This window comes from Quercus lobata, chromosome 12, assembly GCF_001633185.2.
Source record: "Quercus lobata isolate SW786 chromosome 12, ValleyOak3.0 Primary Assembly, whole genome shotgun sequence".
Lineage (NCBI taxonomy): Eukaryota > Viridiplantae > Streptophyta > Magnoliopsida > Fagales > Fagaceae > Quercus > Quercus lobata.
In genome coordinates, this window is record NC_044915.1 from 14,311,892 (window position 1) to 14,383,980 (window position 72,089).

Here is a 72,089-nt window from a genome sequence, read left to right on the forward strand (position 1 = left end):
AAATTTTTTTTTGGTGCATATGGATACATTTACTACACTCAATACAAAAACTGAAGGTACCACAATAATCTTTACCAAAAAAAAAAAAAAAGGTACCACAATAATAATATACACTCACCTAAGTATGAGTGTTCATCTGCCAGTATAGCCAATTTTGAATCACATTTAAACTGATCAAAATTTAAAGCATGGTGATTATGTGTGTGCTACGTGATAAAGTTAAAAACATGTTCGATATCCAAATAAAAAACTTTTTACCGAGAATTGAAAAAGCTGTCAAATTTTTGTGACAGCTTTTTCAATTTTTTATAAAAATTTTCCTAAAATAGATTATTAATGTATACCTTAATCAGAACCTTAATATAATCCTAGGATCTAGCATGTGATCATGTGAGGAACATAGCATAAACACTCAAAGTATGTTATACCAACATTCAAACAAAAGCATGCTTAGATCCTAGTTTCTAACATATAATTAAAGCAAAAATGTTATAAACCTATACTAACTTGCATACAAATTAAATATAGAAGGGAGAAGATTCCTCTTAGAGGTTGTTGAGGAGTGAGAAAACAAAAGTTACGAAGCTGCCCGAGACCAAAAGGACTGGTGTTGGCCCCAACGTGGCTAGACCAAAAGGACAAATCACAAGGTGTCTTTCTTAGTTGCTTCCTCTAAAACCCTAAAATAGAACTAAGGAATCTCCTCTAGAATCTTTAAGGAGTGAGGTAATAAGTCCTGAGCTATAAACTTGAGATCAAGAGGATTGATGTTTTCATATAAACACCCCAACTTGGATATGGGTTTAAGTTAGTGTACTTTAAGCAATGTTACACCTGGTGTATTTTTAGTAATGTTACACCACCCAATAATTTATTGTTGAATTCATATTTTCAAAATCTAGCCATTGAATTAAATGTTCTATATGTACTTAACATGCATGTCATTTAGATGTAATTTACTGTTCAATCCATAAACTCATCTTTTAAGCATTATTTTAAACTACAAAAACTTGAATTTAAACAATTGATTGATGATATGACTATTTATCTTTGATCATCTTTAAATTTGTAAGCATGGCTATTTTAAACGCTCAAAATGATATGGCTATTGATCTTTGATCATCTTTAAACTTGAATACCCTAACTTAACAATCCCAAAAATTTGAGTTAAACAAAAATAATCTTAGCCCCTTAAACATAATCCTTAACTCCTAAAAAAACAATAAAAAAGTAGCCCAAACAACAACAAATAAACAAAATATTCAACAAAAAGCCCATTAAAAATAAATAATAAAAACCCCAAGTAATTCTTATTTTTAACTTGTTGAACACTTTCCATAAAAATAATTCATAATTTTATTTTTATAATTTATATATTTTTTTTCTAAAGAATTGGTATGAAGAAAGCATTGATAATTGATACCCATTTTTGCGATACATTTTTTACAAGTTTGACTTCCTTGTGGGTTCAATTCATGTATTATATTATATTTTGTTTTTTTAAGCATGACCCAACCCTTGCGACATATCGGGGAAATTAAGGAAGCGTAGTTTGGAGGGTATGGGTAAATTTCTTTCAGACTTTTTACATGAGTCTAGCCCATGCATGCTACCAAGTGGGTAAGGGACACTAGTAGCACCTCAATCTCATGGAGAAGGTTTTGTACCCAAAATTTTCATCTCAAAATAGTTTTTATTCTCTGGTTGTCTAAGGCCCAAAGTTTAAGCAATGACCCATTTTTTTTAAAACATAGTTAGCTCTCATTGGCCAACTTCAGCTGCTAGCCCTCATTTAGGTGAGTATTCCAATAATTTGAAAGGGCTGACAAAAGGCAGCCAATTAAAGCAAACCCCTTTATTTCCAAAATTATGTAAAAAACAACCAACTCATTTCCTAATCAAGCATAAAGCAAACTACACCAAAATCATGGAAACAACACTTAGGAGGTCCAAAGCCTTGCTCCCTACCAAAACTAATGAATAAAAGCACCTAAAACTCAATATAAAAGGCCCCAATCAGATTCAAAATAGGCCAACCATGTTTTACCCACACAACTAAAATTTTAGAGTAAAAGCCCGTTTAGCTAGCTAACATTCTCACAATTCTGAAGTTAGGGGCTGGAAATATGAGTACAGGAGAACCTTCCCTCTCTTTCTTGCAATCTTTCTCAGTTCCTCTTCTCATTGACTGTAGGTCAAAATTTCAGATCTATTGTTTTTATGCATTTTTTTTTTTTTTTTGTACTTTTGTTATTAAACTTTATAGTAGAAGCCTATTCAGGCAACAAATATTTTGACAATTTAGAAGTTTGGAGGAGGAAATATGGGTATAAGAGAACCTTCCCTCTCTTCTTCATGACCTTTCTTAATTTCCTCTTCTCGTTGATTGTGAGTTGAAATTTTGGACTTGTTATGTTTTTATGCATTTGATCTACATTTTTGTTTATGGCATTTTGATTTTTCCCTTGTTAAAGCATCATTAGTCTTTATTCACTAAATATTAGAATTTTGGGCTTGATACTCTCTACAAATAATCATTTGTAAAGAACCTAATAGGAGATTAGAATCATTCTAGCATTTTTTGGCCCAAGTGGCAAAATGTCCCCAACAAAAAGTTATTGTTGTTATGAGTTCTCCTTAGCGATGTCGGCAACTCTTCTTTCCTTAACTTTGCAGTTACAGCGACTTTGCTCTTCTTGGTGGCTTGACACACAGTCGCAACAAATATCATTTGTTGTGCGTGCGCGCTCTCTCTCTCTCTTAATTTTCTATTTTCTATCATTATTTTAGACGTTCTCTCACTTTATTACTTTCATCCCAGTTCTCATTTTATCTCTCAAAATTCTTTTATTGCCTTTTCATTTAATTAGTAAAAGAAAATAGTAAAATTTCATATATTTACGATGTTTTATATATTTTTTTTCTTTTTGATTTCAATATATTCAAAAGAGTAGACTTATGGTCTGTTTGGACTGAGGAGCAGTAGAGTTGGCCCAAAATTAATTTATTTTTAGTTAATGGCGGTGCCACATGGTGTTCAAGGGGTTCATCTGACTTGTGATTTTTTTTTTTTTTTTTTGTTACATATAACATTTTAAAATATTTTTTTTTGGACACCTTATAATAAAAATTTTGAACCCCCTAAAATAAGTCTAAAGAACAAATCAATTCAATACTAAAATTTATCTTGGCCTTCTTAAACAAAAGAAAAAACCCAACATCAAACCAATTTGATCTAAAATTTTGGGAAAAAAATAACAAGTCCAACACCAAAAATTAGTAATTTGTTGATCTTAAAATTTAGAAAGAGACAATTAAATGAGCAGTAAAGTGTAAACACTAAAAGAAAATTAAGTGTGAGGTAGTGGAAGTGGGGCGTAAGATAGTGGAGAATGAAGACATATTTTTTTAATGATTGTATTGTTGCGTTGAATTCTTAATAGAGTAATGCAAAAAACACAATAAAATTATTTTTAATGAATTACAAAGACCTATAAGTTGTCAAAATTGAGTTGAATTGTTAAATAAAAGAATTGAATAGAGTAAAAACAAAAACTAATAAATAATGAATTAGAGTATTCTGAGTAATAATAATAAAAATTCACTTAACAATAATAATTAATAACTTTATTATAGTTGTTAGGTTCTAAAGACTTAGGATTTTATGTATTTACTATTTAGAACTCTAATTTGTATTGTTGGCAAACCATGATCAAAACAATGTATTTAGAAGTGTTTTAGTCTAGCTCAAAGTTGTGCTTTTATGTAAAGTTGGAATCGAGTTAAAGCAGGAAAGCATTGTGCCTTTCGGCCTGACTCGATCGATCGAAGCTTAGGCTCGATCGATCGAAGCTCGAGCAGAATGATTTTCTGCAGATTTTTCCAACTCAGCGCTAGGTGTTTTAAAATTTTTTTAGGGTTTCTTATTTGTCCTAAGTATAAAAGGTAAACCATAGCCACGTTTTAGTGTTGCTCATATTGCGGTTTGTGTAAATCTCTTGTGAGATCTAGAGGAGCTTTCCTTTACACAAACTTAGGGTTTTCAAGGAGAAGATTTATCTACACCTTGATGATCAATTCAGTTGCTGCCATTGAAGTTTAAAGAAAACACAAGCGGGTGTGCTTGTATCTGGTGGTGAATCCAAGAAAGAAGGAGTCCGTGGATTCGGAGCTTGCACGTGGTCGTGTCAGTAAGTTCTACTGGTTGGTAGCAATAAGAAGTCGAGCGTGGGGGCTTATAAGTCTTATTGTATGAACTTCGATTCTTTCAAGATAGTGGATTCAAGTTTACCTTGAGGATAGCTAGGTCAAATCCTCCCTAGGTTTTTACCGGTTTGGTTTCCTGGGTGATCATATCTTGTGTTATTTATTTTCCGTTGCTTTGCATGATTTGATCTTTGTTATTGTGATAACCTAGACTTGTTTAATTGGACTAAGTAACAACTTGGCTAATTACCTAAGTTAAATCAATTGTTTTAAGGGGTCTAAAAACCATCAATAGTAATAAAGAAGATAGATCTCATCATTATCTATATATACTATAAAACTGAAGCCTTTGACCAATATTTAATCTTTGTTTTTTTTCTTAGAGCTTGACACGTAGGATTTAGAGCTCTAACATTTTTCCACATCAGCCATAAAAAATTTTAAAAGAAAAATCTAAAAACCTGAAACTTCCTAGAGCTAAAACCCGAAAACTACACAACTCTGAAAATCAAAAACTCAAAACGCAAGATCAAAATCCAACTCTGAAAATCAATGTAAAATCACAATATATATATATATATATATATATTTCTCCCCATCCTTTTTCCTCCTGCATCCTTACAAAACGTCTATAACTTACTTTGGATTGAACTGAAGAAGGGGACTATGTGCAACAATCTTCAAAGTAACATAACTTTTCTTTTTATCCTAAAAAAATTACAATATCACGCATATGCAATCAGCTCTACCCATTTGTGACCCTATTCTCATTTTCTTCCTCTCTCTGCATTCCAACTTCAAACTCACTAATCACTATGTTAAAGTTAAGTTTGATTTGCTATTTTCCCCCCATTTTTTTACTCATTAGCCATTTATGAAGCAGACAACTGCTCTGCATTGCTCCAATCTCCAAGAGAACGTGCACCATGTGTGTGGTTAAAATTTGATGTTTTCATCAACTAAAGTGGTGGCCAGGTATGACTCCTCCTTCTTCTTTATTTCTTATTAAAATAATATATACTAGTCTCGTTACACGCACTCTATACATGTGATGAGTTTTTTTAAAAAAAAATTATTTTTTTATAAATAATTTTGAATTTAATGTAATTTTTTAATTTGAATTTATCTATTATTAGTGAGGTTACATAGGAATGATGGGTTTAGTGTGTGCTAGTTTTTAGGAAAATATGTATAGTGAGATATATTCAAATAGAGAGTGTGCTAATTTTTAGAAAAAAGTTTATCGGGTAGTTTTTTTTTTTTTTTTGAATTTTGTTGAATTACAATTTTATCCCTATTTTTATTATTATTTTTTTAAGAATAAGGATTATCTAATTAGATTAGGGGTATTTTTGACATAAGTTTGATGATAACAAAAGGAAATTAGACAACAGCAATATGAAGAAAATACGTCCTCGGCGAATTCCGAGGACACTGATTCTGATGTATAGTTCTTGAGTTACGTTACAGGTTTGGTTATGGATTGCTACAGTGTTTTCTCTCTCAATTTTCCCGATCCCCTTCTTCTTGTTTTTCCTCCTCCTTTTATACTGTATTTTCTTTTCATATATACCCTTCACGTGCTTGCTGGATTGTCGGTGTGGATACCTGTCCCATCAGTCATACTAATAAGTCTTCATATAGTAGCTGTAAGGCTGAAATGCACTGTTCAGGTATCACCTCCACATTAATGCGGCCAGGGAGTTAGCTGGAGTGTATTTAATGCGGAGATGACAACTTTCTCCTTAGATATTTAGGTCTTTCCCTTGCCTGATGCATCTACAATGCTCATCAACACCAACGAGATTTTTTAGTGAGGTCACTTTGAGCAACAGACACCTTCTTTTGACCTCGACAATGGTCAATCGAGGGTGCCTTTATCCTCGGCCCCTTCGTTTGGGTCCTTTTGATTAGAACTATCCTCTATTTACTAACTCAGTCTTTTCTAACAAAGATGTTTCTTCTTTGGGCAATCTTCCGTCCTCGGATTAGGCCCCAGCCTAGAAATTTAAACCAACTGTTGGACTCCTTAGCCCAATATCCCCACACTATTATTAAACTATTATACATCATATAATATATATAAAATAGTAGTATAACATGATTTCTTGGGCTAAGCAAAACATTAATCATTATTTTTTTATGTAATTGATTATTTGATTAGATTTTTCATATATTGAGATTTGTCCACTTTCTAGCAAATATTTAATTTATTAGTATTTTTTTATGAATCAATAAATTTTTTTTATCTCGTTCATTATGTTTAATAAGTTATATAATTTAATTTAAAAACTAGATTTGTGGGAATTTAAAAAATATTAATTCATTTTTTTAAAGACTATTAATTCATTGTTGTAAAAGAAAAAGAAGAGAATAATCTAAAGTAATATAGCAATGAGTGTCTTTTTAGATCTCCAAAGATTGAACTCGAAAAACATCATTTTGAATCATTAAATAGTGAGTGTACTTTAACTAGCATATTAAATACATTTACAATATTGTTTTAGACTATTGCAAATAATAGGGATATAATTAACATATGTATAGAGGAAAAAAAAAAAAAATTAAATGTCATTTTTTTTATCTGACCCTCCAAAGTTAAATTCCTGACTTTGCCACTATGGAGAAGGAGATTAAGGAATCAGACTTGGTATTTGTTTGAGGTCAAATAAGGGAAGAGGCTTCTCATGAAAGGGTACTTTTATTTTCATTAGATTTTGACTTTAGTTTCCACTTGAGATGTTAATTTTTTTTTTCTCCGCAGGGTTTCAAGAGACATGAAATAGAATATTTTGCAATATTTATACATTACAGCTTTCAATAATGCTACTACAAAGTTTGGATGCTATGCTATCTGCTTGGTTTGTGATAAAGTTCATAAGCTGGGATTGTCAAAACCTTAAAATCTTATAAAAATTGCCTAGTTTCTAAAGGTGAATGTATCACAAAGAAATTAAAAAAAAAAAAAAAAACACTAATATCCCGTAATCCAAAATAATTGGCAATTGGCTACTAAATGTCTCTGCATTTCTCTCCAAAACTTCACAACAGATTTTGCCATAACACATTTTTCAACCTGAAAGCCTACATAAAACTAAAGATATAATTATTTCTTTGATAACTTCTAATTTCAAGGGACAAATTCCAGACTCATCGATTTATTTTTCAAGGGACATGTTCATAGGTGAGTTAGTATACCGTGTTTTCACACTTGATGTTGCATAACTAGTGACTGATTTGACTAAATGGTAGAAATAGTTTGTTAAAGCATTCGCATCTGGGAATGCTATCCCATCTTATTTTATCATCCCAAAAAACTACTTTATTAATTATACAATATCATTTTATAATACATCTAGCGTCCCAACTTTTATTTTCCTATTCTACTCATTAAAATAATATATCTACATAATAAATATATTTTCTCTTCTTCTTTTTTTTTTCCCCAATTTTCTCCTCCACACGCTACCTTCCAAACTCCTCCATTAACTTTAATTTTCACCTTCTTCCACACAACTCCATTCCTTTATCCTCCATCATCCATATCAACCTAAATCGGCAAAACCAAAAAAAAAAAAAAAAAAAAAAGAGGCCGCCAACATTGTTGCAAAATCAACCCAGATCAGCCCATCATCCATATCAACCTAGATTGGCAAGAATCACAACGTCACAACACATAGAGAGAGAGAGAGAGAGAGAGAGAGAGAGAGAGAGAGAGAGAGAGAGAGAGAGAGAAGCTGCCAACATCGCTGCAAAACCCATCACTGTAAAACTCGTTTTCACTGCAAAACCCGCTCTCATCTCTCTCCGTTTGTGGCTTAGTGCTTCTCCACCTTCCCTCCGATTTGATCTACTGTTAACGCTCACAGCTCCACGCCAATTTCCACCATCGATCTGCCACGATCTCCACCACTAACCCACCAAATCAAAACTCACTCACCTCTGCCGTGAGTTCGTGACTCACCTCGTCAAACCCACATCAAACCCTTGATTCAAGGGAAAATAGAGAGGAAAAAAAAATGAAAAGGAAGAGAGGGACAAGAGAGGGGGAGGGATTGAATGAGTGAACTGAAAAAGAAGAAAAAGAAAAAAGCTAGAGAGAGGAGATGAGAATGTGACCGGTGAGAGAGAGAGAGGAATTGATAAAGTGAAAACCGAATAAAATATTAGGGTTTTTTTTTTTTTTTTTTTTTTTTTTTTTTTTTTTTTTTTTTTTTTTTTTTTTTTTTTTTTACAATTGTGCTACAATACAATTCTAAAGGTAGAATTGCATTGTAGCAATATTGCAAATTTTTTTACAAGTCTAGATGTGGGGGGTTTTTGGGGCCTTTATGCTAAATTTTGCCTACATATGGCATATGACATTCCTAATGTGAATGCTCTTATGGTCTAATTCCATGTTCTTGACGTTATAATCCTTAAAAGTGATGTTGTGTTTGCTGTTGCTTGGAGAAGTTGGTAGTATATAGCAATTTTTTATTTTTTAAAGATAAAGTACTCTGGTACTCCGTTTTGGGTCATGCTAACGAGTACTCTTAGGGCATTGGTTAGTAATCCATTTTAGGAAAGTTTTCACACCACTTTTATGGGAAATGAAAAAACCTGTCAAAACATTAATTATTTTTTTTCTCTTTTTTTTTTTCCCATAAAAACTTTCTTTAAATGGATTATTAACCAATGCCCTAAGGGCATTCGTTAGCATTTCTCTATCTATATATATAATAATAGGTAAAGCAGAGAGAAAATCCAATTATAATTCAAATTTGAATTCAATTAGAGTCTAATTTTGCGTCATGTGTCTCATCTAATCTAAATTTTAGAATTTTGTACTGAGTTAATTTAGTGCAAAAATCTATATATATATATATATATAATAATAATAGATAAAGTAGAGAGAAAATCCAATTAAATTTCAAATTAAAATTCAATTAGAGTCTAATTTTGCGCCATGTGTCTCATCTAATCTAAATTTTAAAATTTTGTGCCAAGTGAGTTAATTTAGTGTAAAAATTGAATTTCAATTAGAGTTTAATTTTGCGCCACGTATACCATCTAATTTTAAATTTTAAATTTTTGTGCCAAATTAGTTAATTTAGTTTAGGAAACGAGGAGTCCAATGTAATAAATCATAAAAAAAAAATCATATAACTAAAAAAAATTCAAATTTATAAGTCATCTACATATATATTAATAAGTAAATCTTAGAGAAAATTGAATTAGAATTTGAAATTACAATCCAATTTTGTGCCATGTATCTAAATTTATGTGGGAACTACACCATAATTATCCACTTAAGCTTGTGCCATGTGTTTACTTAAGTTTTTTAATCTTTGTGTTAAGTGAGTTAATGAGTGAAAAATACTTGTTGATACCCCATTTTGCAACTCGCATTTAACCTCACATGGAGGGTAAAATGGTAATTTTGTCTTGGAAATATGCATCTTGATTCTAGCCATTAGATCCTTAATCTCATTTCACTAAAATGATCTTGATGTTGTAACGATCAAATCGACTGGTAATAAGCCCTAATCGGACCACCAGATTGAAAGTTATCATTAAATCAAGTTTTAATGGCTGAAATGCACTATCACAAATTGAGTCCGACTATATGTGATTAAGAATAATTAATTTCAATTGGTTATAAGTGTAATTAATTTGAGATCAATGATGTGTCATAATTTGATTGATTAGGACTACATTTTATGGTGAGGTTGCATACACTTAATTAATTAAATAGTTAAACATTAATTATTCAATGAGTAATTTGTGAAATTATCTTTTAATTAGAGTAAATTTGGAACCAATTAAGTCTATAATGGGAGTGATTGAAACCATTTAATGTTAATTGGGAGTTAATTTGGGACTCATTAATGTTAATTGTGTTGAAACCATTTTCTAACAAATGACCTTTGCACACCATTTTATTGATATCTCTCAGAATATTTTGAATCTGTGAATGAGGTTAATTTTCCCAGATACTAGACATCTGGGGCTTCAATTTGAGCACAAGAATAAGACAATTCTGATTAGAATTGAGTCGGATATGATTTTTCGAAATTGGCTCTATAGACTGTTACAGCAACTACGGGAAAACTAAACTTTGCTTGCTTCTCACTCTCATCAGTCTCCACATTTAATGCACCAGATTTCCCCAAAGGCGAAAATGAGGTCTAGGTTCATGATTCTTTTTCAACCTTCATTAAATGGTCTTCTATTCAGATATAAACCTCCCCTTTCCTTCATTCCAAGACACAAAAAACCCCCTCTCTTCCCTTCTCTTGAGTTTTAGTGAAATCGAGTAGTCTTGTTATATCTTGGTCTTCCTGAGACTCAAGGTATTGAGTGAGACTTACTCTTCCTCTCCTAACTCTTCTTTTCCTTCATCCATAGGACCTCCCTCAAGAGTCTCCTCCTCCACCATATGGATCTTACATGAAAGTATAATCCATTTCCCTTATTATTTTTTGTGTTGCCATGATGAGAGTTTAAGATTAAAGCGTGATAATAATCATTTAAATTCCTTTGAATATGTTTGAATGCTCTTAATTTTTATTATATGTTTTTCACATGTTTTTGGTTGTTCATCACATGTTCATGCATAACACTAGTTTTGATCTTAAATCCACATAAAAAACATGAAAAATATGTTTGTTTAATAACTCTTTTAAATTCTTGAATCTAGGATATCACAATCCACACACATTCACTTGAATTTATTTTTCAATCCAAATAAAATGCTTAATAAATTGAATTAGGGTTTATCACATGCACACACTTTAAATTCAACATACAAATTAATTGATAACATATTGGATGATATGATATGAATGTTGGCCACCATAATCTAAAAGACCGGTTTCACCGGGCAAGGTGGGTGCCTAACACCTTCCCACCTTGTAACATAGCCTCCAAGCTTAAATTAAGGGTTAGTAGATCAAATGCTTATCCATGTAATTTTCGATTTTTAGATTGTAACTAGGAAATAAAGCCATGTACTTATTTTAGATTGTATCTAGGACCAAAGCCATGTAATTTTCCTATGATCAATATAAATTCAATTACAGAATAATAAAATGAGGAATTTTTCAATTTTTGGTTTTTTTATTTATTCCAATAATTAAATAAGTGGCGACTCCATTGTAAAACCCTTAATCTAAAGGAAAAAATATAACTAGTCGAATCTCCATTTTGAGAGGCAATAACACAACTCCACTCATTCACATGGGTTTGGCCCAACATCCTATAAAAACGGGCCGGGGGCGTGGTCTCTCACAGTAGCGACTCCACTGGGCATATTGAGGGCTAAGCTTCAATTAGATTATGGTGGCCAATCAAGTCATTGTTTGTTTATTGCTTTTTTGTATATAATATGTTTAATATGTCATTATTTTGCATGTCATGCATCATTTACTTGAATGAAATTTATTTTATTTGTGTGCTAGCCCGAAAGCTCGGTAGTATTAGTGGTGGATTGTGGTCTTCCTGAGACTTACATACCCAGAGATGAACCTACCACCCACCGCGACAAGGATCATCATGGTTATACCATGGTGGTTCATAGGGACAAACTGTACCGTTCGGACCAACGCGGCGCTCTTGGCGTCACAAGTTGGGAGGTACAATGTCCTAGCTTGTGGGAACCTTTAACCTACCTTCTACCTATGTTGTAATGACCCATAAAACCTACATTTAGGTCGGTCCATGTAAATTGCATTTCATTACGCATTTGTTTGGCCGTTGTTTGAATCATGATGACTTAAGTCCAATGCATGAGCCCATCATGATTGTTTGAACATTGCATGTTGTGAATGAACTCAAACCCAAAAGCCTAAGATTGAACTCTACTTGAAATGGAAGCCCAATTTGTTTCTTGAATGAGTCTAAACCCAACACTTAAGCCCATCAAAGGTGTATACACATGATCAACATCAAAGGCCAAAAGCTCACAAGATGCATGCCTTCCAAGTGTAAGCCCAAGCCATTTCAAGCAGATACCAAAAGATCATAATCAAGGTTCAATCCTTCCAAGTGCGAGCCCAAGTTCAAGCCCACCAAGCCCCAAGCATCCTAAATGGATCAAGAAGAAGCAAGTGGCCCAACTTTGCCTCGATCCACATTTGGGTTGCAATATCATGGTTAAGCCTAAAGTTTGTTTGTTTATTCCATGTTTCTATGTTTTTTTGAATTCAAATTTTTCATGTAGCATTTAATGAGCTTTGTTTGTGTGTGTGTGTGTATATATATATATAAAACAAAAAAAAAATTCAAAAAAAAAATTTCAAGATTTCCAAATCTTTCCAAAAAAAAAAAAAAAAAAAAAAAAAAAAAAAAAAAAAAAATTTTCAAATGAAAAAAAGTCTTGGACTAGGGGCATTGAGCCCTTAAGTCATTTTTTGAAAAAAAAAAAAAAAAAATTCTTTAAACTAGGGGCATTGGTCTTCCTAGTGACTTTTTCAAAAAGGTCCATTTTTTTTTTCAAAGATTTCAAGATTCTTTAAAGTCCTCTTTTCAAAATGGTACATGAGGATCCCTTGGACAATTTTTTTTCTAAATTGTGATGTTTAAAGGCTTGAACAATCAACTTGTATTGAGAAAGTATTAATTTCATTTGATCTGTGTAAACACTTTTGCTAAATTACTTTGAATAAAAGAAGAAATGATCTTAAAAGGCAATAAAAAAGAATCCATTCATCTGAAAATCCCAAGAATCCATGCGCTTGATCCAATTTTCAAAAGTCTTTTGTTTCACATCATTAGAGCATTCATACTTTTTCTTTTAAGATGAATTTATTAAAAGAGCTTAAGTCATTGTGCCTACAAGCAAGCATTACTAGGGATAGGAGGCCATCTTTGGTTAAACAAGATTATTCCCTAATACCTAGAACGATCATTATCCATTGCTAGCCCATTTGAGCCTTTAAAAATTTAGCCTTTTTTTTTGCATGAACCCACTAAAATCTAAACTTGGGGTGGGAAAAATTCAAAGTATGCATGCTTAAATCTCATGTTAAGGAGGAGTTGACCTTGTAGCTTTGAAGCTAATTGATAAAGCTCTCCTAGAAGACATGAGAGACAAGTAGAGAATTCATTAAGCTAAAGATAAGAGATCATCAAAGAAAAATGAGCTTTCACTCAATCAAGGAAAGAGAAATGAAATTCTATCAATGTGAGAGAAAACAAAATGTGCATCAAGTTTGAAGAACCTAAAATTCATCATGCCAAGAAGAGTAGAAGGTTCATCCGAAAGAAAGTTCATCAAAAAAGATTCATCAAGCACAGAAAGGTTGCGTACATCGGGGCAAAAAAGAAATCTAGAAAGTGTATCAAAATGACCAAAAATCATTAATCTGAGAAATACAAGAAGGGCAAAAGGTCCCCAAAAGTTCATTCAATCAAGAGATTAAAGACCCAAAAAAGAAAAGAAGTCCGCTAGGTTGAAAACCCAAAAAGGAGGTCTAGGCAAAAGCTAGGGCCAAAAAAAAAAAAAAAAAAAAAAAAATGAAGCCCGCTAGGCTGAAAACCCAAAAGGGCAGTCTAGGCAAAAGTTAGGGCCAAAGAAAAGAAGAAGAAGAAAAGGAAAAAATTGGAAAACTCTACCAAGTTGGAAACTTGAGGATGCAACCTTAAAAGAGAAGAATTTTACAAGATGAAAGTCTAGAGGTATGATTCAAGATGAAAGAGCATAAAAACAAATTTTGATACAAGTGACCAATGAAGACTAGTGAGAAGATGACAACAAAGAAATGAGAAAACTCCTCCAATACTTGATTTTTGAGTAATGCATACTTGGGGGAACATAATAGGGAATTTTGAGCCTTTTATATCTTTCATTTCATAACCCAAACTTGGCCTACATTACAACTCATGAGTAAAGACCTCCTTGAAGTGTTGCTAGTTGTAGGCACATCTTAAGCTCTAATATTATTTTTCTCTTGAATTAAAAAGGAAAAATGTTTAAAATTGTCAAACCCCATAGGATGATATGTTCGAGGACAAAATTTCTTAGAGCCTCAAAATGATTCAAAAGAACTTCCAAACCTGAAGCACTCTCCTCGTTTGCACTCAACAATGTAATTCATAAATATTATCACATTTCATTTCTTGATTGCCTTTGGAGACTTAATCTGACGATGTTCAAAAGGATGATGTAAATTTGATTACATGAGTTTAATGATCTTGATCCTTCCTAATCAAAGAGATTTGTTTGACTCTTAAACACTTTGATTTGCCAAAATGGTTGTTCACAGGATCACCTCTTGTTCATAATTATAAAAAATAAAAAAATAAAAACAAGAAGAAGAAGAAAGAAAGAGAAATCTCATTTCAAAAAAAAATAAAATCATTCTTTTCCAAAATCTAGTTCTCTTGAACTATGTCTTGACTTGATCCTCTATGAGAGAGGTACGTAGGCAGCCTTGCAGAGGCCCAGTCCCAATCATCCAAACAACCTTGGGGAGCAAAGTCAAAACAATGTGACAAAATTGTTTGGATGCAAGTTAGGCTAAGCCCATTTGTTTTGCATCAAGCATGCTTAAACTTGGGGCATTATTGTATGCGAATATGTTCTTGCATGAAAGCATGTTTTCATTTGAGGCATCAATCCATTTTTTTTGTAAGCATGTCCACATTAGGGGCATTGGCCAAATTTTTTTCACAATAATTGGTTTCTAACAAGCTAGAGAAAGAAAGCCTTTTTGTAGGAACCAAGGATGGCGGATCATGATCTTCTTTCATGTTCGCCAATGGTCACAACATCAAATGAATTTAGCTTCAGTCTAAGCATGGAATATGCCCCAAACTAGGGGCATTGGGTAAGTACTTCCAATTCATTTCAATGAATAAACCCATTGCTAATTGAAATTATCTTTTTGTACCAATTAAGCAAGGACTTATCCAGAAATCCGCATCAACTTTTAACCAAAGTTATTCTCATTCAAAGGATAGGTTTTTCAAAAAAAAAAAAAAATCATCATGTATAAATCTTCATCGCTTTTAGTCCATCTTCATCTTCTTCACTTTTTGATAATGAACAAATCTTCAAATTTCAAAAAAAAAAGAAAAAAGAGAGAATTTTCAAAAAGCCTTGGGGCTAGGGGCATTGGGTTTGTACTTCTTAGGTTACCAACAAAAATTCAGGTTTTCCTTTCAAAAAAAAAAAAAAAAAAATCTTCATTAAATTCTTCTTTAGGAACAGAAAGCTACGATCCTCTTCCATATTCTCTAGTGATGCAACATCAAGTCTATTATCCACCTTCAGCATTCATCGAAGCATGGAATATGTCCCAAACTAGGGGCATTTGCCAGGTATGCCAAAGTCTTTTCAATGAATAACTCTGTTACTAATTGAAAGTATTTATTTTGCAAGTACTAGGGTAAAAGGCCCACACACATCGGTATGAATAATACCTTTCAAATCCATCGGACCTCTGGGAAGCACGTCCAAATTCAAATCCACAAACCTCTGGGAAGCATATCCAAAATTCAAATCCATAGACCTCTGGGAAGCACGTCCAAAATTCAAATCCACGGACCTCTAGGAAGCACGTCCAAAATTCAAATCCTTGGACCTCTAGGAAGCACATCCAAATTCAAATCTATCGGACCTTTGGGAAGCACGTCCAAAATTCAAATCCTTGGACCTCTGGGAAGCACGTCCAAACTTCAATCCATTGGACCTCTAGGAAGCATGTCCAAATTCAATTCCATCGAACATCTGGGAAGCATGTCCAAACCTCAATTTCAATGGACCTCTGGGAAGCATGTCCAAAATTCAATTTCAATGGACCTCTAGGAAGCACGTCCAAATTCAATTCCATCGAACCTCTGGGAAGCATGTCCAAAATCCAATTCCATTAGACCTCTGGGAAGCACGTCCGAAATTCCAATCCATCGAACCTCTGGGAAGCACGTTCAAAATTAAAATCCTTGGACCTCTAGAAAGCACGTCCAAACTTCAATCCATCGGACCTCTGGGAAGCATTTCCAAAATTCAAATCCTTTGACCTCTGGGAAACACGTCCAAACTTCAATCCATCGGACCTCTAAGAAGCACGTCCAAATTCAACTCCATCGGACTTCTGGGAAGCACGTCCAAACTTCAATTTCAATGGACCTCTGGGAAGCATGTCCAAAATTCAATTTCAATGGACTTTTGGGAAGCACGTCCAAATTCAATTCCATCGGACCTCTGGAAAGCACGTCCAAAATCCAATTCCATCAGACCTCTGGGAAGCACATCCGAAATTCCAATCCATCGAACCTCTGGAAAGCACGTCCAAAATTCAAATCCTTGGATCTCTGGGAAGCACGTCCAAACTTCAATCCATCGGACCTCTGGGAAGCATGTCCAAAATTCAAATCCTTGGACCTTTGGGAAGCACGTCCAAACTTCAATCCATCAGACCTCTGGGAAGCACGTCCAAAATTCAAATCCTTGGATCTCTGGGAAGCACATCCAAAATTCCAATCCATCGGACCTCTAGGAAGCACGTCCAAACTTCAATCCATCGGACCTCTAGGAAGCACGTCCAAAATTTAAATCCATCGGACCTCTGGGAAGCACATCCAAACTTCAAATCCATCGGACCTTTGGGAAGCACATCCAAATTCAATTTCAATGGACCTCTGGGAAGCACGTCCAAAATCAAACCATTGGACCTCTAGAAAGCGCGTCCAAACTTCAAAACCATCGGACCTCTGGGAAGCACGTCCAAAATCAATTCCATCGGACCTCTGGGAAGCACGTCCAAACTTCAATTTCAATGGACCTCTGGGAAGCACATCCAAAATTCAATTTCAATGGACCTCTAGAAAGCACGTCCAAATTCAATTCCCTCGGAACTCTGGGAAGCACGTCTAAAACCCAATTCCATCAGACCTCTGGGAAGCATGTCCAAACTTCAAACCATCGGACCTCTGGGACATGTCTAAAATCCAATTCCATCAGACCTCTGGGAAGTATGTCCAAACTTCAAATCCATTGGACCTCTAGGAAGCACGTCCAAAATCAAACCATCGGACCTCTGGGAAGCATGTCCAGATTTCAAAACCATCGGACCTCTGGGAAGCACATCCAAATTTTAAATCCATCGGACCTCTGGGAAGCACGTCCAAACTTTAAACCATCAGACCTCTGGGAAACATGTCCAAACTTCAAACCATCGGATCTTTGGGAAGCACGTCTGAAATCCAATTCCATCGGACCTCTGGGAAGCATGTCCAAATTCAAATCCATCAGACCTCTGGGAAGCACGTCCAAATTTTGAATCCACGGACCTCTGGGAAGCACGTCCAAAACTTCAAATCCATCGGACCTCTGTGAAGCATGTCCAAAATTCAAAATCACGATTGAAATCCTCATTTTGTCGTCACCATTGGTAAGCATGTCTTGTACTCATTTTTTTTTTTCCAAAAAAAAAAAAGCCTGCATGTATGAACTACATTTGGACCTGATCCTCTCACCAAGAGGTACGTAGGCAATCTCCTTTGAGATTCGGTCAACATTTTGATCCATAACATAACCGTCTGCATTTTTGTCTACATGCATCATACATTCACCAAGGTTAAATACTGATTACAAAGTTAGGCGTCTCTTTCATACATTGACATTCACTTTCAAGTTCTGCTAATGAAGAGCATTCTGTTGGCACCCCATATTGCAATTCGCATTTAACCTCACATGGAGGGTAAAAGGGTAATTTTGTCTTGAAAATATACATCTTGATTCTGGCCATTAGATCCTTAATCTCATTTTACCAAAATTATCTTGATGTTGTAACAATCAAATCGACTGGTAATAAGCTCTAATCGGACCACCAGATTGAAAGTTATCATCAAATCAAGTTTTAATGACTGAAATGCACTATCACAAATTGAGCTCGACTATATGTGGTTATGAATAATTGATTTTAATTGGTTATAAGTATAATCAATTTGAGATCAATTATGTGTCATAATTTGATTGATTAGGACTACATTTTATGGTAAGGTTACATACACCTAATTAATTAAATAGTTAAACATTAATTATTCAATGAGTAATTTGTGAAATTATCTTTTAATTAGAGTAAATTTGGAACCAATTAAGTTTGAAATGAGAGTGATTGAAGCCATTTAATGTTAATTGGGAGCTAATTAGGGACCTATTAATATTAATTGCGCTGAAATCATTTTCTAACAAATGACCTCTGCTCACCATTTTATCGATATCTCTCAGAATATTTTGAATCTGTAAATGAGGTTAATTTTCCCAAAAACTAGATATCTGGGGCTTCAATTTGAGTAGAAGAATGAGACAATTTTGATCAGAATTGAGTCAGATATGATTTTTCGAAATTGGCTTTACAGGCTGTTACAACAGCTACGGGAAAACCGAACTTTGTTTGCTCCTCACTCTCATCAATCTCCACATTTAATGCACCAGATTTCTCCAAAGGCTAAAATGAGGTCTAGGTTTATGATTCTTTGTCAACCCTCATTAAATAGTCTTCCATTCATATTTCCTCCACCATTACTATATAAACCTCCCATTTCCTTCATTCCAAGACACAAAAAATCCCCCTCTCTTCCCCTCTCTTGAGTTTTAGTGAAGTTGAGTAGTCTTGTCATATCTTGGTCTTCCTGAGACTCAAGGTATTGAGTGAGACTTACTCTTTCTCTCCTAACTCTTCTTTTTCTTCACCTTTAGGACCTCCCTCAAGAGTCTCCTTCTCCACCATATGGATCATGCATGAAGGTATAATCCCTTTCCCTCATTATTTTTTGTGTTTCCATGATGAGAGTTTAAGATTAAAGCATGATAATAATCATTTAAATTCTTTTGAATATGTTTGAATGTTCTTAATTGTTCTTATATGTTCTTTACATGTTCTTGGTTGTTCATCACATGTTCATACATAACACTAGTTTCGATATTAAATCCACATCAAAAACATGAAAAATATGTTTGTTTAATAGCTCTTTTAAATTCTTGAATCTAAGATATCACCATCCACACACATTCACTAGAATTTATTTTTCAATCCAAATGAAATGCTTAATAAATTGAATTAGGATTTATCACATGCACACAGTTTAAATTCAACATGCAAATTGATTGATAACATATTGGATGATATGATATGAATGTTGGCCACCATAGTCTAGAAGACCAGTTTCACCGGGCAAGGTGGGTGCCTAACACCTTCACACCTTGTAACATAGCCTCCGAGTTTAGATTAAGGATTAGTAGATCAAATGCTTATCTATGTAATTTTTAATTTTTAGATTGTAACTAGGAAACAAAATCATGTACTTTATCTTAGATTGTATCTAGGACCAAAGTTATGTAATTTTCCTATGATCAATGTAAATTCAATTATAGATTAATAAAATGAGGAATTTTTCAATTTTTAGTTTTCTTATTTATTCCAGTAATTAAATAAGTGGCGACTCCATTGTGAAACTCTTAATCTAAAGGGAAAAATATAACTAGTCGAATCTCCATTTTGAGAGGCAATAACACAACTCCACTCATTCACGTGGGTTTGACCCAACGTCCTATAAAAACGGGTCGGGAGCGCAGTCTCTCACAATACTAAGAATCTAATATTAATGAACTATAAAATTAAAAAAAAAAAAAAAACACATATACTGAATAAAAATCACGACATGTTTCTCAAAAAATAAATAAAATAAAAATCACAACATAACAAAAAGTCACCACACATTCCATCTTATTAAAAATTAGAAAAAAAAAATGATCATAAGTAGTATTAAATTTAGGTAAGAATTTTAATATGTGACTAATAACGTTTATTTTTAAAAAATAATTTGACTAATTATCTATATTTTATGATAAATACATACTCCCTTCTCTCAAATGGTGGGTCCCACTAATTAAATTCATAGTGAGACTCACTATTCATGTGAGAGGGGAGACTACGTATTTATGGTACTCCATAAGTACCTAATAATTTTCTTAATTTTAAATATATCTATATGTATGCATGAATACATGTGTTACATGCTTAAAAAAAAATTAATTTGACTAATTATTTATATTTATATAATAAAATTTTGTTTAATTTTAAATGTATCCATGCGTTTGCATGGAGTTGATCAAAGATTATGATTGCTCAATCAATTACCATCCAAGCAAGGCTAATGTGGTGGCTGATGCACTTAGTCGGAAGTCTTCCGGTTGCTTAGCTGCCTTGTTAACTACTCAAAAGGAGATTATTGATGATTTGGAGAGGATGGGAATTGAAATTGTTAAGGGTGATTCCCAAGCTTTTATGGCTAGTTTGACAATATAACCCACTTTGATTGAGAGAATTAAGACTTCACAAGTTGATGATGCACAAATTGTAAACATCATAGCAGAAGTACAAGAAGAGAAGAGACCAGAATTTAATGTGTCAAATGATGGTGTTTTATGGTTTGGAAATAGACTTTGTGCGCCAAATGATTTTGCATTAAAGAAGGAGATTATGGGAGAAGCCTATTGTACCCTATATTCAGTGCACCCTAGTAGCACTAAAATGTATCGTGACATTTGAGAAACTTATTGGTGGAATAACATGAAGAGAGAGATAACTCAATTTGTGGAGCAATGCTTGACTTGCCAACAAATTAAGGCACTACACCAGGGACCTTTAAGATTGTTGCAACCACTTCCTATTCTCAAATGGAAGTGGGAGCGTATATGTATGGATTTTGTGACTGGTTTGCCACGATTTCCTAAGGGACATGAAGCCATTTGGGTAATTGTGGATAGGATGACGAAAACATCACATTTTATTCCGGTTAAGATAAATTACTCACTTGATTAATTAGCACAGATATATATTGAGGAGATTATGAGTCTTCATGGAGTTCTAGTATCAATTGTGTCTAATCGAGACCCAAAATTCACCTCTAAGTATTGGGAAAGCTTACATAAGACCTTGTGTACTAATCTCAACTTTAGTACAACCTTCCACCCGCAAACAAATGGACTATCAGAAAGGACTATTCGGACTTAGGAGGATATGTTAAGGGCTTGTGTATTGGATTTCAAAGGAAGTTGGGAAAAATATTTGTCTTTAGTGTGATTTGCCTATAATAATAGTTACCACTCTAGTATTGAGATGGCTCCTATAAGGCTTTGTATGGTAGAAAATGCAGGTCCCCATTGTGTTGGGAAAAGGTTGGTGAGAGACAATTGCTGGGGCCAGAAATCATTTAGATGACATCTGAGAAAATTGATTTGATTCGTAAAAGATTGTAAACAACACAAAGTAGACAGGAGAGTTATTATGATAACTTGAGAAGAAAAGTAGAATTTGAAGTTGGGGATATGGTGTTCTTGAAAGTCGCTCCGATGAAGGGTGTGATGAGATTTGGAAAGAAGCAGAAGTTGAGTCCAAGATTTGTTGGTCCTTTGAGATCCTAAAACACATGGCTAAAGTTGCCTACGAGTTGGGCTTACCGCCTACACTTGCAGGAATGCATAATGTGTTTCATGTTTCCATGCTAAGGAAGTATATCCCGGACCCTTCACATGATTTGAACTATGAGCTACTCAAGATCAAAGACAACTTAACTTATGAGGAAGTTCCAATCCAAATTCTTGACCACAAGGATCAAGTGCTACGCACCAAGACCATATCATTGGTTAAAGTCCTTTGGAAGAATCACACAGTGGAGGAGGCGTCTTGGGAGCGAGAAGATGAGATGAAATCAAGTTATCCGGAATTGTTCTTTAATGAAGATATGTATAATTTCGAGGACGAAATTTTTTTAAGGGGGGAAGGATGTAACACCCCATAATTTTATATAAATTTATTTCATATGCATAAATTAAAGAGGAGTCCCATAATTAAATAGATTTAATTGATTTGGGCCTAAGATATTTAAATCAGATAATTATTATGGTATATGAGGCCCAAGTGAGATGACATAAATATATATATTGGCCTTGATGTTTAAAAAAAAAAAAAAAAACCCTAGCCTTTTTCCTCTTAAGTTACATGTGTATATACATAAGAAGGTTCCTTTTTGTTTCAGCCACAATACACAACTAAGGTTTTCCTTTCATCTATGCGGTTGTGCGTGGAAACCTATAGGTATGATTTTCTCATGCTCTAAATTTAGGAAGTTGGAATATTATGGCTAGCAATTGTTCCCATGCTTATAGGAAGCATCTATGATTTGTGTACTTGATAGAAAATAGGTGTTGCTGTTATGGATCTAAATCTATGATTATATTAATGGGAAAAAGGGTGCTATATGGTTCTTATATAATCGTATATAGCCTCACTAAGTTCACCGTCAAACTGACATGCATCCACACCTTTGTTATTGTCTAAATACTAGTCCAGAGGCATCAAGGGAATAATAGGCAACTAGATTGATAAATTAAGGCTATCACACGTGGCTTCCAATATTAGATTGAATAGATATAATATTAGAGTGAATAGATATGAATAAAACATATGACTAATACAGTCAGATTGATCTTCATTATTCGGCCATATTGAAGTTTCATAAATATCTATGATTATGTTAATGGAAAATCTAATTAGGTAGAGCCAAAAATTTGATCAAAGCTGAAAGTGAATTGGATAGTTAAGTGAATAAATGGAGAATTTTGGATATATCAGTATTGTCTACGATAAAATTGTTTAAGTGCGAAAACTGATTTTATGTGGGAAATTGTGTATTGATGGACCTATCTTTGGTGTTGATAGGTTATAATTCTACTGATTTGTTGTGATTTAAGGGAGGTTGGTTTCATATTTTTGCAAATAAGAGGTAAGTGGTGTTTACTAATTTTGGGAGTTTTCCCAAAATAGTGTTGATTATTAAACTATTTTATATCAAAGAAATATATTGATATTCTATATATAAATTGATATTTTATAAATGCTTGATGTGCACATTGACTATTCGTTTTATGAAAAACTTGTGGGACAACCTAAATTTATTTAAATTTGTATGTGTGAATATATCCTTATATTTTTTAGAATTATGAATGGATTGTTTTTGTGAGTATATTGAATATGTTTTGAAAACCTATGGCAAGTCATGATTAAAAGCTCAGTATTGTATTTAGTCCTTAGTAAGGGACAATTATACTGCAATTAGTCCTTAGCAAGGAATGATCCCAGAAAATGGGACAATGCACATTTGATAGCTCCTTGGCAAGGGAGTATACTATTGAGGATCTAAAAAGGAAGCTCCAAAGTAAACTGCACCTTTAGGTTTCAAAGGAGTCACCCTTAAGAAAGGGGATGAAAAGGAGGTTTCAGTCCCAAAAAAGAGACAACACAACCCTGTTAACGGGGCGCAAATGTTGATCACGAGAAAAGCTTAGGAAATTGTTTATATGATGGTATTGATATATATATATATATATATATAATGATGGGTCACAATATAAAGATATTTTTTTATATGAAATATTTAATGATAAAATATTGATGAGTTATAAGTTATGAATTTGTTGTAAGAATTATTTATTTGGAAGGTTTGTTCCCACACCCCAATGTTAGTAAATTCCACTTATTGAGTTATCTCACCCCCCCCCCCCTCTCTTATTCCCCCTTACAGATACATTAGAGGGATCATTGGAGTAGAGCTTCTTGGAAGACAACAGTTACGAATTATTTTGTGAAACTGAGATTTTATTATTATTTTTATGGTATTAAACATTGTACTAGAGAATTATTTTGAGGATGTTTTATCTTTGATGGATTAAAGCTTTGACATTTGTGATGAGATTTTAGGTTGTTGGTTGCTTTTATTTAATATTTTTATGGATTATTTAGATTGAATAGACTTTTATTACTTATGATTTTGGGGCGTTACAATTGTGATATCAAATTATCCAGAGTTGTTCGTTAACGAAGGTATGTACAATTTTGAGGATGAAATTTTTTAAGGGGGGAAGGATGTAATACCCCATAATTTTATTACTTATTTCTTTCTCATACGTAAATTAAAAATGAGGCCCACAATTAAATGAATTTAATTGGTTTGGGTCTAAGATATTTAAATCTGATAATTATTATGGGATAAGAGGCCCAAGTGAGATGGCATAAGTGTGTGTGTATATATATATATATATATATATATATATATATATGAGCCTTGATAAGTTTATTTATTTATTTATTTTTATTTTATAAAAAAAAAAACCCTAGTCTTTTACCTCTTAAGCTACATGTGTATATACATATCAGGTTTCCTTTTGTTTTAGCCGTAACACGCTATTGAACTTTTCTTTTCTTCCATGTGTGTGGAAATTGCAGGTATGATTTTCTCCTACTCTAAATTTAGGAAGTTTCAATAGTCAAAGGCCAGCAATTGTCCCACACTTACAGGAAAGACATGGGTTTGCGCATGAAGTTATTTTAGGCATCAGTCCAAGAACCTAATCTATCATTATATTAATGGAAAATATGTCCTATAATTGTTATTATATTAGATTAGGAATGGCTGTATGTCAGGAGAGAGGTACTCCATAGGCTTTGAGAATTGTACCTGATAAAGTAATTGGCTTGGACTTTATTGATTTAAGTTTGTCACCATGTGAAAGGGAAAAAGGTTGCTTTATGGTTGATATTTATCTTCTTTATCATCCTTCTAGTGACGTGTATTCATCTCTAATTTATTGTAGAAGGCAGCAATGCTTTTCAAGCCTAGAATATCTTTTTAGCCCCTATAATGTAGGAATAAGAAATTATATTATCTAAGTTAACCAATTTGTCATTCACGCGTTGCCTTTGTTCAGAAATTTGTCCAGCAATATCTTTAAGTTTTGCAGTATCAAGGGAATAAAGGGCTAGTTATGGGATTGATAAATTAAGATATAATATTAACTTCAACTATATATTAGATTGGTCAGATATCTATCATTCAGCCATATTGAAGTTTCATGAATATCTATGAATATATTAATGGAAAAATCTGATTAGGCAACAATATTTTTTTAAGCCCAAAAATCTGATCAAAACTGAAAGTGAACTAGATAGTTGAGTGAATAGATGAAATTTTTTGAAAATACCAGTGTTGTCCAAGATTATATTGTTTAAGTATGAAAATAGATTTTAGTGGGAAATTTGTGTATTGATAGACCTATGTTTGGTGTTGCTAGGTTCTAATTCTACTGATTTATTGTGACTCAAGGGTGGTTGATTTCATTTTTTTTGCAACTAAGAGGTAAGTGGTGTTTACTAATTTTGGGGGGTTTTTCCAAAACAATTTTGATTATCAAACTATTCTTATAACAAAGAAATATGTTGATATTCTATAAATATATTGATATTCTATAAATGTTTGATGTGCACATTGTATGGAAACATTGACTAGTTATTATATGAAAAACTTGTGGGACAACCTAAACTTATTTAAATTTGTATGTGTGGAGAAATAATTGTATTTTTGAGTATTATGATTGGCTTATTTTTTGTGAGTATCTTGAATTTGTTTCGAATCCTATGACAAGTCATGATTAAAAGCTCAATGTTGTATTAGTCTTTAGCAAGGGACAATCATACTGTAACTAGTTCTTAGCAAGGGATGGTCCTAGAAAAGGGGATAGTGCACATTTGGTAGCTCCTTAGCAAGGGGATATACCATTGAGGATCCAAAAAGGAAGCTCCTTAATAAGGGAGTGCACCTTTAGGTTCCAAATGAACTACCCTTAAGAAAAGGGATGAAAATGGAGTTTCAGTCCTAAAATGGGACAGCACAACCCTGTCAATGGGGCATAAATATTGACCATGAGAAAAACCTAGGAAATTGTTTGTATAATGGTGTGGTAAATCATAATGGCTCACAATATAATGATATTTTTATATGAAATATTTGATGTTAAAATACAGATAGTTTTGCAAGTTATAACTTTGTTGTATGGAATATTCATTTAAAAGGGTTGTTCCCAGTGAATTTTACTTATTGAGTTATCTCACCCCCTTTTATTCCCCCTTACAGATACATTAGAGGGATCATTGGAGTAAAAATTCTTGGAAGATAACAGTTACGGATTATATTATGGAACTGAGGAATTCTCCATCCTAGGTGTGTGATATATCAATAGCCCTTAAGCTATATAGACACTTGCTAGGTATCACATAAATACAAGAACCTAAGAAAAGAGGAGAGCTGGCCTGATTCTCCTACACAGCCACAAAGAGGAGTAAAACAAGAAGATTGCTTGGTGCTGCTTAAAGAGAGGAGGTCTACTATTTTTTATTATTATATATATATACACACACATACACATATATACACGCAGGGCCAACCCTAGGCCTAGGTCATTTAGGCCATGGCCTAAGGCCCCTAACATGGAAAGGCCCCCAAATATAGGGGTAGTAAGGTTTTTATTTTTTTTTTTTTTAATTAAAGAAAAATGTGAGTTAAGTGTAAATTTTTTTTCTTAATGCCTAAAATATTAGAGTTATATTAGTATATTACAAGTTTTATTATATAAGTCTTATAAATTGACATGTCACCAATCACATGAAATAATTCAATACTCATTTATTCTTTTGTTGAAGTGTCACCTCATTGCCATATTAGTTTATAAGCTTTTTGTAATAAAATTTATAGTAAGTTTAGTATTTTCTCAAAAAAAAGAAAGAAAAATTAATAGAATTAATAGTATTATAATAAAAATCTTGCAAACTGATGTAACAGAAATATAATTGGTGTCACTTAAACAGTATAATAAATGAATGTTTGAATAGCCTTTCTTTTTTATTGGTGATATGCTAGTTTGTAAAACCTATATAGTAAGTTTCATTAGCTCACTTTGGGTGAATTATTCATATTAATAAGTATGAATTAGTAATTAATTTAAAATAAAAAATTAACTAAATATTATTTAAGTGATATTTAGATATAAAAGGCCTCTTTAAAATTTTCGCCTTAGGCCTTAAGTTATCTTGGGCCAACCCTGTATACACATGTAACTTAAGGTAAAAGGCTAGGGTTTTTTTAAAAGTTTTTCAAGGCCCATTTATTAACTTATGCCATCTCGCTTCTTACTCCATAGTATTTATCTTATTTTAATATCTCAGGGCCAAATTAAATAAATCCATTTAAATGTGGCCCTCCTATTTAATTTATGCATAAGAATTAAATTAGTATCAAAATTATGGGGTTTTACATCCTTCCCCTCTTAAAAAAATTTCATCCTTGAAATTGTACATACCTTCATTAACGAACAACTTTGGATAGTTTGATTTCATCTCATCTTCTCGCTCCCAAGATGCCTCCTCTACTGTGTGATTCTTCCAAAGGACTTTAACCAATGATATGGTCTTGGTGTGTAGCACTTGATCCTTGCAGTCAAGAATTGGAATTGGGACTTCCTCATAAGTCAAGTTGTCTTTGATCTTGAGTGGCTCATAGTTCAAAACATGAGAAGGGTCTGGGATATACTTCCTTAGCATAGAAACATGAAACACATTATGCAGTCCTACAAGTGTAGGCGGTAAGGCAAACTCATAGGCAACTTTACCAATGCGTTTTAGGATCTCAAATGGACCAAAAAATCTGGGACTTAACCTCCCCTTCTCCCCAAATCTCATCACACCCTTCATCAGAGCAACTTTCAAGAATACCATATCTCAAACTTCAAATTCAACTTTCCTTCTCGAGTTGTAATAATAACTCTTTTGTCGACTTTGTATTGTTTGCAATCTTTTACGAATCAAATCAATTTTCTCAAATGTCATTTGAATGATTTCTGGTCCCAACAATTGTCTCTCACCAACCTCTTCCCAACACAATGGGGGACCTGCACTTTCTACCATACAAATCCTCATAGGGAGCCATCTCAATACTAGAGTGGTAGTTATTATTTCCACTAAAGACAAGTATTTTTCCCATCTTCCTTTGAAATCCAATACACAAGCCCTTAACATATCCTCCAAAGTCCAAATAGTCCAAATAGTCCTTTCTGATAGTCCATTTGTTTGCGGGTGGAAGGCTATACTAAAGCTAAGATTAGTACCAGCTTTATGTAGGCTTTTCCAAAACTTTGAGGTGAATCTTGGGTCTCGATCAGACACAATTGACGCTGGGACTCCATGAAGACTCATAATCTCATCAATATATATCTGTGCTAACTGATCAAGTGAGTAATCCATCTTAATCGAAATAAAATGTGCTGTTTTCGTCATCCTATCCACAACTACCTAAATGGCCTCATGTCCCTTAGGAGATCTTGGCAAACCCGTCACAAAATCCATATATATACGCTCTCACTTCCATTCAGGAATGGGAAGTGGTTGCAGCAATCCTGAAGGTTTCTGGTGTAGTATCTTAATTTGTTGACAAGTCAAGCATTGCTCCACAAACTTTCTTTAAATGTATTATTAACCAATACCCTAAGAGCATTCGTTAGCATTTCTCTATATATATTAATAGGTAAAATTGAGAGAAAATCCAATTAGATTTCAAATTTGAATTCAATTAGAGTTTAATTTTGTGCCATGTGTCTCATCTAATCTAAGTTTTTAAATTTTTGTGCGATGTTAATTAATTTAGTCTAAAAATTGGAATTCAATTAGAGTTTAATTTTGTGTCACGTGTCTCATCTAATGTAAGTTTTTTTAATTTTTGTCCCAAGTGAGTTAATTTAATGTAGAAAACAAGGAGTTCAATATAAATAAACCATAAAAAAACCTAATCATATATATATATATATATATATATATAACCAATACTTAGAGAAAATATAATTAAATTCAAAATTGAATTTTACTTTTGTTAGCTTTCCATACAAATTAAATTATTTAGATTTTTACTGTTATTTTTTCTTTTAACTAATGAGCATATTTTTTATATTGTTTCTATTTAGATATTTTGTATGCCAAGATCTTGAATGTAACAAATTGTAATTGAACTGAATGATCCCATGCACTTTTTCCCATTTAATTTAGGAGATATTATTGGATCAATTTATTTTTTATTTTTGTGTTGTATTTAGTAGAATTTCACGAACAGTAATTGTGAATTGATATTGTATATGTAGTATCCAATAGTGATTTTCAAAATTATATATATATATATATATATATATATATATAATAGTAGTATCATGAGAAACTTGGCATAGCCAATATTATGAAAATTGCTAGAAAAATTATTTTAGTACCTCTAAATGTCCTGGTTGAACTAATATTCTATATATTCTTGAATGTAACAAATTGTAATTGAACTGAACGATTCCATGCACTTTTTCCCATTTAATTTAGGAGATATTATTGGATCAATTTATTTTTTATTTTTGTGTTGTATTTAGTAGAATTTCACGAACAGTGATTGTGAATTGATATTGTGTATGTAGTATCCAATAGTGATTTTCAAAATTATATATATATATATATATATATATATAAAATAGTAGTATCATGAGAAACTTGGCATAGCCAATATTATGAAAATTGCTAGAAAAATTATTTTAGTACCTCTAAATGTCCTGGTTGAACTAATATTCTATATATTTATAATCCAAACTAACATCAATAGCACCACTACAATTCATTATTCTTGTGCGTAAGCACAGGTACATACTAGTTATCATAATGATCAAGATGAAAAAAAAATTATTTGTAAAGAGGTCATTGTCAATCTTTTCAACATGAACTTGAATGATCTCCCTAAAAAATATTCCTGGAGCTGCCACTATTTTCAGTTAACTTTTCTCTAATCCCCTCTACTCTCTCTTCCTTTCCCCTCAATCCAAGCGGCCTTTAAAGTTTTCCCTTGAACCAATGGGTGTAAAACCCACATGGACCAACTATGGACAGATTGAAATTGGAGCACACATTAGTCATTCATTTTTGAAAATATTTTATTGGAAATTAAAAACGTTGTCAAAAAATTGGTTACTTTTTTCATTTTTCATAAAAATATTTTTTAAAGTGGTTTACTAATGTATGCCTTGAGGGCACACATGAGTAAAGAAAAATTTTCAAGCGGCGACTAGTTGTATTCATAGAATAGTAGTGTTTAGGAATTAGGAGTACGGGTTAGGGTGAGTTTGGCTCAGCTTTTTGAAACTGGGTTTTTTGAAAAAATGGAGTTTTCAAAAAGTGCTGTATGAAATTGAGCTTTTTTAAAAAACTGAGTGTTTGGTAGAAGCTGTTAAAAAGTGTTTTTTGAAAAAGCTGAATGTTTAACTAAAACTTATAAAAGTGGCGGTTTGAGTTGTAAATTACCAAAAAAAACAATGTATATATAAGGGGGTTTATTTCATACTTAAATCAACTACTTAATAATATTTACTAAAAAAAAACTACTTAATAATAATAATAATAACAAAAATTATAATTTATTATTAACTAAAATTTGTTGTAAAAATATTTTTACAGTATTTTCACAACAAATCATACATGGTAAGTTATTACTGATTTTAATTTGAACTCACCACTTAAATTATTATTTTTTTACTGGTATTAGCTAGTAACCACTTAAGATTTATTGTGAAAATATTGTGAAAATATTATTGTAGTATTTCTTAATTAAAATTTTTTTTTCTTAATTTTATTTTATTTTATCTCTTTTTCTTTCATCCACACATTTATTTATATTTTTTTTCATCTTTTTTTCTCCTCCACACACGTATTCTTTACTTTTCCCTATCTCCACTTTTGACTTTTCTTTATAATTTTCTTCTTCACCAGAACACACCAAAAGATCAAGCTTCAAGAATTCATCCACTCTCATTATAGAACATGCCATTTCTTTTTTCTCTTTCTCTACTTTCCTCCACACATTTAGCTACATAGCCCACACCCACACATTCATCTTGATCTTCACAAGCCACACAGGCTTGTTCTTGAAGATGAGATGAGAGGAAGCCGTGACTTTCTAGCTACAGGCCTTTATTTATCAAAGGGCAAAATTGGGTTTTCAATCAAAATGGTTGGGCAATTTGGTAATTGTAGAGAGCTTCTCAATGGTAACATTAATCAACGCGCGTTAACTTTTACAAAAGCTAACTAGAACTGTGTTGTATCAAAGCCACATTTATTCACATTTTAAAAAATCACGTTTTAGAAAAAAGTAGAATGTTTGAGTCTTATCAAACGGGCAGATAGAATGTTTGAGTCTTATCAATCGGACAGATAGACTCAATACTATCACTACCACAACCACAACCACCATGACCATGGCCCTCATCTCTGATTTGCTCCACACAAATGAACTCTCACTCTCACTTCTCACTCTTCTAGTTCTTCTCATCTTTACGCTCTCTTGGTACGCATGGAAGAAGCAAAGGACCTCGCTGCTGCTGTTGCCTCCAGGTCCACGTGGCGTCCCCTTATTCGGCAACCTCCTCTCTCTAGACCCAGAGCTTCACTCCTACTTCGCTGGCCTAGCCCAAATCCACGGGCCCATATACAAGCTCAGTCTTGGCTACAAGCTTGGCATCGTCGTCACCTCACCTTCCCTCACTCGCGAAGTTCTCAAAGACCATGACGTCACCTTCGCCAACCGTGACGTTCCCGAAGCGGGTCGGGTCGCCACCTATGGTGGCTCCGATATTGTATGGACCCCATATGGACCCGAGTGGAGGATGCTGAGAAAAGTTTGTGTGATCAAGATGCTGAGTAATACAACGTTGGACTCTGTTTACGAGCTTCGTCGTAAACAGGTCCGAGAAACAGTTGGGTACTTTTATAGGCGGGTCGGGTCGCCGGTGAACATAGGGGAGCAGATGTTCTTGACGGTGATGAACGTGATTACGAACATGATGTGGGGTGGAACAGTGGAGGGGGAAGAGAGGTCTAGCCTTGGGGCTGATTTCAGAGAAGTGGTGTCGGAGATGACGGAGCTTTTGGGGAAGCCCAACATCTCGGATTTTTATCCGGGTTTGGCCCGGTTTGACTTGCAAGGCATAAAGAAGCAGATGGATGGGTTGGCCAAACGGTTCGATCGGATCTTTGATGTTATGATTAATCAACGGCTGAAGATTGATAAAGAAGGTGGGAGCAAAGACAGTAAAGATTTTTTGCAGTTTTTGTTGAAGTTGAAGGATGAAGGTGATTCCAAGACACCTATGACCATGATCCACCTCAAGGCCTTGCTTATGGTACGTACTTTCCATTCACAGTAAATGCCTTGACTTAGGGCCCTTTAAGGCAATCGAGTTAATAAATAATAGTACAAAGTATAGGGACAAAACTGTCTGTAATAATTTTATTATATATTTTAAAATTTTATTTTTTAAACTTTTAACAAATATGTTAAATTTTGTGTCAATAAAATATTATTTATTATATGATTTATTAATTAATATTTTATGTATAATTTCAAATTATAAAAATTTATAATTTAACAATTTATTAATAATATAGCTGTAAGGACACGATTCTCTGACGGTCCAGTAAGGATGTTGGGCTCGCGCACGGAAGATCCCTTACAATATAATTTGTAGAGAGTGGGCTTAAAAAGCTAGCCGCTGGTCGCGGGGCGATGTCCGATCCTGGTTTTAGAGGAATTCAGGTAGAAAAAGGTGTTGGGCCTGAACATTTAAGCCCTAAGACGTCGCACCATATGGGATGGGACTCCTCGGAGTTGATCCAATGACCATTGAGGCCTAACCCTGGTTATCCAAAGACGGACTTTCTTCAGTGAAGTCCGGTGTTGTTGAGATGTTCTCTCCCATGTGATCCTCCTTTTTCGGAGGTGGGATGGGATCCCCTTTAGATTTACTTGCTTTCTTCTTTTATACTCGTCTGTGTTAATTGTCCTTCGTCCACGTGTAGGGTCAATCTTTACAAGACTGATATTTGTCCCATCAGTCTAATCCCAGAATTGTTGGGTATGGTTGATAAGGCTGCAGAGTACGGCTCTGTCATGTGTTGGGTCTTATCTGGAAGGGTAGTAAGGATAACTTCCCCAAGATATTTTGGATCTCCTTACAAATTCGTCCTATACCAGTTTTACCCCTTTATTTCGGTGGGATTCAGGATCTGCCGAGGACCAAACTGTCCTCGGCTGCTTTCCAAAATTGTTTTGTGCTCTGTACTGTAGAGCTTGGGCCACAGCTCTCCTCGGACTGGGCCTTCGGATTTTCCAGGAGCAATCGGGCTTGGTCCTTAAATTATTGGGCCCCACAATAGCCCCTCAAAACCCTTCTATCCGACTTCCGGGTTGGAAGGGAGGGTTTTGGCAAACCCGGGCCCTTAGTACGGTTTGTTTAGTTCAACCCCGCATTTATGTGAGCGGTTTTCCACCTGTCCAGGAGGTTAGCCGGTTTTCTAGGGATTCCGTTTAATTTGCTCGTGATCTACTCCTGCCGCTTGGCTGTCCCAGACGCGCCCTTAATGAATCCCCTTTACGAGGCTCATTTATGTCCGGCGGCTCATTTGATAAGGTGGGGAAGTGGAACGGACGCCTCTTTTTTCTTCAGATTCCTTTGGGAAACTTGAATGCATTTAATACCCTCCGTTCTGCCCTTCCTATAAGAAGGCAAGCAGGAGGCCATCACTTTCGTGCAGACTCCTCTCCTTCCCTCTGAGATCTGAAACCCGTAGCCTCCTTTAGCGCCTGCTTAGCCCGTTTGTTATACGCCATATCAGTACACGCCTACCATAACGAACGATGAAGGAACCATGCCCTTCCTCAAAACACCATGTTCCGATAAAGCTTGAAATGGCTCGATCGGGGCAAGGGTGGCGTAGACTTAAGATCTGTCCCGCCTCTCTTTCAGCCAAAATCCGAAGCAAGGGCTCGTCATGTCAAACTCTTGGCGTGACTGAGTCGAGAACACCCAATATCAGCACCACTCGGCTCCTCACGAGCGTACCTAACATGGCACCAGTGTGTTAGGAGTCAGGGTTGAGGCAGGGGCGAAGTGCTTCTGCTTCTCCCTTTCCTTGCTCACTGGTGCCCTCCTCCGTCTTCCTCTTATAGTCTTCCCAGCACCAGTTCCGCCTTGGTGCTGTCCTTCTCCCTCTTTTGCTCCTCTCTTTGTCTTTTCATTTCTCCCACTCTTCTTCTCCTCCTTCTCTTACTCATGTCCTCCATCTTCTTCATTGATTTCTTCCTTACTATTTCCTTCTTCTTCGTTCTCTTTTTTTTTTTTTGAAGTGAGTTCTTCTTTTAGTATGAGTAACACTGAGGCAGAGATTGGAGAGACTTTGAAGACAAGTTCAAAAAGGCGCTTGATCGTTTGCTTATCTGTACTGTGGATGTTAGTATTGCTTCGGCAGCCCCTCTTTTGTATAGGCTTGTTGAAGTCTCTTTTTGTACATTGTAATAATTTTTCATATTAATAAAAGTTGTTTCTATTTCACTTTACATGTTCTGTCTCTTTGTTTTTATAAATTTGCAAGTGCTGCTCGGCTCAATAATACCACATCTAAATCAATGACGACTAAGACCAAAATACTTAATAATAAAAAGATGTTGCCATAATCTTAATAGGAGTGCTTGGCACAATAGGGCAGATCAATAAAAAGTAGTACTTACCACCTTGGCTTGGGTTCGAGGACCGTACAAGGCCTCGGTTATGTCCAGAACTTGTAATAATAATAATTTTTTGTATTTGGTTTCCCCATAGGCTTGAGTCCGAGGACCATACAAGGCCTTGGTTCTGTCCAAAACTTGTAATAATAACAACTTTTTGTACTTGGTTTCCCCATAGGCTTGAGTCCGAGGACCATACAAGGCCTTGGTTCTGTCCAAAACTTGTAATAATAATAACTTTTCGTACTTGGTTTCCCCATAGGCTTGAGTCCGAGGACCATACAAGGCCTTGGTTCTGTCCAAAACTTGTAATAATAATAACTTTTCGTACTTGGTTTCCCCATAGGCTTGAGTCCGAGGACCATACAAGGCCTTGGTTCTGTCCAAAACTTTATGCCCTTCCCTTTTTCTCTTTGCACCTGTCTTTCCTCAGGTGTCTCATAAGTTGCCGAGCAGGAAGTTGTCCTCGGTAACGGTTATTCCTTGGTGTGGGCCATAGTCCGCGGGCTTCCATGCAGAACGGGCCTGGGCCGCGAATTTATTAGGCCCACAGATTTAGAGGCATTTCCGTAGTCTTTGGTCACGCGGTACTTTTTGGCGTCCCAGTATTCGAGGTGCGTCTTCACGAGGCTCCTTTAATCTCAGGGTTGCAGACGGCATTGGAAATCGAGCCGGAGACATTTTGTCTGTAGCGTTCCTTGGGACGCTGCGTGAATTAAATGCCATCACCTTATCTTTTAAATAAATAGGAGAGAAGGTTGCTTTACTTTCACACGAATTCTTCAGTCTCCCCTCTTAGTACATCATGTTTGAGGCGAGGATTGGGGCAAAGGAGCTCTCTCCGCCACGAAAGCGTCGTGTCTTCCTGCGACTCCAGATAGTGAGGTGCGGGCCAGGGAGGCGTAGACTCAAGAGAATATTTCAGTTCGAGAGAGGGGAAAGGATGTTTCTCCCTCTTTTAGTCAAAATCCGAAGCAGGTTCTGGTCATGCCAGATTTTTGGTATGCCCGAAGAAGGAATTTCGCCATCAGCGCCGTCTGCCTTGTAGCAGGCAAATTTCTGCGGGGGCTTCCCAACTTCCGGCTCCCTGCATCTTTTCCGTAGATGGTGTTAGCCTGAGGTCAGGTTCTTTGGCTGCCTGAGTTATGGGCATGTAGAAGCGTCGAGGAATAGTTTCCTTAGACGACATCTTGGAACAGTAGCCAACCTCTCCTCTGAGATATCTCCTCGGCACCATCTTCACTCTTTTGTACTTTTCTTTTGCTTACGCAGTTAACTCTAATGTAAGCTGGTTTCAGCTTTTATTGTACACTGTACTGTTCTTTTGTCTTAATAAAAGATGTGTTTATTTCTTTATACATACTTTTTTTTTTTTGCAACTACCACTTTGGGTCTGAATATTAAGTCTAAGCCTGCCTTTAACAATATTCTGGACGGAAGAACACTTTAATACAAACCCTTATTAGTTTAAACTCGCAAATATTATCAAGTATAACAATGGCAATCCTCAATAGATTGAATTCATGGAACTAACCGAGATAGCTGCTGAGCGCTGCGTGATGCACGCTAGACGAATATCCGAGAGGGCAGCCGAGCAGCGATGGATTTGGATCGTGCCCTTGGGGTAACATTCTGTGCCGTATCGTATTAGCCCCTTTGGCACTGGGGATCTGAGGGTAGACCGGGGAACCCGTGCAATTAAAGATTGACCCAACTGTTAACGAGAAGTTCTCTTCGGATGGATTTTGAGGTTTATATGCCATAGTAGTTTCTTTCTCTTTTTTTTTTAGTTGGTTTCCCCATAGGCTTGAGTCCGTGGACCATGCGAGGCCTTGGTTCTGTCCAAAACTTGTGGTCTTTTTTATGTACTTGGTTTCCCCATAGGCTTGAGTCCGAGGACCATGCAAGGCCTTGGTTCTGTCCAAAACTTATGATCTTTTATGTACTTGGTTTCCCCATAGGCTTGAGTCCGAGGACCATGCAAGGCCTTGGTTCTGTCCAAAACTTATGATCTTTTTATGTACTTGGTTTCCCCATAGGCTTGAGTCCGAGGACCATGCAAGGCCTTGGTTCTGTCCAAAACTTATGTACTTGGTTTCCCCATAGGCTTGAGTATGTCCAAAACTTATCTACTTGGTTTCCCCATAGGCTTGAGTCCGAGGACCATGCAAGGCCTTGGTTCTGTCCAAAACTTACGATCTTTTTATTTGTTTTATTTTTCAACCACCAGCCCCTACACCAAGGCGGGGACAGTTGGCCTGGGGCTGGAAGCCCCTAGAGACGCCCGCGCCCTTAGCACTGCGAGGCGTAGCCCCTAGCAGAAGTTTACGTCGGAGCAACAACTATATGTCGCCGGAGACGGAGGAGATCCCAGAAATTTCTGCTTGCCAATGAGTTGATTCCACCGCCACCTGCGCCAACGCGCAAGCTTTCCCACAGACGGCGCCAATTGTAAGGACACGATTCTCTGGCAGCCCAGTAAGGATGTTGGGCTCGCGCACGGAAGATCCCTCACAATATAATTTGTAGAGAGTGGGCTTAAAAAGCTAGCCGCTGGTCGCGGGGCGATGTCCGATCCTGGTTTTAGAGGAATTCAGGTAGAAAAAGGTGTTGGGCCTGAACATTTAAGCCCTAAGACGTCGCACCATATGGGATGGGACTCCTCGGAGTTGATCCGATGACCATTGAGGCCTAACCCCGGTTATCCAAAGACGGACTTTCTTCAATGAAGTCCGGTGTTGTTGAGATGTTCTCTCCCATGTGATCCTCCTTTTTCGGAGGTGGGATGGGATCCCCTTTAGATTTACTTGCTTTCTTCTTTTATACTCGTCTGTGTTAATTGTCCTTCGTCCACGTGTAGGGTCAATCTTTACAAGACTGATATTTGTCCCATCAGTCTAATCCCAGAATTGTTGGGTATGGTTGATAAGGCTGCAGAGTACGGCTCTGTCATGTGTTGGGTCTTATCTGGAAGGGTAGTAAGGATAACTTCCCCAAGATATTTTGGATCTCCTTACAAATTCGTCCCTATACTAGTTTTACCCCTTTATTTCGGTGGGATTCAGGATCTGCCGAGGACCAAACTGTCCTCGGCTGCTTTCCAAAATTGTTTTGTGCTCTGTACTGTAGAGCTTGGGCCACAGATCTCCTCGGACTGGGCCTTCGGATTTTCCAGGAGCAATCGGGCTTGGTCCTTAAATTATTGGGCCCTACAATAGCTATTAATCTTTAATTCTCTAAAAATTTTGAAAATTTGAAAGATATAAGATGGAATGAAGGATATAAGAAGGAGATATAATCTAATTGTGGATTTGTCAAAATTAACCTCTATTAAAAAGATATTGAATAAAATTGTAAGCTTAGGTTACAACCAATTTTGTAACTAAAATTTGTCCTAAATAATATTAGAAAAAATTTTAACACTACTTTTATGGAAAATATAAAAAATTATAAAAAAAAATTAATTTATCATTTTCTCATAAAATATTTTTAAAAACAATTTCTAAACCAATACCTTTGCGACGTTTGTTAACATTTCTCTTTAGTTTTTTTATTTGCTAAATAAAGGCGGTCAAGGTTTTATTTATTATTAATATGATGGGTTGGTGTTTTTTTTTTATTTTTTTTTTTATTTTTTTTATTTTTTTTTTTTAGGTATTGTAATTTTTTAGAATTAAAAGATGTGGCCAAGCTTATATTAATTGAAGTATTTTTTTTAGAAGTATAATTGAAGTATTTAGTAAGTTGTTATTTAATGATATTAATACGTGTCGGTATAGCTTACCAAAAAAAAAAAAAAAAAACGTGTCGGTATCGTGTAGATTTCGATGTACTAGATCACTGAAGCAAAGCCCTACCCTAATGAAGCAAGAAGTCTAAGAGCATTAGCATCAGAAAATGCTACTCTATTCTATTTTACCATCTCAAAAAGTTACTTTATCAATTATACCATCCCATTTTACAATACTTTCAGCATCCCAAACTTTTATTTTCCTATTTTACTCATTAAAATAATATATCTACATAATAAAATAATATTTCCCTCAATCACCATCATTTATTCTTTCTTTCTCCCAATCACCATCACAATAAAATATTAGTTTTTTTTTAGAATTGTGCTTCACTGCAATTCTAAAGATAGAATTGCACTATAGTACTATTGCAAAAAAATTTGCAATACTTAACAATAACATTTCCTGATGCAATACATTTTGGGGCTTGAAATGTCAAATATCTCTTACATTTGACATTAGCATTCCCTAATGCTAATGCTCTAACTGGCATTGCCGCAGCCATTTGTCATTAAATGATGCTAATAACTTTATGTAAATTCTGGATAGCACCAGCAAAACTGGAAATAGGGTGGGCACTGAGCAGCCCGGACCTTAACCTTGGCATGTAGTGAGAACAACTAGGTTCCAAATTCCAACACCAAACATAATGTTTTTTTTTTTTTTTTTTTTTCGTCCGTTTTGAAAAGTCAAAGTTTTAAGGAAATATCATTTATTGTGAATAAATATATCAGTTTTTTAAAAAGAGTTATTTTGAATGAGACAACTAAAAAAGTGCCACAATTAAATTGATTTTTAAAAAATATTAGTTAGTTTTCTTTTCAAATAATTTTGAAAATAAAATAGGGATATAATAGGAATATTAGTAAATTAATAATTTTTATTTTAGAAATAGGACAATATTTTGGGATATCTTAAAATGGAATAGAGGACAAACAAATAATGAACGAGAAGATGAACGTTGTTTGTCACTTTGTTAATTGTTTGCTTGCTTGTTTACGGAATTGTGGCATGTTTGGTAAACAAGTTTAAACTACTGTTTTCAATTTTTAAATAACATTATATACATTTTTACACATTTTTTCACTCACAAGTATTTCAAAAAACTACAAACAACATTATTCAAACTTCTCTACCAAACGGCCCTGATCTTCATAATTTTAAAATGTGTATATACCATTTCAAGTGTAATTAATTATTCGAGCGGCAGAAAGAGAAACATATTACAATATTCCAATATTTTGATATCACTAAGCACAGAAAGCCCCATATTTGATAGGGATCAGTCTCGGTAGGCAAGACCCTCACTAAAACACAATATTATCTTTCTAGTTGCAGTATTAATATTACAAGAAAAATGTTAGAACCATATTCTACAAAATATTTACAAAATATTTTGTAAATGTTAGAACCATATTTACAAAATTTTTTACAAACGGCTAATATGATAAGTAATTATTGGAAAGTAGAGAAAAAATATTAGTTGTATTCTTAGAAGAAAACTAGTAAGAATTTGCTAAATTAACCATTTGTAAAAATATTGTATAATAGTTTGTGATTATAACATTACTTATATTACAATTTTTTTGATTTTTCGTTTGGTTTGGTAGCTAAATTGTCTAGCGAGGCATTTGCATAATGCCATAATCTAGTGATATTGTGAACAGGATATGGTGGTTGGTGGGACAGACACATCCTCCAATACAATCGAGTTTGCCATGGCTGAAATTATGAACAAACCGGAGGTGATGAGGAAAACCCAACAAGAATTGGAAGCTGTAGTTGGCAAAGATAACATTGTAGAAGAGTCTCATAATCACAAACTACCATACTTACATGCTGTGATGAAAGAAACATTGCGGTTGCACCCAGCTCTGCCATTGTTAGTTCCTCATTGTCCCAGTGAGACATGCACTGTAGGAGGCTACACCATTCCAAAAGGGTCTCGGATCTTTGTGAATGTATGGGCGATACAAAGGGACCCCTCAATTTGGGAAAATCCATTAAATTTTGATCCAGAGAGGTTCTTGAATAGTAAATGGGACTATAGTGGAAATGACTTCAATTATTTTCCATTTGGATCTGGCCGAAGAATATGCGCTGGAACAGCAATGGCTGAGAGGATGGTGATATATTCACTTGCAACACTTCTACATTCTTTTGATTGGAATCTGCCCCAAGGAGAGAAGTTGGACATTACAGAAAAGTTTGGGATTGTACTAAAAAAGAAGATCCCTCTTGTTGCAGTACCTACACCAAGATTATCTGATCCATCTATGTATGAGTAAGTTAGAAGTTTATGTACTCTTGATATAATGAGTGGAATTGCAATGTCCGTACTACTATATGAGAGCAATAAGTTCACGGGCACAACTTTTTCCATAATGGCTGGCATGCGTTGATGTGATTCATGCATGGTAAATGTGGTGTTAATGATGAATTCAATTGAAAGTTATGTTACTTTAATCCCAACAGACCATATCAACAATTGTGAAAACATTGTCCCTAATTATTAAATGTATTATTCCCCAAAAGGTTTTTGTTCTTATATTTGTTTGTTCAGAATTCAGACTTCAGCAACCCAAAAAATAAAAATAAAAAGGTTGGAAAAGTGTGACATATCTAGTATAACAACTCAAATAACGACTTAATTTAGTGTTACACTAAAAAGGACTTGGTGGATCTGTCACCTAACAAGCAAAAACTACTGGTCTAGGCTCTGGATATTCTTTTCAATTTTGCTTAATTACAAAAGGAAACATAGCAAAAGCAGATGCAGGAGAAAAATTTTATGGACCAATATGTTAGTCAATTTAGTTAGTAACTTGGTATTGCGGTATTCGCATTAGTACTGATCATCTTCAAAATTTTGTAGTGCACGAGTTTACATTCCAATAATCATATATGTAGCACTAGTTCAGTCGTGTATGGGCCTTATAGGCTACAAAATATGTGAAACTATCAGTTCCTTTTGAATAAACCTAAGGCCCAAGCAAAGTGTGGTGATCAGAAATTCCAATTGTGCGTCCAGTGGCTGTGGCTTTTTTTTTCTTTCTGCCGGCAACCTGACCATGGAGGTGGAAGAGCAGTGGAGGAGAAAGAAAAAGAGAGAAACGTATAGTGGAGGAGAAAGAGAGAGAGACGTGTACCTTTTTTTTTAGGTTTAAAGATAGGTATGAAATGTAATAAATAAAGGATAATTAATGAGATCCTTATCTAAATATTACCATTAATGAGTGTCTTTTTTGACCGTTGGATCTACTTAAATCCAATGGTTTAGAAAATGTGTAACTCTTTAGAGTTACACCAGGTGTAACTTGAACTCATCTCTTTAAAAAAATGTTATTTGAAACATGGTACCAAACACATTTATTGTATTATTAATATTTTAAATATGTATTTTTACAATACTTTTTAAACCATAATTTTCATATAATTTTGAATAACAATTCTTGAAATTTGCTATCAAATAGGCCTAATACACTGTTTATTTTGACCAAGCCGAAAGCTTCTTAGACACACCACTAGACCATTTTACATTTCTAGCTTCTTCTCTACGTGTTCTTGACTCTCACAAATGAGGTTTTTTGGAGAAAAAAAAAAAGAAAAAAAAGAAAAAGAAAAAGAAAGAAAAAGCCACTAGTTTCTCTCTATTGGCATGGAACGGTAATCTCAAAAGGTTGTTCTTAAACCTTTGTATTTGGAAGTCTATTGTAGATGCTATAGTTTAATCCTGAGGTTTGATAGGCCAAGCAATTGTTTGGCACTGAGTAATCCCTTTGGTTGGGTAATAATCTTTAAAAGAACGCTTTCAATTGATTTTATAGTTTGGTGGCATTTTTACTTAAAATTTGATCTAAGTTTATGATTAAACATTATTTGTGATTTTTGGAATATTTACTATTGTCCTTTAGAAAAGGAAAATATTATATATTGTCCTTCTTGTTGATTTATTGGATTAAACTTTGTTTCTTAGATTATTGCAATATCAAGATTTCTTTCTAACAATCTTAAAGACAGATTTTTAGTGTATTTTGGTTGATACACAAATTCTTTTGAATGCAACAAAAAAGGGACATGTTAATGGAAATAATTTTAAATGTTGGCAACAAGAGGTTCTTGTTGTTTTAGATTTTACTGACATCTCTAGTGCTTAAAATTATTGATGAAGCTTAAACTTTGTGATTTATCAAAAGAAGGATCTAAAAATTTAACAAATTTGGAATGAGCAAATAAATTTTGCGTAGATACAATTTTAAATGGCCAATGAATTATTTGATGTTTATTAGAACCACTTTACTATTGCAAAAAGATAATATTGGGTGAATTAATGGGTAGATATGCATTCAAGGATGAGTGTAACCCAAATTGAAATCTTGAAATCATGAATTTTTATATTTCTCAACTATTCTTCAATTACTCTATCATATTCAAATGATGAATACTTCACCATCAAAATCAATACAAAAAAGAATTTGTATTAGAGACATTAATAACTATACAATTGATATAAAGATACAAAACATCAAACAATTTAAAAGCAAAATCACTTAAACAAGGGAAAATAGAAATTTTCTTTACAAATAAAGATGAATAAAAAATTAAACATTGTGAAACATTTCAAGTCTCAACGTTTCATGCAAGTGTATGTGCAACTTTATTACCTTCTTTATGGACATTTAAGAAAACACAGCTTTTTAAAATTTTTTTTAATACAAGATAAAAATTCTATTATAGTCTAATCTAAGTGTATATGTGTATGAAACTCCCTCTTGAAAACTTGAATCCTAGCCCTTGCTCCCCACATTCAACAAACACTTATACTTGTGAAGTAACCATACAACCAAGGGTTTGCGGTGGTGATAACGCAGCTTTCAAAGCTTAAAAGTAGTTTCACATTAGCAATTACTTCTTTGGTAGAGGTTTTCAAGTATTATTGTTCAAAACGATATGAAAATTGTGGTTTAAAAAGTGTTATTAAAAATAGTATTTAAAGTACTCATAATGCAAAAAACGTGTTAGTATAGTTTCATGTTTCAAATAACATATTTTAAAATATGAAAAAACATTAATTGTGCGTTTGATATGCATATGTGTTTTCTTTTTTTAAAAAAGTTATGAAAATAATACTATTTTATTTAAGGAGAAAAAAAAAAAAAAAAAAAAAGAAGAAGAAAAAGAAGAAGAAGAAGAAAAGAGAAGGACAAAGTAGTGGGCCCATGGGAGAAAAAGAAAGAAAAAAAAAAGGAGTTTAGTCTTATCAATAAGCCCCACAACTTTCAACTTATTTACAAAAAGACCATTCAACAACGAAAACTGAAAAGTAAAAATTGGGTTGAATGCGTTTTTAAAAAACATGTTTTAAACACCCTAAATTGAGAATTGTGACTCAAATATTCTTGATAAAAAACTCCTACCAAACACACTTTTCTTTTTGAGGCCCACAGTTTTAAGTGTTTAAACAATTTTATTTAAACTTACATACCAAACAAGCACTCCATTATTAGCATCCTGTTGTCGGAGAGTTGTCATGAGCATCTTAGAATACTAGCGTTATATTATTTTTGGGGGTTGGGTCAATCTTGTTGGGTCAATGGGTTGGATGCACACCGTAAATGTTACGGGCTTTGGACTATTGGGTGCTTTGCTTCCTCAAAAAAAAAACTACAAGTTTCCCTCTATTAGCACGGAACGTAATATCAAAAGATTGTCTTTAAACCTTTGTATTTGGAAGTCTATCATAGATGCTATAGTTAATAGTTAATATACTAAGGTTTGATAGGCCAATCAACTATATATATATTTTGCACTGAATAATCACTTTGGTCGTCGGAGATCTGTCATGAGCATCCTGGAATACTAGTGTTATATTATTTTTGGAGTGCCTTAGTTGCCTCAACTAAAACTTGTCTTTTCAGCTGGTTCTCGCTCGTTTCTCTTCTTGGTTGGTTTGTAAAAAAAAAAAAAAATGTTATGTTTCTCAAAGCAAAAAACCTATTATATTATTCTTCTGCTAGACTTACTGGGGAAGTTGATAAGTGATAACTATGACAACTTCAAAAAACCCAAAAAAAAAGAAAAAAGAAAAAACCGAATCAGCTCGTGAGATTCCTAATCATATTGGAGCAAATGATCCCTGTCGTGAGACCTATTAGTCCTTTGATTCTTTAAGAACCATTGAATATCTATTATCTATCAATTGCAAGCCACGTACGTACATAATAAGCTTGCCATCCTTGAATCCATCCATCAATTCAAAAACCAATACCAACATGACCCTCATCTTAGATTTCCTCCATGCTACTCTTATTACTGCAAATGAACTCTCACTCTCACGCAGGGACGGACCCAGGATTTAAAACTAGGGGAGGCGGAGATAAGCGAGAAAAAAAAAAAATTCAATTGGAACATTAGCATTTTCTGGAATTGGGGATGAACATTTTCTTGAATTGAAACATTGATTTCTTAAGAATTTGAATCTTTTCTTTTTAAAAAATCAAATATTATAGTTGATTTTCTCATGATCTACAAATAAAAAAAATATATATATATTAGTTATAGCTTATAGCATTATGTGTTTTTTTTTTTTTTGATAAGAATATAGCATTATGTGTTACCACTTAGCAATATGGGCAAGTAACAATTTTATTTTGATAAATTTATATCACATTTTTATTATATTATGTATTTCCTTTTGTCTATGTCTTTTTATCTCTTTATTTTACACTTTTTATTTGTCTTTTACACTTTTTATTTTCTCTTTATCTTTGTCAGACTGCCACCCACTACCCCAAACACACTGTTACCCCTAGTCCCCACTACTAATTTATAATGCAATGAATGCATTAACTAATATTTTTGGCATCTCTATCTGCTGCCTATTCACTAATATTGCCCCCACTCTCAACAAACAACAACCAGTCAAATTGTCAAATGCTTTATAATAGATAATTATTATTGGGTTGAGACAGACAGAGACTCCCAAGTCCCAAACAGTCAAACACAATCAAATATTCAAATTAAATTCACAAATCACATATTCACAGTCATCCTCATTCCTCTCTGAGAGAAAGAGAAAGAGAGAGAGAGAGAGAGAGAGAGAGAGAAAAAAAACCCACAATCACAGATTCACAAATAGTGTATGGTCTAGAGAGAGAAAAATCATATCAATGTTAGGTTTTGAAGTTTAAGAAGAGAAAAAAAATTCTTGAAAGTGTAGATCGGTATTTCCAGATAGAGGCTAGAGGATGCAGCAGCTGGAGACGGTGGTGGGATGGGCAGATCAAGCTGCCGGAGGTGCTGAGGACTGTGGCAGCGTGTGGGTCATTGGGCGAGCTACGACAGCGGCGGCGTCCCCTCCGGTGACTGTGAGAGTGAGTCCGGTCTCTCACTCTCTCTGTCTCTGTATCTCTCGGTCTCTCACTCGAATATTTTTTTTTTTTTTTAACTGGACGATCATAATGCTGAGATCGTTTATTACTTTGTAAAAGCCTAGGTTTTTTTTTTTTTTTTTTTTTAATAACCTAAGATAGCTTTACTTTTGGGTGGGCTGGGCTCTAGGGGATGTAGACTGGGGGGGGGTCGGTATTTGGGCTGGGGGGACCAGTAAGGGGTGGGCTGGGGTTTGGTTAGTTTATTACTTTTTTTTTTTTTGAGCCCAGGGAGGCCCAAGCCCCCTCAGGCTCCCTACTGGATCAGTCATTGTTTGCCGATACGGAGTACCGCAAAAAATCATCTCAAATAATGGTTCTCACTTTGAGGGAAAAGTTCGGAGGATAATGGAGCTATATAACATTGAGCATCACATTACTTCACCATACCAACCACAGACCAAGGGACCGCAGAAGCAATCATTAAAACATCAAGAACATCCTAGCTAAGATGATAGTGGTATACAAGGATTGGGTCCAGAAACTTCCATTTGCTTCATGGGGTTACAAAACTTCTGTCCGTGCATTGATTGGGGCAACCCCTTACTCTTTGGTCTCTGGGTGTAAGGCGGTACTTCCAATTGAGGTGAAGATTCAATCTTTGAGAGTGCTAGTAGAAACCAATAGCCTAGTATCACTGAGAAGTTACATATGTTGAAGAACAAGAAGTTGCGTAAAGCTAGGCAGACAGCAACACAAATGCTGATGACGGGTGCCGCTATTTCACTGGTTCTTTTACACAACAAACAAATAACCAAATAATTAGTCCCGGAATTTATATTTTAAAAAAAAAAACATATAATAAATGAGAGAGCAAGATATGTATATTGAATTTATCAGAAAGGGCCACGCTACAAAACAAACCTGTGGAATTCAGAGAAAGAGATGTTGGCGTTTTTTTTTTTTGAAAACAAAACTTCATTCATAAAAAAGAGAAATTGGAATACAACAGAGAGAGCATTCAGAAACTAAATTAAAAAAGCCGTTGGAAGCATAGAATTCACATTTGGTTCTCGCGGGCAGATTCGTTCTCTGCCACTTGCGTCATTTCAATTATGGCCTCTAGGCCTTCGTTGGGGCTTTCAGGATCGGTCCTGTTCCTCCCTTTGCACTTGCGAAAAGCTAAATAGACAGCAACAGAAATGCTGATGAGGGGTACCGCTATTTCAGCAATGAGCTTGATATTGTCTTAATTGCTGTGCCCTGATCAAGAAAAATTATAAGCATCAAAAAAAAAAAAAAAAAAAAAAAGCATAAATTTACAATAATGGGGAAAAAGTTAAGCTATTTACCAATGATCAGGTGATGATGCCATTGTAATTTCTCAGAAGAGCAGAAGGAGATTGTATCTTCACCTTTTGTACCTCGAGAAAACAATTTCCATATCAATAAACAACCATTTTGTTACTTGTTGCCTTGTAATCAGTTATTTAGATCTTCCATTGTGAAATTCTTTCCCTTTAGTTCTTATAAATTAAATGCGTAAGTTATCTACTAAGCACCAACCTTCCTGAGTGTTTGTTATTGACGCCCACAAGTAATATAAGATACTAGTATTTATAAAGAGAATTTAAAGAAGAACATTAGCAGGCACTCTATGCCTATCACAGTACATGCCCAAATTGTCTAAACATAATAATAAAGCGACATCAGAAGGGGTTCATCTAAAATTACAAAATGCTGGTCTTGCCTAACACCCTTTTTGACAAAGCATAGGTACATTTGTTTGCTTTGGCTTCTATATAGCTGTGCTTGATCACCTTCAATGGGAATCTCCTAAGAATCTCCCTCTAGTCATCAACAAGTATGTGCGTGTTTGTTTCAGCTTTTAGGAGCTGAAATGCATGTTTATTAAAAAGTTGGAGAGTTTTGGGCCAAGGCAAAAAACGCGCTGAGAACGCGCAAATCTTATGGACCGCTGGAGGTCCATAAACCAAAAAGCACATGCGTATTTAAGATATCCGTTGGGCTGGTTACTCAATTACCAAATTACCCTGATTAAAAAGTCCTCATCAGTTCACGCCTGAAGTTCCACTCTCACGCCTCTCATCTCATCTCTTTGTTCTCCCTTTGCCCTGTGAAGCTCACTCTCACGCGTCTCATCTCTTCTCTCTGCTCTGCCCTCCCCGTGGTAAGTCTCTCTGCTCTGTCATCCGTTGAATCTTCTTCCTCTTCTTCTTCTTTCTTTCGTCTTCTTCAATGCACTAATCTGTATTTTTTTTTTTAATTTTATTTTTGTCTAATCTGATTTGAGAAATAAATTTTGAAGGTAGAGATTTGATCAACAAAACACCAAGCAACATTGATCTGCTACGAAAAACCACCAGGTACCAACACTGATCTGAATTTTTTTTTTTAATTTTTTTACTGAGTGTGGGAAAAAAAATTTCAGATCTTGCATGCTTTGTTCTTGCTAATGATCTATTTGTTCTCTTGCCGGGTACTGAAAAAATTTGTGGGTACATGCTTTTTTTACCGAGTGTTTGATTTATTTTCTCGGCAACCCAGAAATAGATTAATGGGTATTGTTCCTTTACTTGTTTAGTTATTTGTTTTTGTTGATTGGAATTTACAGTGGTTTGAATCTTGCTATGAATGGTTTGTAGACTTGTAGCTCATAATTCTAATAGAAAAAAGACAAAAGTTTGGGTTTGGGGTCTGAAAATCAGAGGAGAAAAAAGAAAATATGTAGTTGTTGTCAAGGTGATCATGGGGTTTTTATTAATAGTGATCTGATTGAATTAAAAACATTGATATTTGTTTTTGGAACTGACGATTGAAAGGTAACGAGAAATGTAGTGTTCGATTTACCATATAAATTTAAATATGAGGATTATTGTTGATGGCAAAGCTAAGTATTGATGTGGGGGTCTCTGTTGATGTCATAACATGGTGATAAATGCTTTAGTTTATGTTCCTTAATGTATTAGATAGTAAGCCTAGCATGAAAGTGTAAGGCAACCTATGCATCAGTAAGGAGTTGGTTGTCATATATATATATATATATATATATAGAATTTATGTATAGATATGAATAAAATACTTGAGAAAGTTTTTCTTTGTTCTGCATTTCAATATAACAGCACTCAAGTTTTTTAGTGCTTCAGCAAGGAAATACCACAGTAGATACTTGGCTTGAAATTGCATTATGGTCTAGTTACAGGACAACTTTGAGTATTGTAAAGGTGGACAACTTTGAGTATTGTAAAGGTTTACAGTTGCAGTGATTGTAGTCACATTTCGGTCTTCTCTTTTTTTCTTTTTTACTATTTGCACTTGTCAAGCACACCTTGCTTTATACTGGAGGATTCATGAATGAGATCAAGGTTTTTTATGATAAGGCTCATTGGCTTGTTTTTATGGTTTTGCTAATATGCTTCAACCTCATTGGTTAACTTTATAGATGGGTAAAAACACCACTTCCAATCCCGAGGCAAAAAAGGCTAGAGCATTATGGGATAATAATCCAAGCTGGACAACTACTTTTTGTAACTTTTGTGTGGAACAGATTCAACTCGGGAATAGATCAAAAGGTGCTGCCTTTAGTACCGAAGGTTGGACCAATCTAGTGACCAAATTTTGTGATGACACCGGTTAAAACTATGATAGGGACCAATTAAAAAGTAGGTAGGATGTATTAAAAGGTGATTGGAGAGTGTGGGAACAATTGAGGAATCTTGACAGAGGTTTAGGTTGGGATGCAGTGAAGGGAACGATTTGTGCTACTGATGATTGGTGGATCCGGAAGTTGAAGGTGAGTTGAGTATTTTATTAATATTTAGTTAGTTGGAGATAGTTTTTTTTATATTATTTTTTATTTTATTTTATTTTATATTATTGTTATATGAGTGAAATTACAATTACATTTTGTAGGAATTACCCAAAGCTAAAAAATTTCGAGAGAAAGGTCCACAGAATCTAGAACAACTTGATATAATAGTTAGGGATGTCAACTGGAATAGCTGCATGGACCCCTTCTTCAAATACACTCCTTCCAACAATGCCACAAGAGGGTGCTGGTGATTCAGATGGTAGCTCTGAATTTAAGGATGACCAATGTGACATGAGTTTAGACATTGATAGTTTGCAGTAAGGACATACTAGTCAATCACGTAGTTCAGGACAAAAGCGAACTAGTGAATCAATACCTTCACAGAAGAAAAAGAAGAAGATAGGAGGAGCTGCAATGTTGGACAATCGTATTAGTCAATTAAAAACTATATGTTAGAATAAGTCTGAAGGTACTTCTCGAGAGTCACCAAGTTCAATTGATAATGTCATGACGATTGTGAGAGCACTTCCTGGAGTGGATAGTAAGTTTGTGGTTCAAGCTTCCTATATCTTACTAAAAAGGTCACGTAGGGAGATGTTCATAACTTTCAAGGAGCCAGAGTCATAGCTGGAGTGGCTACAAGGAATGATTTGTTGGAACCAAAAGAAGTGACCAACCTTATGTGGTACTCTGTATTAGCTTAGGACTAATATTAACTCTATGTTGTATTAGCTTACGACTAATATTAGCTTTATGTTGTATTAGCTATGTTGTATTAACTTGGAACTAAGTTATGTGATATTTAGTATTAGGTTTGGACTAATATATGTTTAATGTAAACACATTTGAAGCAACTGTTACAGTGTTATGTACTTGATGTTCTGAATTGTGTTGGTATGCAACGTGTTTCTAGTCAACTGTTACACCTTTTGTTACTTTGTTGATTATTATGTTGATTTATATTAAGTATTAGCAATGGTTGATTATTTGTTACTTTGTTGTGTAGTCTAAACCAATATGGATGATTATAATGGTACTCATGAGAGTGGCAATTTTATGGAACTATTAATGGATGGGGATTATGGAAATTACTGTGATTATCATGATGGTGGTGATTATAACAATGCTGACAATAATAATGATGGTGATAACAATGATGATGATGATGGTGAGAGTAGTGATAATGATGATGACAGTGACAGTGATTCTGATGATGATGATAGTAACGACGATTCTGATGAGGAGTTTTACCAGCTTGTGGCAGTTACCTGTGAAGCAATTGTGACATATTTCAATAAGTACATTAATAAGACTCCTTGTTATGATTCTGAACAAATAGGGTGGGCTTGGGTGAGACGTTGTATGGAAGGTAATGAGAAATTATGTTACAACATGTTTAGAATGAAAAAGGAGGTATTTCGTAATTTGTGTCAAGTTTTACAACGTGACTATGAACTTCAACATTCACGGAATATAAGGTTAGAAGAGTCAGTGACAATCTGTTTACTGATACTTGGTCATGGAACATGTAACCGAATGGTTCAAGAAATATTTTAACATTCGGGTGAAACTATAAGTAGACATTTTGAGAAGATGATCACTCTGTTGGGTGCTTGCTTTGCAGCTGCATATGTAAAGCCATCGGATCCAACTTTTAGTGAAGTTCCAACCAAAGTACAAGACCATCCAATTTATTGGCCACATTTCAAAGTATGTGTACTATTGTATATTTGAATAAGTGTTATTGTCTATAAGATAATACAATGCATGTGGAACTGAAAACTATTAATGTTTTTATTAGGATTGCATCGGTGCGATTGATGGCACACATGTGACAGTGGTTGTACCTACTGAGAAGTCCATTCCATACTTTGGAAGAAAGGGATATCCAACCCAAAATGTGATGGTTGCATGTGACTTTGATATGTTATTTACATTTGTTTTGCCTGGATGGGAAGGTGCAGCACACGACACTCACATTTTTCTTGATACTATTCGTAAACAAAGTAACACTTTCCGCACCCACCACCAGGTTTGTAATTGGTTAATCAATTGTTCATTATAATGACATATTGTATGAGTGTGTTAATACAATTGAATTTTTTTTTTCTAGGGAAATATTATGTAGTTGATTCTGGATACCCAATGATGAAAGGCTATTTGGCACCATATAAGGGGATATCATACCATCTTCAAGACTTTCGAAGGAGAGCTGGAAGCCCTAGAACTAGACATGAAAAATTTAATCATGCTCACTCATCTCTTCGATGTACGATTGAGCGCACTTTTGGTGCATGGAAGAATAAATGGAGAATTATCAGAAACATGCCATCTTTTCCATTTCATATCCAAATACTTATTGTATCTGCTACTATGGCTCTTCATAATTTTGTTAGACTAAATGAGAGGGATGATAGGGGCTTCATAAACGGCAATCAAGATTCAATTTCTAGAAGAGAACATAATAATGAAGCAGGTAGTAGTTATGAGCAGAACTCAGGATCTTTAACAGACCCTACGATGGTGGTTCTTCGTGATTCCATTGCTAATTCCATTTGGGAGGGATAATAATTAGTAGTTGTCTTTTTTTTTTTAATTTTTTTTTATAATATCATGTAGTACAATTTAAACTTGGGTTATTGGTATGTATTTTATCATCTTTTTTTACATTTTTGTGTTGTACAATTTAAACTTGGGTTATTGATATGTATTTTATATCTTTTTACATTTTTATGTAATACAATTTAAACTTGGATTATTGATGTATATTTTATCATATTTTTACATTTTTATTTTGTGCTTCATGATGATGAAAATTATTTAGATTTAATTAATATTAATAAGAAGTCATTAATGGTAATAACAAATAATTATGACACTAAAAAAGAACAATTGCCCAAACATTATTAAAATAATACCAATAATATATATATATATATATATATTATTATTATTTTTTAGTAACTATATGAAATAGATGATTTAATAAGTATGAAATAAACTCACATCAAAAAAAAAAAAAAAAAGTATGAAATAAACTCCTTTATATATACATTGTCTTTTTTGGTAATTTACCTCTCAAACTGCCACTTTTAAAAGTGTTAGCCAAACACTCAGTTTTTTCAAAAAGCACTTTTTAACAGCTTTTACCAAACACTTAGTTTTTTGAAACTCCACTTTTTCATTATGCACTTTTTGAAAACTCCACTTTTTCATTATGTACTTTTACAAAAAGCTGAACCAAACTCACCTCAAAGCAAAATCACCTAGATGTTCCTTAGAACTATTCATAAGACATATCACAACTTTCAAATCAAGTTCAATTTCAATGGTAGAAAAGTTTAGTTGAAAGCAAAGCAATAAATCATCATTAAGACCCCATAATTCAGTCATGATCCTAGAGGTAAAGCTCAAAACTCTTTGGATTGTGGGAGACTGGACCTAAGGGGGGCTCTCAATCAAAAGAGAAAGTATTGGCACATCTCTTTTGGGGTTTTGATTATTGTGGAGTTGCCACTTTTTTTTTTTTTTTTTTTTTAAATTATAAAAAATAAGTAAAAAACTAAAAATAAATACAAATTACATGAATAACATCGAGTTCTTATTTATTTGAACATTTACAATTGATATGAAGAAACTTTACATGGCTTTGTTTCCTAAATAAAATTTAGATATGTTTTTAGTTATTGTAGAAAAATAGTAATTTTAAGGAGAAAATTCATATCTGTTTTTATTTTTGTAGGAAAATAGTAATTTTAAGAAGAAAATTCAAATCCTTTTTTAGTTATTGAGAATGTAGGGGTGGTAGCCCAATAGTGCGTATCTATGTATATGTTGGGCCGGAGGCCTAATTTGAGGACATTAGGTAGTCCGAGGATGGAGAAATATTGTCAAAGGAGTCCGCGTTAGTGAATGAAGAGGTGAGGAATGGTCATGAGAGTCCAGAAAGTGATCTGAGGAGGGATGCCACCTCAGTTGATAAAAGCCAAGGTCCGAAGCTATGGTCCGCCATCCAGGGCAACATTCTAGGAAATTCTACTAGTAAGGATACACATCCAGAAGGTATGGGATGGATGAGGACTATGAAATATGTAAGAGGAAGCTGCTACCACTGCATTAAATGCTCTGTAGCTAACTCTCTAGCTGCATTAATGAGGAAGTGATACCTGAACAGTAATTTTCAGCCTTACAGCTACTACTAGAGACTTTAGGAAAGTGCTGATGGGACAAGGATCAACACCAGCAATCTACTCTATACGTGGAGGGTAGAGATGAAAGGAGGAAGATAGTATAAAACAGAGAGAAGAACCTAAAGAGAGGGGATCAGAGAATTAAGAGAGAATTATTGTAGCAATAAGAACTGTATTTGTAACCAACTTCAAGAATTATATATAAGAACTAATCTCCTCGGACTGTGTCGAGGACGATTTCCATTAGATACAACCAGTCTATTTTTACTTTGTTGTCATTTGGATCCACTATAATTGCTACCCAACTCATCAGAGCCTAGTTTTCCAACCTACTCTCTACAAATTTTTTTATTGGGCTCTTTGGGCCTAGATCCTTTACATCTTTAGGCCTAGGACTTAAACCGTGTCCTTACAATTGGTGCCATTTGTGGGAAATTCTGGTGTTGTGGTGAGTTTAATGATTCAATTATGGTAGGTTTAGGTCCGAATCGGGAGGAATCTATGGGATCCTAACGTCAAGATCAATTTGTTAATCTTGAGCGGAGAAGAGATCAAGAGGTCAGTGTACGTACCACCCATACTAGTAGGAGCCAGTCTCGAGGTGGGAGCCACCTTTCTCATGAGGAGAATACCAGAGCCATGCAACTGGAGATTGATCATCTAAAGAGGAAATTGTGCCACGAAAGGCAATGGCGAACTCCCTCCAATTCTAATTTCTCTTCTGGCGATGAGGAGGATAGTAGTTATAGACCCAGGTCAAGGACACCCCTAGTGAATCTTTCTCATGTGAAGGAGACTACCATCATGGGCGTAGGAATAGGAACTCGTCTTGCAAAGGCCTGGAAAATGACACTATGAGCAAGACGTTAAATCAAATCTCCAAATCACCTTTCACGTGTAGAATCAAGGGAGGGAGACTTCCTCGGCGGTTCACTCAGCCAACGTTCACCATGTACAATGGTCGAACAGATCCTGTGGAGCACGTGAGCCACTTCAACCAGAGAATGGTTGTATACTCCAGTAACGAGGCTTTAATGTGCAAAGTATTCCCATCCAATTTGGGGCCTATGGTCATGAGGTGGTTTGATGGCTTGGGAGTAGGTTCTATTGATTCTTTTAAAGAACTCACCTAGGCATTTGGATCTCGTTTTATTACATGCAGTAGAGTTCTTCGGCCTTTGGACTCCCTGTTGTCTATGACCATGCGAGAAGGGGAGACCTTGAAAACGTACTAGGACAGATATTGAGAGATGTTCAATGAGATAGATGGTGATTTTAATGATGTGGCCATAAGAACTTTCAAGGTCGGCCTACCTGCCGAGTATGGTTTAAGGAAGTCTTTGACTGGGAAACCTGCTAGTAGTGTACGTCAACTCATGGACCGAATTGATAAGTATAAGCGGGTCGAGGAAGACCAACAATAAGGGAAGGGGAAGGCTAAGGTTATCCCTCAAAAGAGGATGGATTTTAGGTCGGATCGCTATAACAATAACCAGCCCCGGAGAGACTTTGCTGAGCAATCGGGATCTACTATTACTCAAATGGTTAACACAGTGTTTTGAGAACCAGTACATCAAGTCTTGGAGAAAATAAAGAACGAGCCATTTTTAAGTGGCCAAATAAGATGGGAGGTGACCCCATGAAGCACAATCAAAGCCTTCATTACCAATACCACCAGGATCGGGGGCACACCACAGAAGATTGTAAAACTTTAAGGAGTCATCTGGAGCAACTGGTCAGGGAAGGGAGGCTAAAACAATTTCTACTTTAGCACAACAAACCAGGGGGTCAGACAGGATCAAGATTTCAAGGGAATGCTTTTTCTAGAGCCCCTTTGGGCATCATTAATGTCATCTTCACAGCCCTAGGAAGAACTGGTTTTCACCCTTCCAGAGTGATGTTTGCAGCCCGGCCATTAGCTGAGGACTCTAGACCTGAGCCAAAGAGGGCTAGAGAGGAGAACCGGCCATCGATGGATTTCTTTGAGGAGGACAAGGTTGGAACCGTACAGTCACATGATGATTTCTTAGTAGTCACCCTCAAGATAGGGGATATGATGTTAGGAGGGTGATGGTGGATCAAAGCAGTGGGGCAGAGATTATGTACCTTGATTTGTACAACGGACTGGGCTTGAAACCTGAGGACTTGATAGCTTATGATTCGCCTCTAGTAAGCTTCGACAGGAAAGTTGTTATCCTAAGGGGCCAGATTCGACTTCCCGTACAAGCAGGATTAGAGATGGTGGAGGTGGATTTCATTGTAGTGGATGCTTATTCTCCCTACACGGCCATTGTAGCAAGACCCTGGCTTTATACCTTGGGAGCCGTTTCCTCTACTCTACATTTGAAGGTCAAATATCTATCTGGGGACCGGATTAAGGAGTTGGTTGGGAGCTATTCCGTGGCAAGGAAGTGCTTGGTCATTGTAATAATGCATCAGCTAGGAGTGGAGTCCTTGGCTTCTGCTGAGGGGAGCTTATAGCAATCAAGAACTCCGAGGTTACCTATGCAGGAGACAGCCGAGGGGGCAGAGTGTGAGAGTTTAGAGAAGATTGTGATAAATAATGATTTGGAAAGGTTTTTTCAAGTCGGAGCTCAGCTGCCTCCTCGGGAGAAGGAAGATGTTAGGACATATGTGTTTCACTTGTTAGGAACATATGTCATTCTTTTACTTAATTGACTTATCCTTTGACAAAACGCACTTTACTTGTATTTGAGTAGATTTAGGATGTGTTTAAATACTTCAAGAAACCATGTTTCAAGATCAAGTGTTGAAACCTTCAAGTCTGTCCAAGAAAACAAGTTCATAGTGCAAAATCATTAAAGCTCAACAGTTGGCTCGACAGCTGCATCTATCGAGCTTAAGGAAGCTGTTCTACATTCGGTGTGCTCGACACTTGCTCGACACCTTCTATCTGTCGAGGTTTAAGATTCTTAGAATTCCAATATGATTTTCTTGGGATCCGTGAATTTGTTTTTGGGCTTTCTTTTCTCCTAACCCTAGACATATAAAAGGATCAATTTAAGGGCCGTCAAACAGTTCACAAGTTGCACAAGCTTTGAGAAAACTCTGTTCAAGCAAATTGTGACCGGAGACGAAGTTCTTGCCCTAGTTCATCTCTTTCTCTTGAAGAAGTTGTTGTGTATGTGCATCGTAGGGTTTTGTGACCAAGCATCTTCTTGATCTTCATCGTGTCGATGAACTGAAGAACTTTGCAACCAACAACCTTCTTAGTTGGTGATTGAAGTCGCGTATTGGGATTCGCGCAATTGGTTAGTCATGTACTTGGGAGTCGTGCATCTGAAAGGGGAACTGTCACTACAGAACAAGTCCAATGGGATATTGGGGTAAGGGTTCAACTGTAGGTTGGTAAGGTACTTGGATTCCTTTACTTGTAACCGCTTGTTGTGATAATAGTGGAGTTTCGGGAGTGGTGACCTGAAAATCACCCGATGGGGTTTTTGTCATTAGGTTTTCCCCATTCGTAAACAAATCACCGAGTTATTTATTTTCCACTACATAATTAGTCTATTGGTGATTTGTTTGTGCTACCACGTGTTTGCATGATAAATTGATTAATTAATAACTTGACTAATTAATTAATTAATATCTACCACAAGGGGTCATTCAGTTTGTGGCCTATCAAGTGGTATCAGAGCGGACACACTCTGATTAGGGTTTAATCTTTGCTCTGTTGATCCATTGACCCCTGTTTGTCATGGATATGGATAGTCATTAATCATACCTCCTTTATTTAATGGTACTAACTATGCATACTGGAAAGTACGCATAAGAGCTTTCTTGCAATCTTTAGATGAGAAAGTGTGGCAAGCTGTGGAGATAGGCTAGACTAAGCCTACAGAAGCACTAGCCGAGTGGGATGATGCCAAGATTAAGGCGGCAAACTTCAACAGTAGAGTATTGAATGCATTGTTCAGTGCAGTTACCAATGAGGAGTTTAAGAAGATATCCTCAACTGAAACTGCCAAGGAGGCTTGGACCATTCTCCAAACAACTTATGAGGGTACGAAGGCTGTCAAGGACTCAAAGTTTCAGAGGATTACTACAAGCTTTGAAGAAATAAAGGTGGAGGAGAATGAGTCTTTCGATGAGTTCTATGCCAAGCTAAAGGACATAGTGAACTCAGCCTTCAATCTTGGGGAAACCATACTTGAACCCAAGATTGTGAGGAAAGTGCTCAGATCTTTACCCGAGAGATTCCATGCCAAGATTATGGCAATAGATGAATCAAAGGATATTGACAAGATTCCTCTGACTGAGCTGGTTGGAAACTTGCAGACCTACGAGCTAAGGTTGACAAGAATAGGCAAGTCAGGTAAAAGCAAGAGTATGGCACTAAAGGCCAAGAGCAGTGAAACTGATGAATCTTCTGATGATGAAGATTCAAAGATGAAGTCCTACATCACCAGGTAGTTTAAAAAGTTTATGAAGAACGCCAATGGAAAGGGTTTCGATAAGGACCGCAGGCAATCCAGTTCTTCTTAGTTTAAAGGCTAAGACAAAGGGAAGAAGGATGCTAAGGAAGGTGGTCAGTACATTGTTCCCTCAGGACCTAAGTGTTTTGATTGTCAAGGTTTCGGTCACATGAAACATGAGTGTCCTACATATCTCAAAAGCATTAGGAAGAGCAAGGCACTTGCTGTTACCCTAAGTGACACCGAGCCTGAGGATGATTTCGATAATGAGGATGATGGAATCTTAAATGCTTTCACGGCCATTGTCAATCCTACTGATGGGATTGTTGAAGATGTGATTGAAGAAGAGGAATTGGTGGAATCCAAATTTGAGAAGATGGATGATCAAGATGACATCCATACAGCCTATGAGAAACTGTACAAGCTTTCTGAGAAGCATGAGAAACCATATAGGCTAACCACCAAGAAGGTCAGTAATGTGGAACTTGACTGTGAGGAGCTTTCCACAAAGTTTGATGAGACTAATCAGACTATTGGGGCACTGAGGTTTGAGAACAATTTCTTGGCTGAGAAGACCAAGAAGCTTGAAGCAGAGCTATGTCAAGTCAGAGCTCAATTGGAAAGGACTTCAAGCGCAAAGCTGGACGAGATGCTAAGCATTCAGAAATCTGCTTCAGATAGAACAGGCTTAGAGTGTGGTCTCTCTTCTTCTAATACTGCTTCTATTAGTACTACTGTTTTTGTTCCTCCTGCTAATAATGTTAAAATTGAGAACAATGAGATTAAAACTAAATTAGCTAATGAGAACATAGACAAGGGTAAATCTATCTTAAGAGCACTCCCAAAGCTTGAGAAGAAAGATGTTAAAGACACTATGGCTAAGAAGGCTAACTCTCAAAAGCCTAAACAAAAGAAGCAGCATCTCTGTCATCATTGTGGAGTTGCCGGTCATACTTGACCAAATTGCTACAAGTGGCTTGCCACTCAACAGAGCAACGGCATGATAGCATCTGGGAACCAGAATCAGTTTCAATCCTCTCTTGCTCCCCTTGGAGATCTTCTCAAAGCCCTCATGTTCCTTTCGAACTTGAACGATTTTAACTCTTCCCCTTCACCGCCTGTTCAAGGATTTGCTAGACGGAAAGGTTCTTCCAAGGTGTGGAAGGATAAGGGCTCCAAGTGATTCTGTCACTTTTCTCTCTCTCTTCTTGTTTTTGTGTGTGCATTACTTATGTGTTTTGCTTTCATGTTTTGAGTCAGTCTAGTTTTTATACTTTGGTTGTTTATCATGTTTTTGTTTGGTTATTTTTCAGTTTTTGCTTTGTTTTGTTTTTCATATAAAAATTAAAAAAAAAAATGAAAAATCAGAAAAATATAAAAACAGTGTGTGTTTTGTGTACTTTGGTACTTGTGTACCTTGGATGGCCATTGAAACAAAATTTTCTAAAATTTGTATCATTTGTAACTTAGATGAGCATCTCTATGCATAACTAAGCAAGTGAGCTTTGTGACTCGTGTTTATGATGAGTACGATTAAGTTGTCTCTTAAACTTAACACTCATATCACTCTTTTTTATGGGAAGGACTAAAAAATTCTGAGAGAAAGGCATAAATAACCATCTCACCACTGTTACCCGCCAATCATAATATGACACCTGTATGCTTCGGCATAGCAAAAGTGCAGTGTCAATGACATTTGTGTGCTTAGGCATAGCAAAATTGGAATGTCAAATATCATTGGGTATTTTTTTTCTCTCTCTAATATGCCTATGCATGATATGCTTAAAATAAAAATATGCAAAGAAAAATCAAAAGCAAAAAGATCAAAAATGCTTTAAATATGATTGCAAGTGAGCTTTGTGACTCGTGTTTATGATGAGTACGATTAAGTTGTCTCTTAAACTTAACACTCATATCACTCTTTTTTACGGGAAGGACTAAAAAATTCTGAGAGAAAGGCATAAATAACCATCTCACCACTGTTGCCCGCCAATCATAATATGACACCTGTATGCTTCGGCATAGCAAAAGTGCAGTGTCAATGACATTTGTGTGCTTAGGCATAGCAAAATTGGAATGTCAAATATCATTGGGTATTTTTTTTCTCTCTCTAATATGCCTATGCATGATATGCTTAAAATAAAAATATGCAAAGAAAAATCAAAAGCAAAAAGATCAAAAATGCTTTAAATATGATTGCAAGCGTGTATTCTAGGAGATGTGGGAGTTATAGGATGTACCTCAAAGGTGATAGTCCCCATCAAGCAGTTAATATTGTGTGTGAGTTAAAGTGATTTTCTCATATCTCAAATCATCATAACATGCATACACTTATGCAATCTTGCGATGTTTTTCACACACAACATGCAATATTCTTTACTATTCTTGATATATGTGCAGGTACAATGTGATTTGGCCATCACGAGGTTTTACATGTGTTAATGTATGTTCACTAAACTGTCTTGACTTGTTTTTGAAATATAAAATTGGTTAGACTTATTTAGTGTGTGTGTGTGTGTTTTTTTAAGATCCATGTGCTTAAAATTTTATTTGAGAGATGATTTTGAGAGATTAATATGTTGATTGGATCATTGGTTGAGTTGCATGTTGGATTGCATTCATGTCTGTGTTTTTCACATCTCAAAAAACTGTTTTTAAGAGCTGGCTCGACACCTCCTCGATAGCTAGCTATTTGTCGAGTTTCCTAAGCTTTTTCTTATCGCAATCTCGCCAGCACCTCGATACCTGGTGGATCGATCGAGAATGGTTCTGCATCCTCGATAGCTTCTCGATACCTGGTGGAATCAATCGAGCTTCTATTCTTGATTCTGATGAGTTGTTCCTCGATACCTCCTCGACACCTCAACTGTCGACGAGCATTTCCTCGACACCTCCTCGACAGATACCTCGATACCTCTCGATACCTTCATCTGTCGAGATTTACTGCTTGTCCTATGTAAGCCTCTTGTGTGATCCAGAACTCATTTCCTCCGATCTCTCTCTCGATACTTCTCTGTTTTCTCTCCCAAAACACTCAAATCTCACTCCAATCTTGGTTCCTCAAGGATTCTTCAAGCTTTTTCAAGTTTTTCTTTACTTGGTAAGCTTCTAATCCTTTCTCATTCATGCATTTCATGTTTTGAAACCTAGGTTTTGGGGTTTTTGAAAATTTTGGGGGTTTTTCAAAATTGGTAAGGTTTCACTGAAATTTTGGGATGGGTTTTCACTTAAATGAGTTTAAAACCTCATACATTGCACCACATTAGCATTATAATGATATTGTCATGCATTTAGATGTGTGCTATATGTTTGTGTGCTGATAGGTTTGGATTGGGTTGAGCCCATGATGCAATTTCTTTTGCATGTCACATGTTCATGCATTTCCCATGCATACGTACTTCTTTTCAATATACTTGATATATTTTGAAACTGCTTGGGACTTTTCTGATTGTCATTCTTTTTCTCCCTCTCTGTTAGTTTACGTTAGTCGTGTCTATGGCACCTAAGCGTAAATCCACGGGATTGATCGTTCAGTACCTCTTTTCTTCACTCGCGTTCGAGGTATGCGCATTCCTATCACACTGCAACTTGTTGCGGATGTGCTTCGGGTCCCTAGGATAGAGTTTCCTGATTATCCTAGTTGTGAGCGTCTGAGGACTGTGTCCAAAGATGAGCTCATGTCTACTTTCTGTGAGCACCCTTCTGCTTGGGGTGAGTGTCTATTTACACCATGTCGACCTTTTGCTAAAGGTCCTAGATTCATGAACATGGTGATGACTTTTGTTTTGCATCCACTCTCTCACTATAACTCCATCACAGAGCCTCGTGCTCGATTTTTGTTATCGTTTCTTGAGCATCTTACCATAGACTTTCCTTCTCATTTCATTCTGTCTATTATAGATGTTCATTTAGATTCGACGTCCCGTGATAAGCTCATCTTTCCTTCCGTTATCACGAGGATCTTACGCCATTTTTCTGTTCCTTTTCCCTCTTCCGACTATTTTATTGTCATGTGTGCCACAGATTACGTTACCATTAAATGTAGCGAGGCCCAGCTTCGGTCACGGTAGTCGGATTCAGCAGCTCCTTCCTCGCGCTCAGCTCCATCCCATTCTGCTCCATCCATATCTGCTCCTCCTTTTTCGGGCAATGTGTCTTTAGGAGACATCATGGCGCAGTTGCAGCGCATGGATGCTCGTCTAGATACTCTCTTTACGGAGTTGTATTAGGTGAACGTTCGTGTCAGTCGTATTACACAGCAACAGGCGTCCATGAGTGGTTTTGCTCTTGAGGCTACTCCTTCACCACCTTCTCCCGTGGCTTCTGATTCTAGGGATGAGGATGATGATGATGATGGTGATGACGAGGATGCTTCAGATGACGCTGATGGAGATGCTAGATCTACCGATGAGATATCTACTTGACACTCTTACCCTTTGTCACTCGTGACAAAAAGGGGGAGTAGTTTTGGTATGAGAGTAGTCTATCTTAGGGGAAGAGTTAGTATAAGACCATTTTGTTAGGGGGAGTGTTGATACATTTTGAGGGATGTAGTAAGGATAGTATGTATCTTTTCTTTTCTTTCTTTTAGATACAATACTCTTGTACATGAGGTCTTATACCTTTTTTTCTCGGATCACTTTCCTAGACTCTCATGACCATTCCTCACTCCTTCATTCATTAACGCGGACTCCTTTGACAGTATTTCCTCATCCTCAGACTACCTAATGTCCTCGGATTAGGCCCCCGGCCCAACATATACATAAACACTCACTACTGGATCTACTACCCTTACAATAGCCCCTCGAAATTCTCCTCTCTGGCTCCTCGGGGAGAAAGGAGGATTTTGATATTACCATAATTGCCCCGCACTTATCATACATCACCTTCGTCAGCGTAGGTGCTTTTTAACTGCCCAACGCATGCTGACACGCCTTCATTAAATTTCTGCGACGTCATGTTCTTCACGTTCTACAACACAATGTGGATCCAATGGCTGAAGATTTTGTTGAAACCCGAGCGGGAATTTTCCCGCTTGTCGTCCTTTCTTTGATATAAATATTGTCCTAACACTTCATTCACTTCACTTTAGCACTCATACACTGAACTTGCGCACTTATTCACCTCACTCGTGCCCTCATAAATACCAAGAGCCAGTTCAAGGAGAGTTTTCTTCTTTGCGTAAAGATACACATCTAGAAGGTACGAGACAAAAGAGGACTATGAAATATCTAAGAGAAAGCTACTACCACCACATTGAATGCTCTGTAGCTAACTCTCTAACCGAATTAATGAGGAAGTGATACCTGAACAGTAATTTTCAGCCTTATAGCTACTACTAGAGACTTTAGGAAAGTGCTGATGGGACAAAGATCAATACCAGCAATCTACTCTACATGTGGAGGGTAGAGATGAAAGGAGGAAGATAGTATAAAACAGAGAGAAGACCCTAAAGAGAGGGGATCAAAGAATTAAGAGAGAATTATTGTAGCAATGAGAACTGTACTTGTAACCAACTTCAAGAATTATATATAAGAACTGATCTCCTCGGACTGTGTTGCAGAAGATTTCTATTAGATACAACCAGTCTATTTTAATTATTTTATCGTCATTTGGATCCACTATAATTGTTACCTAACTCATCAGAACCTAGTTTTCCAACCCACTCTCTATAAATTCATTGTATTGGGCTCTTTAGGCCTAGATCCTTTGCATCTTTGGGCCTAGGACTCAAACCGTGTCCTTACAGAGAAAAACAATAATTTTAAGAAGAAAATTCAGATATGTTTTTGTTGTTGTAGAAAAATAGTAATTTTAATAAGAAAATTTTAATCTGTTTTTATAGTTGTAGAAAAATAGTAATTTTAAGAAGAAAATTCAGGTCTATTTTTATTGTTGTAGAAAAATATAAGATTTGATAGAAAAAGTCATAGATTCATAAAAATAACTTTATAAACCATCTTAGATCTATTATGCTTAAATCATATGATTATGATTCATAAAACATGAAAGAAGTACATCAATAAACTTAGACATGCGTGCAAACAAATATATAAATCATGGAAACATAGAAAGGAAAGGACTTACTGACTAAGAACTTACTTGCATGAATTTACTCCATAAGAAGGGATTACTTTAGAGATTAGAGAGAATGAATCTCTTTGAGATCTAAAGTATGGTGGCTTAACAGAAAAGAAATTCCTAAAGTGGGGCTTCCAAAATTTTTTAAACTGCTGATTGGCACTTCAAAAGTGCCGATCGGCATTGTTGAAGTGCCAATTGGCACTCCTGACTGCTTCGCCCAATTGCATCTTTTGGCACATTTTGGACTCTTTTTTGGGCATTTTTCTGAGCTGGGAACTATACTTGGATATGTCTTAGACTCATTTTCTGATAAAAATCACCTTAATTTGATAATTAAATCTTTCAAATAATTATCTCAAAGATAATTATCCTTAAAACTTAATTATCAATTCAATATTAATATTATCAAATTATTCTTTTTATTCCCATGCAACCAGACTTATTTTAATTAAATAAACTACCAATCACAGAAATTCATTTAATTAATTTTAATTGTCAACCAATCAAAATTAATTTCAATTAATTACATGTGATCAGTTCCATCCAAATGAATGCATGCGGACCATCAAAACTTGATCTTGTGATATCTTTCAATCTGACGGTCCGATTTGGAAACTGAGCCTATTGTTGTGATCGTTAGAATCTTAAGATCATTTTATGATATGTGATGAATGACTTAATGCATGAAATGTAACCATGATTTTTGGGTACTTAGAGTGATTATTTGGTCATCTCCCAAGGTTAAATTATGGGTGCAAAATTGAGTGTCTACTTGGATAACCTTTAACCAAATTCCCTTGACGTGCCAAGACTTTTAAACTTTAATCCTTGTCGGTATCAGGTATGATAAGTACTTTTTATTTTTTATTATGAATCAAAAACTATGGATTTTTTTCTTTTTTATGAATCAATAACTTTGGATTATTATACGAAATAAAATGGCGATCTTGTCTAAAGGGTAGTGTAAAGTATGCTAGACCGTCTAGAATAGAAGAACGTTGCCTACTACGGTACTACCACAATAAGGTCACAGTGAGCTGTCCATTGAGTGCTTGTCATCCACTCTTAGAGCATTCACATCAGTCCGTGTCTAAGTGTGTATAATAGAAAAAATGCTCAAATTTACACATTTTTGTTCAAAAACAGCCCACATCAGTCCGTTTAAAATCTTCTATAATTATCAACTAGCTACAGTACCTTTGTAAATTTACACGGGCACTGTAGCATGTGTATTTAGTTTTTTATTAATTTCCGTTCGCACCAATTTTTCTCTCTCTTCTCCGTGTACAACAACCTCAGCTCTTCATCTTCTTTTCCTCAGATGCACACAAACACACCTACACACAAATAAACCCACATAGACAAACCAACAGAGAGATAGATCGGTGCTCGGAGATCGGTGCTTGCTTGTAGATCGGTGCTTGTAGTATGGGTCTTGCTAGAGATTGGTGTGCAATGGTGTGTGGTGGCTATTGAGATCGGTGTGCGTCAGCATTTGGGTTTCAGCCTTTGAGATCGATGGCTGTTGAGATCGGTGTTTGGGTTTTAGTGTTTGGCGTTTGGTGGGTGTCAGCTGTTGAGATCGAAGACTTTTAGTGGGTTTTGGGGATGTGGGTTACTGGATTTCAGGGGTCGTTTGGTGGAGATGGTGGTGGTGGTGGTGGTGGGTCGTTTTGCTGGTGATGGGTTATGGGAGTGGTTGACGGTTGCGGTGGGTAGTGGCTGTGAGGCTGAGATTTGGTGGTGGATCAGATTTAGTGGGCCAGGGTGAGTGTGTGGTTGAGATTTGGTGGTGGCTGAGATTTTGTGATGGTGGTGGAAAAGGAAGGTGGATGGGTTTTGTGATTTGGAAGAGGAAGGCCAGAGGTGATGGCTGGTGGAGCAGTGGCCAAAGAGATGGGTGTAGAGAGAGAGCAACAAATCAGAAAAATGGGTAGAAAGAGAGAGAGAGCGCGTATGTAAAGAGAGGTAGTTTAGAGAAATAATAAAAAAATTGAGTAGAATGAATGTTTTATTGAAATATCTTGTAAAATAGGTAAACTGATGTGAATGTTTTGTAAAAGTGATGGTGTAAAATAGAAAAAAAAGGTTTTTTCATGTAAAATAGACAGAAAATTTAGAAGTAGTGATGTAGATGCTCTTATAGTACTTGTCTGTGTCAATTGCCATTCAACACTTAAATAAATTCAACGACGCTTATATCACAAAATGGAATCTATCCCACAAGTCCACTTCTTTAGAATGTGAGAGAAATCTCCTTGTAATTCGCTCCCACTATCTCCACTCAGCTAACGTGTCTCCTATGAGGAGAATGGCATAAAATAAGGAGACTCACTCAAGATTTTCTATATAAAGGCCAAACCTCACTCAAATCAAGGTATGTGAGAAAAAACTTTACTCTTATACTTTTTAGGTTCTTGAAGATCTTTATAGAATTCTAACTTAAGTATTGGAGGTGTCTTGGCTGTTGCCACACCGATGCACTCCATAGTATCACTTTTCTATCTTTTCAAGTCTTCCATCTTACATTGGTTTAGAAAATCAGTTCACTGGTATCTTGCGTCTTCATATTATATTATTTATAATGGACCACAATGTTTGAGGGTTTTACAAAATATTAGAATGTGTACCCCTAATGTTATAGAACATGAGTGGGGGAATTGTTGTTAATTTTTCGAGTATGGCATTGGCCCTTGGGAGTTGGTACTTGGTAATGTAAGCAAGAAACTATTCTTAGGCACGACAATTGGCAATCATGCACGAACCGAGTTATGGGTAAATAGTTTAGTTTAACATATGTTTGCCACTTTTCTCTCAAAAGTTAACAATAATAAACAAAAAAAAAAGTGTTTACTACTCAATTTAGTTTATATATAAAAATTATGCTAATGAATGCCTTTAGAGTATTAGTTAATAATCTATTTTTAAAAAAATTTGATACTAATTTTATAGAAAAAAAAATTATCAAAATATTAATTTTTTTTCTTTTTTCATAAATATTTTTTTAAAATAAATTATTAACTAATAGCCTAGTACCATTCGTTATAATTTTCTTATATATATTCACATTCATGCATGTGAACTTCTTTGAATTTGACGGGGTTTGTTGGGTTGGATACTTGGACACTTGGAACCATAGCACACATCGAAACGAATGGTCTTTGTCCCTTTTGGTATTATCTTTGTCCTATTGACTTACTGTCTAAGCCCTTTGCCAATTCCATGCCTACAAAAGCTTTATATATATCGCCAATACCGGTTGCCTTGAATCACAAACCAAAACCACTAGCATGACTCTCTTCTCTGATCTCCTCCAGTCTTAGCCATGGAAATCACCAACTTTTAAGCTCACTTCTCACTCTTTTTATTGTCATCTTTACGCTCTCTTGGTACGCATGGATTTACAACACCAACAAATCTCACAAAAGGACCTCTCCACACCCACTGCCGCCAGGTCCACGTGGCGTCCCGTTATTCGGCAACCTCCTCTCTCTCGACCCAGAGCTTCACTCCTACTTCGCTGGCCTGGCCCAAATCTACGGACCCATATACAAGCTCCGTCTCGGCAACAAGCTTGGCATCGTGGTGACCTCACCTTCCATGGCTCGCAAAGTGCTCAAAGACCAAGATATCACCTTTGCAAACCGTGACCCGACCGAAGCGGGTCGGGCTGCTACCTATGGTGGGTCCGATATAGCATGGACCTCATATGGGCCTGAGTGGCGGATGTTGAGAAACGTTTGTGTGCTCAAGTTGCTTAGTAATACAACGTTGGACTCTGTTTACACGCTTCGTCGGAAACAGATTCGGGAAGCTGTTGGGTACCTTTATAGTCGGGTCGGGTCGCCCGTGAACATCGGGGAGCAGATGTTCTTGACGGTGCTGAACGTGATTACCAACATGCTGTGGGGTGGAACAGTGGAGGGGGAAGAGAGGTCTAGGGTAGGGGCAGAGTTCAGAGAAGTGGTGTCGAAGATGATGGAGATTTCGGTGAAGCCCAACATCTCGGATTTTTATCCGGGTTTGGCCCGGTTTGACTTGCAAGGAATAAAGAGGCAGATGGATGGGTTGGCCCGAAGGTTTGATCGGATCTTTGATGCTATAATTGATCAACGGCTGAAGATTGATGATGAAGGTGGGAGCAAAGACAAGGTCAGTAAGGATTTTTTGGAGTTTTTGCTGAAATTGAAGGATGAAGGTGATTCCAAGACGCCTCTGAACATGACCAACGTCAAGGCCCTTCTCATGGTACTTTCTATTTTCTATTCTTTCACAATCCAGTAATAGTAACAAATTAATAAAATTTGTCGTCATATACTTATATTGATTAATAAAACACAATTTTTATATATTTTAAAAATAATTATATTCAATATATATATATATATATATTCTTTTTCAAGAGTGGAAACAATTTCCCTTAAAATAAATGCTTCCAAAAACTCACATTACAACTGTGGAAATGTTGGTTATATATAATTGGAATAAAAGTATTATTCAACTTATATTTTTGAATGTTTCTACGTTCTTTTATTTGAATCAAAGGAAATATGAAAAAATGGAGTATTTTTTGGGCTGTTTGGTAGGGACGTTTAAACTCATATTTTCAAATTTTAAATTATTTTATATATATTTTTATATTTTTTTTCACTTATATATATTTTAAAAAATTACAAATAATATTACTCAAAGTTGTTTTTGATTCCAAAAATTCGAAAAAGTTGATCGATTAAAGAGTGGGTAAAAGTCATAAAAATAACAACACAATTTAATTTGAAAAGTTTCCAACCCGTACTCGAATCAGGTCAACTTCGAACACATGATCCAACTCGTTTGTAAGGTTAATCGTGTACCACATTGGAAAATCTTTTAGTTTAAAAGGAAATACTAAAGCTACTCTACATTTTACTACATAAAGCATATTTAAATTAACGTGGTGATTAATGTGATTAGTGAATTTTAATCAATGTCTGAATTATTTTGTTTTTTTCTTTTTTTCAACTAGTTTTTTTTTTTTAATGTATATTGGGAACAGGATATGGTGGTTGGTGGGACAGACACATCCACAAACACAATCGAGTTTGCAATGGCTGAAATTATGAATAACCCGGAGGTGATGAGGAAAACCCAACAAGAATTAGAGGCTGTAGTTGGCAAAGATAACATTGTAGAAGAGTTCCACATTCACAATTTACCATACTTACATGCTGTGATGAAAGAAACACTACGGTTGCACCCAGCCTTGCCATTTTTAGTCCCTCATTGCCCTAGTAAGACGTGCATTGTGGGAGGCTACACCATTCCAAAAGGGTCTCAAGTCTTTGTGAAAGTTTGGGCGATACAAAGAGACCCTTCTATTTGGGAAAATCCATTGAATTTTGATCCAGAGAGGTTCTTGAATAGTGAATGGGACTATAGTGGAAGTGACTTCAATTATTTTCCATTTGGATCTGGCCGACAAATCTGTGTTGGAGTAGCTATGGCTGAGAGGATGGTCATGTATTCACTTGCTACGCTTCTACATTCTTTTGATTGGAAATTGCCTCAAGGAGAGGAGTTGGACTTTACAGAAAAGTTTGGTATTGGACTGAAAAAGAAGATCCCTCTTGTTGGGATACCTACCCCAAGGTTGATTGATATATCTTTGTATGAGTAAGCGAGGAGCTTGTGATGTAATGAGTGGAATTGCAATATCCAATACTCCATACCATCATATAAGACAGTAGCCTGTTTAGGTATTATCTTTTGAATTTCCAAAACCCATTTCAAATTTACAGACCAATCAAATTATAATCTAAGGGGTGAAACATTCATTTACAATCGTGTTCTCACAAAATTAATTAGAATAACAAAAGCAAAAAAAATTAATAATAAAAGAGGGGCAGAGACACCAATCAGACCCTATCTTGGTCGCATGTCCTTGGTGGAAGGGTGGAGGACTGAGGTAGAGATGTTGCTTAAGAGGGGAAGAGTGCAATAGAGATATTGTCAATGGAGGGAACGACAGTGAAAGTGGCTTGGTGGTTTTACAGATGGAGGGCCTTGGGATTATCTAGCGATGGAGTAAATATTTAGCTGGGGAAGTAAGGAAGAAATTTAAATAATTATTAGAAATGGAAATAGTAAAAATTATCATATTAATTGAAGTAAAGAACGAATAGAGAGGCTGTTGAAATATGTTTGGAAAAGTGAACAGAAAAAATAGAAAGTGGGTTTTTTTGTTCCAATTTGGGTTAGAAAACAAGAGCATCTCCACGGCTCTTCAAAGCCAAATTTCTCTCCAATTTGGATAGTAAACCCACAAGTTTGATCTTCAATAGACACTTTACCTTCCTGATTTTTTTTATTTTTATTTTTTTATTTATTTATTTTATTTATTTTTATTTATTTATTTTTTTTTTAAAGAGCTACCGTGACTCTCCATGCATGAAAAGCCTTTGTAGCTCCATGCAAAAAATTTTGGGACAAAATATTTAACATATTCTTTTCTTTAATTCTCTCTCTCTCTCTCTCTCTCTCATAGAAGTATAGAACAACTTCATCCTTTCATTAAAAAAAACATAGCCCAAAAAAGGAAAAAAAATGAAGATATTGATATGGACTAAGTGTGCGTTTGGGAAGTAATGAAAATTATAAATTATTTCACCATTCAACTTATTTTTGCTACTATTCATGGACTCCACTACACTTTTTGGTACTATTCATGACCCTACTGTATTATTTCAACTAATTTTTATCTTTATCTACAATACTTTCAACAATAAGTTTTCAGTTTTAACAAAATAAACGGTATCCAAATAGACTCTAAATACAATGGTTGTGTTGATGATATGACTCTCTCTCTCTCTCTCTCTCTCTCTCTCTCTCTCTCTCTCTCTCTGTGTGAGTGGGTGCAGAAGACGTTAAAGAAAAACTCTTGGGGAGAAAATGAATGGATAACAAATTGACAGATATTTGAAGAAAAAAGTAATTTAAAAAATGAATAAAAATGATTTTTTTAAATAAAATAAGGAAATGATAAAGAGAGTGTTGGAGACAGTGTTAAAAAAGTGGTTTGGTAAAATAGAAAAAAGTAAAATCTTTAAATTTAGGTGGAAATTTAAAGATGCACTTTCAAATTTTTTATTTAAAAAAAGTGGTTTGTGACAAATGCTATGTTCTCTCTCTCTCTCTCTCTCTCTCTCTCTCTCTCTCTCATTTGAATGGGGAAGAAGGCATTGAGGAAAAACTCTTGGGGATAAAATTAATGCATAAAAAATTGACAGATATGAGAAGAAAAAAGTAATTAAAAAAAAGGAATAAAAACGAATTTTTTTTTAATAAAATAAGGAAATGATAAAGAGGGTATTAGAGAGAGTGTTAAAAAGTGGTTTGGTAAAATAGAAAAAAAATGTTTAAATTTGGGTGAAAATTTAAAGATGCTCCTCCAAAATTTAAAAAGTGGTTTGTGATAAATGCTATGCTCTCTCTCTCTCTCTCATAGAAGTATAGGACAACTTCCTCCTTTCATCAAAAAAAAAAAAAAAAAAAAAGCCCAAAAAAGGAAAAATGAAGATATCAATATGGACTAAGTGCAATGGTCGTGCTACTGATATGACTCTCTCTCTCTCTCTCTCTCTCTCTCTCTCTCATTTGATAGGTGAAGAAGACGTTTGAGGAAAAACTCTTGAGGAGAAAATTAATGAATAAGAAATTGACAGATATGAGAAAAAAATAATTAAAAAAAA

General features: G+C 35.4%; 3 protein-coding genes across 3 annotated transcripts; 2 read left to right on the forward strand and 1 right to left on the reverse strand.

Annotated features, from left to right (window-relative positions):
* Positions 1 to 27,258: 27,258 nt before the first annotated feature.
* LOC115970261 lies at positions 27,259 to 27,800 on the reverse strand. Its single transcript, XM_031089922.1, has 2 exons — positions 27,386 to 27,800; positions 27,259 to 27,287 (listed from the first exon to the last, which is right to left on the reverse strand). The coding sequence occupies exons 1-2, from the start codon at positions 27,798 to 27,800 to the stop codon at positions 27,259 to 27,261; spliced, it is 444 nt and encodes a 147-aa protein (XP_030945782.1).
* Positions 27,801 to 31,188: 3,388 nt separating this feature from the next.
* On the forward strand, positions 31,189 to 40,922 carry LOC115971944 (geraniol 8-hydroxylase-like). The gene is made up of 2 exons (XM_031092062.1): positions 31,189 to 32,278; positions 40,118 to 40,922. Exons 1-2 carry the CDS (start codon positions 31,349 to 31,351, stop codon positions 40,736 to 40,738), a joined length of 1,551 nt encoding a protein of 516 aa, XP_030947922.1. The 5' UTR covers positions 31,189 to 31,348; the 3' UTR covers positions 40,739 to 40,922.
* Positions 40,923 to 67,656: 26,734 nt separating this feature from the next.
* Positions 67,657 to 70,104, forward strand: LOC115970262 (7-ethoxycoumarin O-deethylase-like; the record flags this gene model as incomplete). Its single annotated transcript, XM_031089923.1, has 2 exons — positions 67,657 to 68,610; positions 69,398 to 70,104. Coding segments are annotated over 2 exons (1,575 nt in total), but the record flags the coding sequence as incomplete, so codon positions are not given.
* Between the last annotated feature and the right edge of the window lie 1,985 nt (positions 70,105 to 72,089).

Coding starts and splice junctions, on each gene's coding strand:
- LOC115970261 (XM_031089922.1), bottom strand. CDS start 27,800: ATGGTATTCTTGAAAGTTGCTCTGATGAAGGGTGTGATGAGATTTGGG. Junction 27,288..27,385: donor AAAGTTGTTCGTTAATGAAG/GTATGTACAATT, acceptor TAAATTAAATAG/GAGGGCCACATTTAAATGGA.
- LOC115971944 (XM_031092062.1), top strand. CDS start 31,349: ATGACCATGGCCCTCATCTCTGATTTGCTCCACACAAATGAACTCTCA. Junction 32,279..40,117: donor ACCTCAAGGCCTTGCTTATG/GTACGTACTTTC, acceptor TATTGTGAACAG/GATATGGTGGTTGGTGGGAC.